Consider the following 72,089-nt stretch of genomic DNA (forward strand, 5'->3'; position numbering starts at 1 on the left):
AGTGGTCTGGTCCCCTTGGGAGCATTGAAAGACTCCACAAAACAACAGGTGAGCTCTACCTCCAGTCTTGTCTTCTATAAAGATTTTGTGCACACATAAATTATGCTACCTGGGTCATGGTGAGGAGCTGAAATGGTTAGTTTTATGTATCAATTTGACTGGGCTAAGGGATGCTCAGATAGCTAAAGAACACGTTATTCTGGGTGAGTCGGTGAGGATGTCTCTGAAAGAGATTAGCATTTGGATCAGTAAACTGAGTAAAGAAGAGCCACCCTCACCAATATGGTTGGACATCATCTAATACCTTGAGGGCCTGAATAGAACACAAAAGTACAGGAAGGGTGAACTCTCTCTGTGCTTGATCTTCTCCTGCCTTTGGACATTGGATCTCAGGCTTGTGAATTGTTGATCTTAAACAAATAAACAGCCAGATATTTCTCCATCAAAATGGGTTTATTCAGGAACAACAAAGAATTGTATTGTGGGACATGTGGTGTAATGACAAACCACATGCAAGTCCAGAGAAACACAGAAGAGAAATTCTCTTTTATGGACTTGGGAAGAGCTGTTGTAAATGAAGAGTCCATTGAAGAAAATGAAGTTCAAGTGTAGTGACTTCATTGGCTGAGTCATGGCAGCCTCCCATTGGCTGAGCTGCTACTGGGTGAAGAAGAATATTTTCTTCCTCCTGCTGAGGTCGTAAAGCAGTATCACTTCCTGTCAGAGATGTGAGGTAGGTCTTTTCTTGTTGGTGTCAGTAGTGTGCACTGAGTGATATGTGCATGAAAGTTCTCTCTTCTAGCCTCCTGACTCCATTTTAAATGAGGTTTCTGTTTATTTCTTTCCACAGGACTCCAACCAGGATCTACACCATTATCCCCCACTTCCACCCCATTCTCAGATCTTTGGACTCGGACTGAATTACACCACTGGTTTTCTTCATTCTTCAGCTTCCAGGTGACAGATCTTGGGACTTCTTGGCCTTGAAAACCAAACAATTCCTATAATATAACTCCTCTTACATACATCTATCTATCCATCCATCCATCCATCCATCCATCCATCCATCCATCTATCTATCTATCATCTCCTATTGGTTCTGTTTCTCTGGAGGACCCTGACGAATACAGTAGTCTTAGTGGTGTTGGTTGCTGGAAGAAAGAGTGGAGTAGATAACTGTCTATCTTAGTAAACTATTTCACCTCTTAGTTGAGAAGAATTATTTAATATCAGATGCCTAGAATTTTAAGGAGAAGTTCTCAGTGGAGGCGGTGTTTTTGCTCTGAGGACATTATGAAAATTTATGGTTGTCACAGTGAGGGGGGTACACATGGCATAGAATCCAGTGGGTAAAGGGCAAGGATGTCGAAAGTCTGCAGGATGCAGTACAATCTCTAACAACAAAGAATTCTCCATGTCCCATGCAATTTCCACATCTCCTGTCAGTTGATGTACTTAATCAAATTATCTGAGCCTTGACTCTACCTCTATTTTACATGTAAACACATTTTACATATGCATATGGAGTATTATTGCATGAATTTTACATATAACACATTTGCCACAAATGCATCTATTAAGTAACTCAAGGAGAAAAAACTGGCTTGGGGTTTACCCAGAGCTATACATCATTTCAGAAATGCATGTCATGACCTAGGATGTTGCAAAATTGTTTGAGGTGACTATACAACAAATCTTTAGCAGCCTACATTTTTAACTGTCACATTTATGAAGATTTTAAATACATATGCAAACATCTGCCTTTCTTATTATGTAGTTATGCCTGACTAGTTAGTTACTAAAAGATGTATTATTTTATTACACATTTTTTTATTATGTGTGTAGTAAATTAAATTATCTATGAATACCATTTCAGGAGCACAGAAGGAGCAATATAAACTATTTGCTATAAAAAGATGTCATTTGAGCCTGAAAGGGTAGAGATACACAGATCCAGAGGACACTTTACATACCAGTCACTAGCCTTCAATAGATTTTATATCATCTGGCAAATCCATGAAGAGAAAGAGAAAATTTAGTAAACTAGCAAAATGTAAAATTAACCTAATAACCTCATATAAACAATCATCTCCAGTTAAGAAATGTATGTGAAAGAGAAGATGCCATTTATGCTCCAAACATAAAATCCAAACAATAGAGCTATGCACAACCAAATGAGAAATGTGCCAAACCTCTGTGGAGAAAATGAGGAAAACTTCAGAAAGACAAAAGTAGATTTGAGTAAGTGTGAACACACGCATGCTCTTTGATAGCGAGACTTGCTGACATAAAAGTGGAAATTCTGCTGAATTAATTTGTAAATTTAATGTTGCCCCAAATACTTGTGGGAGTGCTTTATAAAGGGTAAGTGCCACAGGGTATCCCACAGGCAACTAGCTATCACATGCACAATTTAAATACAGCCACGCCACATAACTTGGAAAGGATCATCCTCTTTGAAAGGACTTTTAGGCATCAGCAAACAGACCTTTCTAAATTACCATCAAAATCTCACCATATAGGCAGCTTCGGACTGGTAAAGGGGTCTATGCAGCACTCATGGTTGACTCAATCAACACAACTAGAGTGGCTGATAAGCATTTCCTATGTTTATTGTAGCATTGTTTACAATAACCAAGATTTGGAAGCAACCTAGGTGTCCATTGGTAGATGAGTGGACTAAAAAAAATAGTACATCAAAGAGCATGTAATATTAAGCAGCAATAAATAAGAATGAAATGTTGCCATTTGTGACAACATGGATGGATCTAGAAGGTATCATGCTAAGTGAAACAAGTCAGGCAGAGAAAGACAAATATTGTATGGTTTCACTTATATGTGAAATCTAAAAACAAAACAAACAAAAACAGACTCAGACTCATAGAAACAGAGACCAAAGGGATGGTTACCGAAGGGAAGGGTGATGGGTGAAAAGGAAAGGGGAATATTATAGTCACTGATATTGTGATAAGTTAGCACAGTGACAGAGAATTACTAGAACTGATGGGGTGATCACATTGTAAGGTATAAAAATGTAACTCACCATATTGTATAACTGAAATTAATATAACAATATAAGATTGTATACCAACTGTACTTAAATCAATCTAAAACGAATTCCCTTGTGTTTCCTTTCATCATTAAGGCTTGAGGAAGAGAGAGTGAAATTCCCTAGAGGAGGGCAGGTCCTCAAATCTTTGAGTCCCCTGTGAATGCCAAAAGAATTTCATCATATTTCTCCTGGGCACTATTTGTGACTGAGACTTAAATACCTCCCTCACACAGGAGCAAAGGTGGGATGAGCAAGCAGCTCAGAGACAACTACCAGAGTGACTCACCATCTTTGCATACTGCTCAGAATATTTGTGCAGTATAACGCATCAAGAGAACAGGAGACATTCAGCCTCTCACCAACACATAGAAAACGGGTCAAGTCACAGGTCAGTATATGGGACAGAAAGAGAAGGAGATGTGACCTATTGGGAATGGAGCATAACACCCCCCAGTTCTCCTTCAAGCAGGGTTTGCTTGGCACCATGTCCATGCCATTTTAAAATTTCAAAAGAAGACACAGACTATGGGTTTGGTTTTTAGATATCTCATAATAAGTCTGAATTTTAAAAAAAAAAAAAATGCTAGATTTGGAAAGTTCCAGAGAATTTGCATTCTCCGCCCCATTCACTTCACAGTGAAGAAAGCTGCATCTAACACAACAATTCATCAAATTCAAAAAAATTTATTAGTGGAAAAAACCAGGACTACAAACAGGATTCCAGACTCTTATTCCAGTATTCTCTTCATTTAAACATGCAAAAATGTGATACATCGAAATCTAAAATATATTTGGTTTGTATTTGCTTCTATAAAACAAATTTGCTGGGCTTTCTAATATTTGAGTTTATTATTAACTGTGAAATATGCTTATTTTCTCACTATTCTGCCAGTTCTTCAAGTGTCAGATCAGTTGAACTTTAGCCACACGTGACTCAAAAGAAAAATACAAAGGCTTTCTTTCTCTTAATGATCCCTGAATTTGAACTCTGTAGTCTCATCTCTGTTTATCATTTTAATAGAAGTGATGTAAAATTAAAATCACACCTTCCCTAAAGGTTAAGGCAGTCCATGATAAATCACCTCTATGGAATAAGCATTGAACGATTTTTTCTGGGAGTTATAAGTGCACACTCATCGATTGAATGAAATCATCTACACTTACACACAACTGCCAAATGCATTAAGAACTTAGCACATGACAGTCACTGAATTCCGCAATGTATATACATATGTATATGTAGACACACATATTATAACCAATTTTTTGCAGAAAGCTATTAAGGTAGGTATCAATCTTATTTAACAAGTGAAAACTGATTTCTGGGTCAGTAGTTGTGCTAGAAATCAGCAGTAGTGTATGACAAGGCTTGGATTTGTCCATTATAAGAGAGAAGAGGCAGGGTGCTTTGTTATTGGTGAAACACCTTCTCCTATACTTCCTCATTTAACCAGAGCCTTGATTATAAAAGAGGAAGGAATAATGTTCTAATCACATTTTTCCATTTGAGTAAAGAAACTGGCCAGCTCATACCCAGCTGTTCGTCAGTCTGCCTCCCTGCATGTGTCCTTACCAAGCATCTCACATGCCTCTAACAACTGCAGCCTGGTGTCACCCCTGCATTTTCCAGCTTGATGTCTGGGTCTGTTTACTGATTTATAAAATGATGAGATTGGACTAAATGAGTTCTTCCAGTGTCAACATGGTATTGTTTTCTCTTATTGAAGTGGAAGAACAAGCTGAAAAATGGAAGGCGTATAGTAGATCTTTTTCTTTTTTTTTTTTTCACGGTGGGTTATTTTCAAATTCCCATGTGAAGCAGTGGGGAGAAAACACAGCACTGTGTAACAAATGGGCGGTCCCAGATTCAATTGCTGATTCTGCAACTATCTTATGGTGTGGCTGCAAGTCCCCTCAGTCTAAGGTTTGTTTCCTTGTTAACTAATGTATGAGATGATGTGTGCATTCACATGTAGTGAGAGTGAGCTGAACTGGAGTACAGGGAAGTATTTGCTCTTTTTTAATGGTTTTATTGAGGTATAACTGACATACAATAAATTGAACCTATTTGAAGAATAAAATTCCATATGTTTTAATATATGTATACACACATGAAACCACCATCAAAATTAGGATAGTAAACTAATCCATCACCTGGAAGTTTCCTCATGGCCTTTGGTAACCATCCCCCCAAACTCCTCGGCACATAGACCTCTACCCAGGCAACCATTGATCCTCTGTCTGTCACTATTGATTAGTTTGAATTTTCTAGATTTTTATAAATGTAATCATATATGGTATACTCTTTTTTATCAGGCTATTTTCTCTTAGCCTAATTATTTTGGAATTCATCTATCAATGTTGCATATGTTTGTTCCCTTTAATTGTGGAGTACTATTTCATTTTATAGACATACCATAATTTGTTTATCCTTTCATTAATGGATGGGCCTTTGGGTTGTTTTTCTGGAATGTTTGGATCATGGGGTGGATATGTGTATGTTTCATTTTACACTGCCAAAGTGTTTTCCAAAGTGATTGTACTATTTACATTCCCACCAACAGTGATGAAATTTCCAGTTCCTCCACTTCCTTCTCAACACTTAGTATCGTCGGTCTTTCAAAATTTTAACCATTCTAATAGATGAGTAGCAATATCTCTTTGTGTAGTTTTACTTTGTGTGGCCCTAATACAAATAATTTGAGTATTTTTTATACATTTATTTGTTATTCATATATCTTTTCTGCCGAGGTGTCTGTTGAAATTTTTGGCCCATTCTTCTTGGGTTGTTTTCTAAATTATTGAATTTTAAAGTTCTTTATATATTATGGGTACAAGTTCTTTATGAGAAATATAGTTTTTAAATAATTTCTCCAAGGTTTGTCCTTTCATTCTGTTTCCTAATTGACCTAATATATGAAATGATTCACACATTGACAACATATTAAGAATGAGTTGATTAGGAGTAGATTTAAGTACTTTATGAACTATAAACTCTTGGGCAGATATACGGTATTCATTATTAGAGCCCCTTCTTTGTTGTAGTTAATTATATTCTTTGCAGAAATTGAAAGATGGGGGTACTATCTTCATCCGCCCTAGGATTTAAGGTAGCTTATTGTGAATGTCCATACCCCTGTGAAAGACACATTATACTATCTGCTTTCTTGTCTTTCCTAAACGGTGAACCAATTAAAGTGGATACACTCTAACTTCTGCCTTCAGTTTAGGTAGAGGATACTACTTATTTCTAAATTACTTCGTGTTTTGGTTTGCTTTGGTTTTGCCCATCTCCTTTTTAGTATTAGTCAATGGACCAGATAGTCATCCAATTAAAGAGTAAGTAATGTAATAAATGCATGTTCCTGTGTGACCCAGAGTTGGATAATGTTCTCTCTATTCCCCCCAAGTGTGGAATCTTTGAATCTTAACTTTGACCTGAGCTATGCAATAGAATTATCCAATTATGCCCCATGCCAAATCCCTGGGTGCTTTTAAAGATCAGGGAAACCAAAGGACTGATTCTGTGTCCATGCATGATAGGCAAGACAGGAAACAGAAAGGCAGGCACAAAAATAAAGAGATTAAACTCCATCAAGTCATATATAAAAAGAGGACAATGAAGTGAAGTGGGCTTGAGAGTCAGAGAGACCCAGCTCTGCTACTTATTGACTGTCCACTTTGTTGAAGTTACTTAATATCTAGCCTTGTTCTTTTCAGATGTAAGAGGGAAGTAACAGTGGTACCTACTTTGTAGAGTTGTTGTAAGGATGAACTTATGTAACGTGTATTAAGCACTCAGTATAGTTAGCACTCAGTAACTCCTGCTGTTTAAAATTTATTATTATCCACTGTCTTTTCTAATATTATTCACCCTCTTCTCCAAGCATTTCACTTTCTGTAAAATATGTGTGTGGTATGATGTGTTATACTGTGAGATCCATGGGTACTTTTTTTTTTTTTTTTTGTGTGTGTGTGTATGCCTATCTGCAATGAGAGCTAATATTTATTCATATGTTTTCATATTTGCTTTGTTTTAGAAAGAAGGGACACTCAAAACTTCTCCTTTACTAATTACTAAGGTGGATAAATGCATAGATCAGGTCACGTACTGGTACCACATGGTAAATGACCTCAGAGCACCAAGATCTTTGGCGAAACAGAATTTGCCATCCCCAAGACAGGAACAGTTTCTTATGTTTTGACTGGGCACCTGAAGAGGACACACAACCATCATCTTCACCAAAGTCATTTGCGTTACCCTATGAGTCACAGAATCTAATTACTGGGAAGGATTTTAAGGATCACCCCCAAAAATAAACCAAATCCAGGCATCCATAAAATTGAAAAGATGGATAATCATAAAGAAAACCACTCAGTGGTGACTGAGTTTATCTTTATGGGCATCACTCAGGACCCTCAGGAGCAGATCATCTTTTTTGTGGTCTTCCTCTTGGTCTACCTGGTCAATGTAGTGGGGAACGTTGGTATGATTATCCTGATCATAGCAGACACTCAGCTTCACACACCCATGTATTTTTTCCTCTGCAACCTCTCCTTTGTGGACCTGGGCTACTCCTCCGCCATTGCTCCCAGGATGCTGGCTGACTTCCTAACAAAACACAAAGTTATCTCCTTCTCCAGCTGTGCCACCCAGTTTGCTTTCTTCGTAGGTTTTGTGGATGCCGAGTGCTATGTCCTGGCTGCCATGGCCTATGACCGTTTCGTGGCCATCTGTCGACCCCTCCACTATAGCACTCTCATGTCCAAGAGTGTCTGCTTGACTCTCATGTTGGGCTCTTACCTGGCTGGTCTGGTGAGCTTAGTTGCTCACACTTCCCTCACCTTCAGTCTGAATTATTGTGGTTCCAATATCATCAACCACTTCTTCTGCGAAATCCCACCACTCTTGGCCCTCTCTTGCTCAGACACCCACATCAGTGAGATCTTGCTCTTCAGTCTTTGTGGCTTCATTGAATTCAGCACCATCCTCATCATCTTCATCTCCTATGCCTTCATCCTCGTTGCAATCATCAGAATGCGCTCAGCAGAAGGCCGCCTTAAAGCTTTCTCTACGTGTGCTTCTCACCTCACTGGCGTCACACTCTTCTATGGCACGGTCATGTTTATGTACCTGAGGCCAACATCCAGCTACTCCCTGGACCAAGACAAATGGGCCTCTGTGTTCTACACTATTATCATCCCCATGTTAAATCCTTTGATCTACAGTTTACGGAACAAAGATGTGAAAGCTGCTTTCAAAAAACTAATTGGAAAAAAACCTCAAAAATAACAAAACAAAAAAAATGAAACTGTGCTATTATCACAAGTAAATGATAGTGGTACAAGGATGGTGGTAAGACATTTAAAAGGCAAATAACTTTCCAATAAACACTACTCAAGTTACCATCTATTTGCTGAGTGAATCTTAATTGCTGGAGAGTTTTCTACAACCCTTAATTCTATGATCTAAAGAAATTATATATTAATATTTTTGAAAGACATGCTGAGCAAGATTCATCAGTTTTTTTAATTTAAAATTGGGTTCCATATTGATTATAAATGGAGACAGGACTTGTTAGGTGAATAAATAGCCAATTATTCTAAAGCATATTTTTTCAGGGTCATGAGGAATGACAGGTCTGAAAATTGAACATTTCTCTATGCTGAAAGGAAGTCAGAGAAAATTTAGTTAAATACATCGGGAAGGAGACTGGCATGAGGAATGATCTAACTTAGCCCAGGATCCATTTACCTATATTCAGCAAAAACTTGTAAGTGCTGGCTTGTAAGTATATGCCAGGTGTCGGAACATACAAATATAAGGCACACGTTTGCCAGCAGGGAATTTGTTGCGCTTCCGGTTACTGTATCATCTCTCTGAAACTGCTGCCACCAATATCAAGACCCTTTTCTTTTCTATCCTCAGTCTTCCCTTCTGGCAAATGGTTGGTTTTACCAAATAATCACTAGATCCCTTTGATTTCTTCTACCTAGGATTTTAAAGGGTTGGGAATCTAAGTTTTGTCAGCTTCACATATTGACATCCTTTCAGCCCTTGGGGAAACCACAGGACTCTGGGACCCTAGGAAAGATACAGTTTAGATCAACGACTAAGGCTAACATTAGCAAGATCGTCATGTCTACAAATTTAGTTGTCCTGCTCCCCTCGAAAATTTTCCCTTTGTCTTTTTTCTCTCCTTCTCTTCTCATCTTAATTAGACCTTCGACTTTTCCTTGGGTGCTGAGGATCTCCTTGCTCTCCACCATCATCCCTAAGCCCTTATTAAAGAATTCTCATTAACCCTGATGTATCAATGACTGACAATAGAAGGTGATATAACTCCTTTTCGCATGTTGTCAAAGCTACAAAATTTTAATTTAGAAACAAGAACGTGAGGTATCAACAGCACGTAAAGACAAAAGACTGAGATCTGGGGAACTAAGTTTTTATCAGATATACTTAAACTCCATTACACCATCAGCTTTGAATACTTACAGTCAGTAATCTTTCTACCCCAATCTTTCCTCCATGCAATATAGTCAAGGGTCAGGGAAACACAATGCTTGTCCTAACATTCATTATGAAAGATACCAAAGAGTTCTAAGGATAGAAGATCCAGTATTTAGCAAGCTTTTCAATGGGTGCCATTACATATGATTTGCAATTGCCATGGTTCAAAATTACCCAATCATATCATGAATTTTCAAAAACACATCCTTGGTGTTACATTATGGAGAAAGTACAGCGGCTAATAGACAGGTGTAGAGTTGGCAGTCCAGAAACACTCCAGAGATTTAGCCTTCAGTTCTTTATTTTATAATCCAATGTGTGAATCTACATGCTGCATGAAAAATAGAAAATAGGGTGTTCCTTGCTAAAAAGAAAACCACAGGTCCAAAATGGTACCACTTGTGGTAAAGTCCATGATACAAAACCTAGATTTAATACCTGACCTGGTTGCTGTTTTAACCTCTCCCAGTTATATGGGCCCTCTCCATTCCTCATAGAAAGAAGAAGCAATCTACATGATGAAAACCCTTTGTGATTCCCTTCCCTCCCAAAGGAAGATGTGCTGGTCTAAAAATAATCTTCTCGTTTCTTTTGTTACTAGCGCCCTTATCCCACACTTCTTCCTGTAAAAACCTTCCGTTTTGTACAACCCCTGGGAACACCCAACGACTTGCTAGATGAGATGTTGCCTGATTCATGAATTACTTAATAGAGCCAACTACATCTTCAACTTTACTCAGTTGAATTTTGTTCTTTAACAACTACAAACCAAGCATATGTTATAATAAATATATAATTCAAAGAGGCATTGACTTAGAATCAGGAAGATCTTTGAATCTCATTTTTACATTTCTAATCAATGACCTTGATGAAAACTAGTTTTATCTCTTAAGTGACTGTTGTATCTGGTCAATAAACAAAGCAGTTTAAATCTCATTAAGTTCTTAAAACAATTATTAGAGCTAGGCATTATCCTCATTTGAAAGATAATACAAAATAGAGCTCAGACAGATCAACAAACTTATCAAAGCAATAAGATTACAAACTGATTCAAGGGCTATACTTTCCATTCTGACTAATGACAAGCATTCAGGTTTGGACAATTTAGCAGGAAACCCTCACCCAGGCTATGCTGTTTTCTAGCTATATGGTCTTTGGCAAGTTATTTGATCTCTGTAAGCCTCAATTTCTTCATCTACTAAATGGAAATAATAATGCTTACCTTCTGGCATTTTTCAAAGGATATGCTGTAATCTTGTAAAGAATTTGCTATATAAAATACTTAATAAATATTAATTGCTTCCATTTTTCCTTCATTATACTTTAACTATCCATAATTATGCTATCAATGTGATGAAATAAAGTGAGTAAATTATTTTTTTCCATGTAGTTGGTGGTAGAAGCATACATATCAACTTATAATGGCAAGAGAAAAATGGATAATACTTTGATCACCTTAGTCTTAGTCCAGTCCCACCAATTATTACAGATAAGTACATTAATATCTCTACTTCAGTCTCTTTATCAATAAAATGGGGACTATTATTTATATCTTACCTATCCTAGTAGTTTACTTAAATAAGGGATCGATAAATGCCTTATGTTATCTTTCATACATTAAAATTTCGGTGCAGTAATAAAATCATGACAAAGATAAATGTGTTAATCAAGTTGTCTGTAATAGACTGCAGAAATCATGCAAACTGGTATTTTTTCTAACCAAGGAAGAGTTGGTAACCACTGTACCAGGAGCTGTGAAAGGCAAAATTTGATGCAGAAATGATTAAAAGGGAGATATAAGAGTGAGCTAAAGCTGAGATTCAATTCTGCTTCCTCCATGCTCAAGCTGGATAACCTCAGGTGAGTTTGTAAAAACATCTGTGTTAAAGACACAGTGGACAATTGTGTGTGTGCATGCATGCATGTGTGTGTGTGTGTGTGTGTGTGTGTGTGTGTGTATGTGTGTATTTCCTGACTTCCTGGAGTTTATACCCACGGGGAGATAAGGTAAAGGCAAATACCCTGTATCACAGAAAAAAACGTAATAAATGTAAATAGAGAATTGCAAACAAAGTGCTTTGGAAGCTCACATTAGAAAGACAGCTTTTCCTCTTGGGAGATCAGGGTATCTTTACGGAAGAGGGGGGCATTTGAATTGTTTTTGACGCATGGCTTAAAAAGTAAAGTGGGAAGCAAATGAGGTAGAGAATGCCATCGCAAACATAAGCAAAGAGGCTGGAGTCATGGGACACATGCATGGGCCATTGTGACTGGGTGCTCAGTGGGAGGGTTTGCTGGCGAGGCTGAAATGTAGCTCAAGATCTAACATAATTTAAGGACAGAGGAGTTCACTGCTTGGGAAACAGTGGGTTAATCACTTGTGGATTCTGGAGAAGATTTCTCTTTGCTCCCTGACATCCTGTCACATATCCATCAGCAGAGCCACCTTTGGGGAAACCAGTGTAGCCCATCGCCCTCAGGCTGGTAAATCTGAGTACATTCTGGCTACTTCGGGCAGATTTAAACGGGTGTGCTTATCTTAATGGGCTTGGATAGAACTCTTGCATTTAGACTCACATCTGGTCTTCTCCTCCAGGGGAAGAATTTAAGCTGAAGTCTCTGCCTTCAATCTCTGCCTTAGAGAAGCTAGCTAGAATAATTAATGTCTAAGATTCCTTATCTCTTCCATAGTTATCCCGCTCCATAAGTCAGGAGCTGTGAAATTGCCAAAGTCCTGTGCTTGGCATTCCATGTCCTCTTCCTTAAATCACCTCTCTGGTATCATCCCTCCTTGCTCTCTTAGCACAACAGCTTCTCCCGTACAACTATTTGTTGAATGGCCCTTGCATTTCTCCACCTCTGTGCCCTTCCCAATGATCTACCCTCTCCACTCCTTGCTCCTTTGATAGACCAACTCCACATCTCAGAACATTCAAACTCTTCTCTTCCTTCAAAGATCAGCTTAAATACCACTCATTGAAAAGCCTTCTCTCTCTGTTCTACCAGACTGGTTTAAAAAAAAAAAAAAAAAAATACCACTCTTATGCACAGCAAAATTCTTTAATTTATAACTTACTTATGGCTCTGTGTGTGGATATTAATTATGCACATAACCAGTAGATGTGTAAATGCCTTAAAGATAGACGCTATAAAGATGTATCTGGGTTTCCCCATTACAATAGTGAGCTCTAATGATTATGGAAGGAATGTTTGTGAAAAGAAGAGTGGGAAGAAATGTGTATTGGCCAAACCACTTCAAAGAGCTTCACGCAACATAAAAACATGCAAGCACAAGAGGGGTTTGGAAGCAGCCATGTTGGTGTATGTGTGTATAACTCTGTTAGAGCAAGTGTTAATGGGGGAGAACAAGCCGCTTCACCAGACCTAGTTTTAAGATACAAACTAGGATCCCATAACAAAGTCAACACTATGGATGGCATCCACAGGTGACATCTGAAAGTCCACATGTTAGGCTTTATCCCCAACCACTTCTTTCCAGACCCTACCTCCCAGAAATTCAAATCACATTGTGCTCAATTATATTTTGAAACTTCCCCCTTTGTATTCTTGTGCTTATACTAGTACATATGCTACAAACTCTACAAACCAACCCCTCAGAAAATACTTCTGTATTACGTTGCAAACCAATCATCTCTTCTTCTATAAACCCTTCCTGGACTCACTTTCCAGGGCTTTTGTCTCTGTAAAATGTTACCAATAATACCTACAACGTGGAGTTGCTGTGAGGAATAAGCAAGATAATGTTACCATGGACGGTTGTCCGTCTTGCTCAAGGCAGTTTGGTTTTTGCCTACTGTTCTGGAGTAAGTATCAATAGTGCTACATTTCACTCTCAAAAATGCCCTAGTTCAAGTATTAATATATATGAAAAACCTAAGTAGTGTATTGGAGCACTCAGGGCTTGGTAATGGTGTCTTTCTTCTGCACTAGAGAAGTACCAGGCACACAATTCTGCTGTAATGTTCAAACATATAGCCCTAAACATGAAGGCTTCCCTGGTAGGCTACGAGACTTTAAGGTGGGCTCATTTGTATCTTCAAGTCCTGGGACATAATCATTGAGCAACAAATGTTCATTGAACAAATTAATGACCACAGCCTGCTGGCCTAGAGAAGAACTACCCAACCCTAGTCCCAATTTGTATCTCAAAAACCTACTGAAAATATGTATGAGATCGGGAGAGTCATAAGACAGTCTTGTTAACCCCATTTTTTTTCAGATGATGAAACGGGAGTTATAGAAGTTTAAATGGCACACCTGTGTTCTCTTAGTTTATAAGTAGTAGAGTTAGGATTGGAACTAATTTCTCATGACTCCTAAGAACAGGGAAATACACAGCATTGTAGAAAGTTACAGGCCATGATCATAATTTGGGAAGAGGTTTGTGGAACCTTTATAAAGGGCTGGGTTCATGATTACATTCAGTCCGGTGATTTGAGTAGACTGATTAGTCAGGATTTAAACAAGGTCTTATGGTAAAGCACTTGTCAAAAGACTCCCATTTGCCTATGACTGGGGTGAGGTGAGTCTTTGGGAAGTCAAACAGGCTAGAGAAGCCACTATGACATGAACAAGTGAGGGAAAGGGGCAGAATAGGTGATGGGATCAAAGAAGCAGTTTACCTTTCAGATTATGCTGAAAGAGTGATAACAATGAAAGAGTGATAAAGTTTCATTGTATCTTTCTTCCCTTTCAGTATTTTACAATCCTCATATTTACTATCTGGGATACTAAATTAATTATTTTCACTTTAAGGGGAAAGATACCCAATAAGAAAGCTGCTAACATGATTTATGACAGTAGTGGTTATTACATCATCTATAATAATGGTGTTGACATTCAAACCTTTCAACATTGCATTATTGTCCTTAAAATTAACCAAACAAAACCAAAAAGTAAAAACATAACCCCATTTTGGAAGAAATTTTGGCAGGTTTATATCAATTTTATAATAAATCTATTCTAGAGAAAACAGAGATAGCTAGATATGATAGCAAGATAATAGGGAGATATAGATAGATAGATGGTAGATGGATACTCAAGGATTATCTAACTCAATATCTCTCTCATTTTGTAAATAAAGGAAATAAGATCCAAAGAAAAGAAATGACTTCCTCATATTAACATAATTTAATTAAAACCTTAGAATTACAATTTTATTATTCTTGTTTTAAATCTAGCCTCCTTTAATACACAATAATACTGATCAAACCCCGGGAAAATGTATTTCATAACAATAATCCATTCTCTAACTATTTTGTTTACTCTAGGCTTTAATTTTATTTAAAAGTGCACAAAATAGTAGTTAGTATATTTCTTAGCTATGTTGTCTTCGTGTTGCCATAATCCCAATACATAAATACAGGGAGGAAATAATTCAACTGGACGTTTGCTGTTGTGAAGGATCAGTAATGGTTGAGTTCACCGTTATTTGTGTTAGTCTTAAAATTAACTTTTGTTTGTTCTGGCAATGACTGTAACATATCGTATAGAGAATTATCAGTTGAACGTCTTTAAGTTGTATTTTCCTTTTATACCAACAGAAGTACACACAGGAAAGAAAGAAAGAAAACTTGCTTGAAGAGGATGAGAGCTAGGATAGTGCATGAGCTATTGGATGGCATTATTTTTCTTAGTTCACCCCATTCTGTTACTGATCAAAACAAACAAGTCAAAAGGAATTGATTGGGTGAAACAACTGATCTGAATAATGCATTGTTAGAAAACCAAATATTCGCTTCCACTCGTTTTCCATGTTTGGGCTATGTGTGGCCCCTATGAGAATGTTTTTCCAATTTTTTTCAGTATTTTTAACTAGTTTATCCATATAGAGAGTTTGAGAAGTAGAGATGATTAGTAATTTTTGTGAACAAAGAAAAAATAAACTTTTCATTTGTATGTACCTTTATGCATTTCATATTTCATTTTCAAAACTAATTTAATGTTATGTTTCTAATTTATAAACAACTAACTAAGCATGTACTTCTTATTTATAATCTTTGGGGAAATTTTAAATGCTACCTTTCACTTCAAATAAATTATTCAGGAGAAAGTTGGTTAGAAGTACATGTTTCTAATCCTTGCTCATGTTTGAAGCAAATATAAGACATATCAAGTCATTTATATATCAAGGCAAATAGACAAAGAATCCTACTGTGTAATGAATTCAACTACTTTGTTAGTAATTTTACATTTTACTTTTAAACCAACTGTAAACCAGTGATATGTACTTTACATATCCCATCAGAGATGCTTCGTTTACTGATATGTATAACTTTTGCATTTAGGTAAAAGAAATGGTTGCATTGTAGTTGTTGGTGATCTCTGAAAGCTGAATTACAGCCTTTTTATTTTACTCTAAGTTGTGAAATAAGTGAGGAACAGTTTTAGAAACAGTTAATCTCTAATTTAACAGCACATTAATCACAAGCCATATTTAAGCTTATTGAGTATATTAATGCTAAATTGTATTTTGTTATTCTCTGAATTCAAAAAATAGTTCTTTGTCAAGATACCACTGCTTGAAAAGCTTCAAAACAGGAAATACTCATTTCCACAAATTTGTGATATACATCTCTGTCTGTATTCTACACAGCATCCAGAAGAACCTTTTGTGAACATAAGTGGTGCCCTATCACCCCCTTCTAGACAATACTCACATTTTACTAAGAATAAATCCCTACTCCTTACCACAGCCAGCTCAGCCTGGCATGATCTGACCGCTGCCTGCCTCCCCAGCCATGCCTCCTGTTGCTCTGTTTCTCAATAGATTCCTTAATTCCCTCAAGTAGAGCAAACTCTCCTATCTCCAGTCTTTGTTCACAACCACCCTCTACCTAGAATGCGCTTCTCAATCTCACTTCTATCTCTCCTTCTGGTCTTTGTAGGAAGCCTCCTCAGAGGAGACCACCCTACCTATTACTGCCTGTCACTGCCCTTTGATGAGTATTTCCTTTCATGCATTTATCATAATTTGTCAGTATAAGTGTACATATTATATGTCTATGACAAATATTTATATATATGACGAAAAGAAGTCTTTTTATTTTGTTTAACGTGATGTTACATAGTCATTCAATGATGTGTAATGAATGAATTAATCCATCAATTAATATTTGACCAAATCTTCTGCTCCTGATCATTGTCCTCTGTCCACACAATTAGCCTAAGACCACCAGGAACAAAACTGTAGTCAAATAAGATCAGATTTATTTACCCATTGTAAAAAGGAGTATCACACACCAGGATTTGAAGGAAGGGTAAAGTTCAGTTGGAACTTAAATGAAGCAATATTTGAATAAAGGTCTAAAGCACAAAGTAGTTGCAGAGTCCTGTTTCCTTAGACACTACAAAATTAAGGCAGATATTAAACGTTGCATCCAAAAGCCTTTTATATGAGTTGGAAATTAAGAATGCTTCTCTATATCAAAGTGCTTTAGATCCTCCCAGCAGATGTAAAATGTTTCATCTTACTGACGTAATTTCAAGCAATTAACTTCAGATAGTCTATGATTTTAGAGTAAGGAAATGGTAGTCACACAACAAAGGGAGCTGATCTGACACATTAAAGCTGTGGTTTGTCCTTGGGGGAGACATGTTTCCTTTTGAGTTTGCAGATAAATGTATATGTCTTTTATGAATGGCAGGGAGGATGCTCACTGCCCAAGCTGCTTTTGACTCTCTTACTTCATATTCAGGAGTCAGCTATCCTAGATGAACAGTTAACCTTACTGTCTCATTAAAAGCGCTTGTGTCCTCTGTTTTGCGATTGCTTTCCTTAAAGCTCCTTTCACATCCTGGTTCCTTAGGCTGTAGATCAGGGGGTTGAACATGGGTGTGATCACAGTGTAGAAGACCGCAATTATCTTGCCCCCAGCCCGGGAGGACTTGGACTGGGGTCTCATGTACACGAAGATGGCAGTTCCGTAGAATAAGGCCACTACTGTCAAGTGGGAGGCACAGGTGGACAGGGCCTTGTGTCTCCCAGAGGCTGACTGCATCCTGAGAAGCGATAGAAGGATTCGGGCATAGGAAACAACGATGAGAAGAAAAGGAATGAAGACGATGATGACACTGAAGATAAAAACGACCATCTCTGTGAATGAGGTGTCCGTGCAAGCCAACCTCAGGATGGAAGGTACCTCACAAAAGAAGTGATTCAGGACATTGGGCCCACAGTAGGGCAAACTCAAGGTGAGGACATTGATAACCATGGAACTCAGGAAGCTACTGGACCAAGAAATGGCTGCCAGTTGGACGCAGGTGCTTCGGTTCATAATGACAGTGTAATGAAGAGGATGACAAATGGCTACATATCTATCATAAGCCATGACGCCAAGGAGTACACATTCAATCATTCCAAAGGAGAGAGAGAAGTACATCTGAGTGGCACAGCTGGAGAATGGGATGGTCTTCTTTTTTCCCACCATGTTGGACAGCATTTGTGGGACATTGGTGGATACGTAGCAGATATCCAGAAAGGATAAATTAGTGAGAAAAAAGTACATGGGGGTTTGAAGATGAGGTTCTATCTGGATAACAGTGATAATAATAACATTCCCAGCCACTGTTAATAAATAGAAGAACAAGAACATAATAAAAAGAATGAGCTGCATCTCTGGCTGCGATGAGAGCCCCAGGAACACAAATTCAGTCACAGTGAAGTTTGCTTTTACCATATCCATTTTTTCAGGCCACCTAGCTCTCACCAAGCTATCCACTCACCTGAAGACACAATCAAATGCCCTATATGTCACAGCGGTGAAAATTTAAGGTACAAGTAAGAGCGAGAAGTCTTGTTCTGAGATTGTGTCTTGAGTATCTGAGTTGTACTACAAATGGAAAGCTTTTCTTCTGCTTTTAGATGGAATATCCTCCTGATGAGATTAAGAATTTCAAATTCAAATACTGCATACAGTTAAGCAGAAAGTCTTCTCTTTTCTCTAAGGGAATGTTTTGTTTCGTTTTGTTTTTTGCCTACTCATAGTCTTTCCAAACTCTATTTATTCTTCAAAGCCTTGCTCTGGCCTTACTTCTTCTAAAAGACCCAACCATGCCTTTGTTCATGTCTAACAATACAACAGCATAACGCACCACTCAAGTAAAAAACAGTGAAGGGCATTGCTTCACATACCACCCACGAAACCTATAAGTAAATCGAGGAACAGTAGCCTGTGTTGTTACTGTGCCAACTGATGCACTTTTCTGGTGCTTAGACACCCTGGTTCCCTAAAGAACAAAAACTGCCCACCACCAACACAAACCAGTCATGGAGCTCACTAATCACCATTTCTCCCATCATCACCACTACCATACTTTGGGGTCTTGAGTGGTTTCATTATGTATACATGGAGAATAATGACAGAACCAATTCTGTGAGGATTTGAGGATTAAATTAAATAATGTGTATAAAGAATTAAGACAACGGTCACACATTGTAGAAAGTGATCCACAAATATATACCACCTAATATTAACAGCCCTAATCACATACACTGATGCTACATTTATCTGGAATTTACTTCATTAATAATAACCATTTCAGAGAAATAATATTAATAAAATTATAGTAATAATTAATTAATGTTACGTATTAAATTATATAATGTTAACATATTATATATTTAAAAATCTGATTTACAAGTTAAATCCAGACAAGTTGAAGTTACTAGGTCTATTCAGTGATCACTCCTTACCCTCTTTAGCTTATACGCAGAGTTAGTACGTTTGGTTAACTGACTTCCAGTCTGGAGCAGATTAAAAGTAGTGACCTAGAGAGATACAGGATAATGACAAGTCCTGGAGGGAGGCAGTTACAATGACAAGAAGAAACTGCCTATCACTCTTCCACTCACTTGTTCATTTCTTTCTCTCTCTCTCTCTCTCTCTCTCTCTCTCTCCCCTCCTCCTCCCTCTCCCCGCTCCTGTCTGTCTCTCCCTCTCTCTCTCTCTCTCTTTCTCTTTCTTTCTGATTTTTTCTTCCTTTCTTCCTCTCAAAGATATCTTTTTGATAACCTAATATGTACCAGATGCTTGTCATACACTGGTAAACACAACAGATATTTTCAAAGCTCTCGCAGAGCTTATCGTCCAGTGGAAAGTTGTGAGGAAGGAAACAGATGAATTCCTGAGAGAATGAAGAATCTTATCAAGAAGACGTTTAAGAACCAAGGAGTTGCAGGTCATGAAAAAGATCACTTTATGCAAAACATCCTTTTTCAAATAATATTGATTTGTATGCGATACATTTTAGAAGGCTTTCTTATATTTCGATTTAAATCAGGGTTTTTCAAATCAAATGATTCTGTGAACTGGTGAACTAAATTATGTAGAATATTAAGTCCAGGGGTAAAGGTGGCATGGGCCTGGAAAGAGAAGAGAGAAATTAAGTCACAGTCCTGTTTTCATCAGGTTAGCAGGAAAGGAGTGAGCAGGAGAGGTTACAGAGTGCCCTCTCAGGCCCTCCAAACAGCGTTTAGAAAGTTCTGCTGCAAACAAGAAACGTTTGGGTGATTTTTAGGAGTGATTATAACAAATGACATTTGCGGTGAGTTTCTCAGTTGACAACAAGATTACACACAATCAGGAAATCACACAACTGGTGGCGAAATGCCGGGACCTGCCATTGGAGAGCGCCAATTGTGCACATGCCTTGCTCCACCACTCACCAGCTGACAGGCCTTGCTGGCGTGACAACTCACCCCACCAACCTGTGCCTAACTGTCCTCATCGGTAGGAGAGGGACAAGCATGGCATCCTCATATAGTTGATGGACGTGATAAATGAGATAATGCATGTACAGCACCAAAAACAGAGTTAGACATATATATATTGGATTAATACGTTTGTCATTATGATGACCCAGGTGATCCTCATTAGAGGATCTTTGTAAAGTGTACAGAACAGGAATTATTGACATTCCTCACTCCCCCAGATGACCGTGAGACTGTCTTTCAGACAGTAAACAATTTGTCCCAAATCATGAGGAATTACTGAATATACACTTTATGTAAGCATCTACAGCACACATGTATGTAATATATTTATATCTATATCAATAGTAATGAAACCACACCAAAAATAATGTCTTTGTCCCATAAGCATGCATGTATATATAGAATTGTGTTCACTTAAAGGAACATAAATATTTTGGTTCAACATCTAAATGTGGTCTATATTTTGAAGACTCAATAAAATATTATAGTTCCCTAATCACTCTTAATGCACAGTGGCCTCAAAGAATATTTTTAGTTCCTTTATGCCTTCAACTACTGAAAACCAGCTAGAACCCATTCAACTGTCAGTTTTTCAGGATACAAAATGTCTGCTCCTGTCAGAACACACAGTTACATCTTCACCATAAGGATAAGAGGAATACAGGTACCTTTGTAAGTAAATATAAAATCTATAGTATGAAGCAAACTCACAAGTTAAATATGGGGTTGCAAAGCCCTGGATGTTTGTAATTACCTGTAGATTCTCTCTTCACATCTCAATCAAGCAAGCCATCTCCTAGTTAACTGTACACGCTCTATTCTCCCACCTAAGGCAAAAGCCACTCTTGCCAAATGCCTTCCACTTGTCTGCCTGGAAAACTCCTATTTAATCTCTAAAACTCTCCCTAATTCACCCAGACAGAGTTAATCAGAGTCTCCTCTGCTGAACGATTTCTATCCCTTGAACACATTGTGTGTGTGTGTGTGTGTGTGTGTGTGTGTGTGTGTGTGTGTGAATAAAAATGCATTAGTAAAAAAAAATGCATTAATCTATCTCTCCAATTGACTGGGTTTCCAGGTATCCTGTCATGTTTGTTTATGTTTCTCCTGTCCCTAGCACATAATAAACACTATTAAATGTTGATGAAACTCAAATAAATCCTTCCTATTTCTACGTTTCTTAAGTCTTGAGCTCAGATTAAGAATAAATTCACCCTCACGGTAGCTATGACTTTACTTAAAGCATATAGTCAAACAGTCATTTACTCCCTATTAGGTTTTTTTTGTTTGTTTGTTTTGTTTTGTTTTGTTTTCTGAACAACGTGGTCTAATGCTCAAAAAATCATCTAATTCAGTTTGGAGAAAAAAAGAAAAGAAAAGAAAAACAGTAGGTGTGGCTTGATGCAAGAAGCTTCAATGTGTACCAAAAAGGTACTTATACTTTCCTCAAGGTCAGGTTATTTGGGCATCATATAAACAGAGCATATTAGACATTTTATGTCTTATACGGATAAATGACTCCTCTTTCTGTTCTGCAAGTCACAGAAAGAAATTTAAAATATGTTTTACATCAAACTAAAAAGGCTGATGTTTCTTCATAAATTCTGGATTTTTGAAAGTCAACCCGTTAATTTAAACCACTTATATAACTGAACACATCATTTTTTCCAATGTGTGATTAAGTTGTTTATTAAGTTTGGTAGATAGAACTGACAGATAGCAGTAATATTGTTGGTCGTAGGGGGTACCTCATTTTCCAGTGATAATTTTGCAAGAGACTGTAGTGAAGGGGTAAAAGCATAAACTCTGGACATGACAGCCTGCATCTGAATTCTGACCCCACTGTTTCTCTGCTGGGTCACTCGGGTAAGTTTCTAAGCTTCACTAAATCTCATGTTTCTCCCATGTTAAGTGGGAACTAATTAGTACTTAATTCATAGGATTATCTTGATGATTACATTAGAAAGTGCATCTAGAAGTTTTAGCACAACATCTGACACATAGTAAGAACTTATTAGGTTGGTGCAAAAGTGATTACGATTTAAAAGGTTAAAAACAATTGCAAAAGTCACAATTACTTTTGCACCAAGCTAATAATAAGTTATAGCTAACAATATTACATAAACTCCAGGTTTACTCACTTTACTTGGGTTCTAAGAGAAGGACTATTAGACATAACCATATTAAAGTATGTGACATATCACTACAGAGACGTTTAGAGACTGCATGAACTCATACAAACCCTATGTGTGTTTACTATTTTCAAAATCTGTGATGTCTCTTTATTAGTTGTCACTTCATCAATTAACAAAATTTATTGTTATAAAATTAATTTAAGGACTAAGAAATTTAAGGACTAAGAAAATTAAAAATAGCATCATAATTTTGTTCCCCATCCAGTTAAGAGACAACTTTAAGAAGGTCTATCAGGAAGCCCATAAATATTTTTCTAATGTGTCTATCATCAAGTTATGAAAATTATGCTAGAAAATGAATGATCATTTAAAAAACAAAAATAAAAAAAAACTCTTAGCGTGCTTACAAATGCCACTGCAGGTGATAATTTACCACTTAATATGAATTAGTTTTACAAACCTTCTTGAACAAATATTTGGGATCTGGAGGAGAAAGAAGAAAATATGAAAGGAGGGGCTCCTGAAAGGCCATGCTGTAAGAGAGGGTCACCCCCAACATCAGTCAGAACGTCATGATGGAAAAGGTCATAACAAAAGTTAACAAATTTTGAACTTCAGTAGAGACAAATAAATCACCTCCCCTATCCCACCTCAGAAAAAAAGCTTTTTCTATAGAAAAGAAAACAATCACCAAAAAAAAAAAAAAAAAGAGAGAGAGAGAGAGATTAATTGCTACCTACTATAATTTGCTGTTTCATGCCAAGCATTTTTAGGTACTTTGCTGATAATAAATTGCATCCTCACAATAACTCCAAAATATATTTACATCTATTTTAAAGATGACAAAATTGATGATCAGAGAGGCTATACAACTTTCTCAAAGTCAGAGTATTTAGCAGAGCCATAATTTATACTAGAGTTTACCTAATTCCAAAATGTCCTTACGTTAAATAACTGATGGTTTTATTTTACCATTACTATTTTTTTATATCTCAATAGTCAATTGCAAACATAGACATAGCAGACAAAACATACCCTAAGGCCATAAGTGATGCATAGAAATAATGTGCTTCATACCTGTCCTCACCACATACTCATGCAAACAATGACTAACAGAAAACAAAACAGACATGATATCCATGTACAAAAAATACAATTCCATGGGGATGAAATAAATCTTTAGCCATGGTAACTACAAATAAGATACGTACTGTTATAATCCAACTCGGCCCTTTTATAGAACAAACATAAAGATCACGAACGCATACACAGTGGAATCCCTAAGTCATCTGAGGATTCTCATTTTAAAACCTGAGGCTGAACTTCAGATTCTTGTGGGATAATGTCCCAGATCAGTAATTACAATTTAATTATTTGGTCTGAAGGATTTTTGGTGGATGTGTTTGTTGGTTGCTCCCCTCTTCTCTCCCCCCTGCATCTGAACCTTTATCAGGCTAAACGTTTCATGCCTCCCACGTGTCCAGGGGGCCTTCATCCTTCTCTATTGCCTAATACGGGTTATCATGAAAATGGGTGTGTATTCATCATAAGAACAGCAAAACCTAAAATGCCGACTTCAGAGACCATACATAGAGTCATTTCCTAGAATCAACTAGATTTTAGAGATCGTTATGACTCTAGTCTATACTCTCAATTATCCGTATAGCAAGTTTGAACCCTAGGTTCTCTTCTCTCTAATCATAGAAAACTCTGAAACCATCTACTATTGCCTAGCAACCAACCATAAACTGTTTATAAGAAAACAGTGAGGTCAGGAAAGTCTTGTGAGTTCAAACACACCATTTCACTTCCATGAGCTTCAGTTTATTCATCTTTAAAACAGCCATAAAATATCTAGACCACTACATTGCTCCCTTGTTTTGGAGCTAAGGAGAATAAAAGAAGGAAGAAAGGTAGGAAAAGAGGAAGAGAGAAAAGTAAAAGGTTAACATTAGTTAAGGCCCTTTAATGTACAAAGAGCCAGACGAGCCACCTAATGCCTCCACGTCATAATATCACTTCATCTGGTGATTCTCAAATCTTAAATGCACTATAGTTGGTTGTTGCCGTTTGTTTGTTTGTTTTTAATATCAATGTCCAAGCCTTATCCTGAGTCAATTAAATCGACTCAGGAATAGATATTTTTAAATTTCCCCAGGTGAGCCCTTGAAGCCTTATTTTTCCAATATTTTTACTGGGGGTAAAAAAGATACATTTGTGGATTGAGCTAAGCCTCAAATATTCATCCTCTTAGGAAGTTCTATGTTATTACGTCCACTTTTTTCCCGACTGTATTCCAAATTTTAAGAATTGTTGTGTGAACACAATCTAAAAAGTATCACATCTATCTAAACCTTTTTGGAATGTCCAGTTCTATTTTATGCTGATAAAGCTGGAGTCTTGCAGAATTAGATGTCCCCAGGTGTTGTCTCCTCAGAGTTCACTAACTCTGGATTGCAATGGAAGCTACTACAGACAGAAAAGACTCCACTGGACTTAAATCTGAAAAGGACAGATCACTTGCCTAGGTTTGACTAGTTCATAAGTCATATGAAAAGCACTTAAAGATTTCTCACATTTTCTGGGTGGAGAACACACAATGGGATTTATAGATGATGTAATACAGAATTGTACACCTGAAATCTATGTAATTCTACTAACAATTGTCACCCCAATAAATTTAAAAAATAAATTAAAAAAAAAGACACATCATAATTAAAATTTCCAAGGTTAAAGACAAAAAAAAAAGATTTCTCACATTCATATATACGCTGTCTAGGGACACGGTCAGCACAAGGACATATTCCATATTATTAAAATTCCCATACTACTCAAAGCAAGCTACAAACTCCATGTAAGCCCTGTCAAAATTCCAATGGCATTTTTCCCAGACATAGGAAAAAAAAACAATTATAAAATGTATACAGAACCACAAAAAACCATGAACAGTCCAAGTAATCTTGAACAAGAACAAAGTTGGAGACATCGCACTTGCTGATTTCAAAATATATTGCAAAGCTACAGTAATCAAAAGAGTATGATACTGGTATAAAAACAGACATACACACCAATGGAACAGAATAGAGAACCCAGAAATAACCCCAGGAATATACGGTCAACTGATCGTCAACAAGGGTGCCAAGAACACAATGGGGAAAGGTAGTCTCTCTCTTCAATAAATGTTGCTGGGACAACTGGATATCCACATGCAAAAGAGTGAAAGTGGACCCTTATCACACACATATACAAAAATCAACTCATATATAACTATGCAATCTTTAAAAAAAAAAAAGTAGGTAGGGGACAAAGTATGCAGAATCTTCTAGAGGAGTGCTTCTCAAACTTGAATATGCATATGAATCACATACGTTTCTTGTTAAAGTGCAGATTCTAGTTCAGCAGTTCTGAGGCAGGGCCAGAGTCTTCCCTTGTAACAAGCTCTGGGAGGGGAACACACAACGCAATATACAGATGATGTGTTATAGAAATGTACCCTTGAAACCTATGTGACTTCATTAACCAATGTCACCCAATACATTTAATTTTTTTTTTTTTTTTAAGATACCAGACATGTTCATCTGCTGGCTTTTGAACCATACTTTAAGTAATACAGTTTTAGATCATGGTAAGGAGGTTAGATTTTATCCTGATTATAATACCTGAGGATTTTAAGCGGTACTATATTATGATCTGATTTATGATTTTAAATTGCCTTGGCTGTCATGAAGCAGACTTTAGGAAACAAAAACCAGAGCAGTGGCCGCAGTTAGGTGAGACAACTTGGTGGTGTCTGTGATTAGAATTGTCTTGAAGATGGCTAAAAGGAGATGCAAAAATAAAAGCGAAACCAGTTCTGTTGCGTTCATACGTAGCCTCCCCGCTTGCTGCCGCCAATTTGCAATGTGCCCACTGTCTGAGTACAGAGCTTCCCAGGGAAAGGAGCTCACCAACATTCTCAGCGTGCTTGTCTGCCTGATCACTGAATGTCCTTTCTGTAAGCAGTGCCCCCTAGTGGACATTTATAATGGAACATGAATATCTTCACTGTCCTTTCCAGGAGATCCATACATACACCTCTCCCGACTTCCTTGTCACTAATTTTGCTGTTTTATTCTAAGTCCCTGCTCAGTCAATCTATTAGTTACAGCTCATGAAACAGTGTAGAGACACACCTCAGACCGCCCCTCTATCCATACTAAAATAATACAACCCATTATGTCCCGTGATATTCTGTGTGTGCACACTTTGGACCTAAAGTTGTATCCCTAGTACTATTGCCCGTCTAAAAGAATCAGGAATTCTGAGAGGGTAGGTCAGTCAGTGTTTTTTGAGTGAGAAAATATACGTGCCTGAAAGAGTCTGTTGTGTCTAGAAAACGTGGATGCTTCTACATATGATGGGGGGCAGGGACGAAAGGAACCAACTTACAGAGTCTCATGTTGGTGAAGTTGTGACATTCTGAGTATCAAAAAACAAATCAACATAAAAACCAAAATAATATATTTTTAGTTGCAATATGTTGAACTAGTGAAAGCCAAGAATAAAAATAAAATATAAAATAAAAGAGGGGTAAATACAATAGATTATTTCATTTTGATTCGATTTTAAAGGTAGTGATATGATTAAGTAAATAGAGTGTATAAAAACATACAGAAATTTAAATAAATATAGATATGCCATGTCTATTGGTAAAAGCAGCAAATAAGAAGTGTAAAGAATTATAATTTTCAAGTAGTTCTAGTAAAATTAGGTTTACAAAGATCAGAAAGGAATAATCACCACTGATGACCACTACTACTAGTAGTAATCAGTAACAGTTTCATACAGAATAAGCAAGTTGAGACAGGATAATTCTAGTATTCTGAATTAGATCATAGTTCTTAAATGAAAAATTAATTATGAGACTCAATATCAGAGACTCAATCTCTGATATGATGGATGAAGATTGAGTACACTTATTAATTAGGATAAAGTTATTACAATATTAAATTATTCTTGAACAAATCTCATGTTTTAAATTAATATATATATAATACTAATATAAAATGGGTTATGTAATGCAGGCTGAGAATTGAAAAAAATAATTTTAGAGGGAGACACTATTTGGCAAAGAAACACAAACTTTTGTTTAAAATAGTGGATATAAAAACTCATATTGACATTAAAAGTTTAACTATAAAAAAGAAAAATTAACCATTTGACGTTTTGCTCTGTTGTACTTACTTTAAGAAAACAGTTCTATTTTCCAGATAAGAAACCACTGCTAGACTGAGAAGATTTTTTTTTTTTCATTTTTATCTTGTAAAGTTACCTCAACTCCAGGAAAAGTCCAAATAATATGACTAAAACACAAAATGATTACAAATAAGCATATAAATAATCTAAGGAAGTTACAACACTAACTATAGAGATACTAAGGAAAGTAATTAAGTCTATGGTATTGATATTAACATATTTTGTTATTGTTGTTTTGGAATGTTTTGTCTTCCATAAGCATTCACACAGTTCAAAAGAATCAATTATATTGAATGTTTAATTATAGTATAAATTCCTAAGGTTCTTAAGGAAACACAAGTTCCTGAATTCTATATGGGTGCATCTGGGTTGATAAATTTGGCTTGATTAATCCTTACATTTCATTCTCCTTGGTTTACCACTTTTAGAACCCAATCCCATATGTGCTTCCCAAATTCCTGCCAATACAGATTGGTGAGATCTGAAAACTTTTCTAGGGTGTATTTCCTCTAAGAGCAAGTCTTTGATTTCTTCCTCTGGGCTAGTGATACTTAACTTTCACTGTAGAGGGTGGGTGCTGAGGTGAATTATGGGAGCTCGTAAGGCAACTCCCTACATGGAGTCATTGGGAGACTTTTGTGCAGGGGAAAGCTGATTCCCTCAGGTGGGGGAAGCTAGGGACAGTTCGAACAAGGATGGTTTGCCCAATATTCCTATTCTATTCTTTTAAGGTCCCAAGTCTTCCCTCCATAAATTCTTTCAGCTTACCGTAAAACCTCTGACCGTGTTAGGCATTTAGTTGGTATTGTTTTTCTGTAGTCCTTACAATCAGGCCCTGGGTCGGACCTGAACCATACCTTTTCTAAAGGATCAAAGGACATGAGAAACTTCTTCAAACCTATAGTTGAGGCTTCCCAACTTCCCTTTCGTGTTCACAGTAGGATAATCAGAGTTTTCAATTCAAAAGACCCCGTGATTTTTATAACCAAAGCTATCGCAATTTCAAAGTTTTTAGTATTTCAATGCTTTGCTCTCTTACTGCACTTCATGCTAAGATATTATTGGCGGTCATTTAAATTATCATGATGCCACTACATACCATGGCTTATCAGTGCCCCATTTCCCTGGCAAGTGATATATTTGCACATTTTTAAATATGTGAGCAAACTAATCTCAGAGACGTAAGTGTCAAAGCTTTGATTCTAGGGCTCCTCCTAATAGTTATGAATGTATCAGTCAGAGTGCTGTCAGAAAACAGATGGCCCACTCAGACCGGCCAATTTAAGAAGAATTTAATAAAGGGACTATTTACAAAGATGTGAGCAGAGTATGGGAAAACCAGAGGGTAGATTAGTCCTTTGACACAGCACGTTACTAAATCTAGGCCTCAAGGGAAAAGTGGTAAGAACATTTCCAGAACCCAGAGAAAGAGGGAGAGAGATTGTGTGGCAAGGGCACCCAGACAGAAACGTTGGCCTCTGTTTAGGGGTGAATGTGGCCTTCCCTGACCCTGCAGGGATAGATTCCAGAAAGAAATATTTTGAACTCAGGCTTTTTTCTCCATTCAGGTCCTCTACTATTGGCCAAATTAGTTGACACAATTTGTACAGGTTGGTCTCCTGGAGTAGAGAGCAGGATGGAAAGGGTTGGCAGTTAATCTAGAGGGGCAAATGGAAGATACCCAGCACCCTATAGAAATATCAGTACCTATGCGTTTATCAATATCAAATATACATATATAGATACATATCTGTTATAAATATATTTGGATTCAGCAAAACTCAATGCAGGATATAAAAGAAAATTGTGATTGAATATATCTATCCCTGAGGAATGGCAGTCTTAAACAAAACCCTTCTGAGTTTTATTAAATAAGATTGACCTGATATTGTCAATACTTGGTTACCATCTAAAGTGTGTGGTATCTGTGAGTAATTGGTCCTATCATATCTCTGACAGTTTTGCACTGCAATCTGACTTTCTGGCTACTTGGTGTTTTTTTGTTTGTTTCTTTCAGTTGGATACTCACAGGTTTAAATTTCAGCAGAAGCTAACTCATCACATGATATTTACAATCTCTATTTGTATGACTGTGCCGCAGAAAATTAATCTCTTAGTGCTTTGCCCTCTACCTGTCCTTCATTCCATGATGCCATCTGTGATCATTTAAGTACATTTGATGGCACTGGATGCCGTAGATTACCAGTGCCTCATTTCCCACCATGATGGGTTTATACATCTAATCCTCAAATATGTAAACAATCCAATTCTATTTGAATGATTATCTCCTGAAAGTACTTCTAGGACCAGTATGATGTAATGAACCTGGCAGGTAGCTCATGGCCACTTAAACTGGTTGATTTGGGGAAGGTTTAATAAAGGGATTATTACAAAGCAATGTGTGTGGTGTAGGGAATTCCCACGGAACAGTGTAAAAATTCTAGGACTAGTAACTTCTGAGACCTATTACCTCCCTTACCCCTGAAAGTACAAGAAGAGAGAGAGGTTATGAGTCTTGGAGGGAGAACTTTGAAAGAGAGTCACCTGCCAGAATCTATGGTCTTGGTCCAAGGATGCAGCCAGCTGTGGCATTTCTGCAGGTAAGGAGCCTGGAGGAAACCGCTCTGACTTCACTCTCTTCCCCACCAGTGACAACCTCTGGTTAAACCCATTAAGTAGATAGAGAGCAAAGGAGCCCACCAATGCAGTAAATACAGCTGGGAATCCTGGAGCAAAGAGGAGGTTAAAACTGCAGCGAATGGATTTGGAAGGACAAAAGAAACATATTCAACATAGAACAAAAATATTAGAATCATTGAACATATGCACTTTAATATGCATATGAGTAATGTAGTATACATAATACATGAGCATGCATATGCTTAGTTTAGTTCTACACAACTCAAGAGAGAATGAGAATGCAAATTATGGCTGATTACATTTTCACCTGGACATAGATAGCCGTCTCAAAAATTTTTTCTGCATCATGAAATAATACCCAATTTGTCAATATACAATTTTGTTTAATTGCCTTGTTAGTTATTTCCCAAGCTGTAAAATCCTGAGAGGCTGGAGGAATCTACAACCCTTGGGAGCCACAAACTGATATAAAAAATTCTGGGATAGGCAGATTTGAATTCTGTTGAAGTGATGGTGTTGCTGAGAATTTTAGGTAAGTTGCCTAATTCAGATGTTACAGGTACATGGAAATTTTGCTTGTTCCTCACAACCAGTCCCGAGTTCGTTTATGTACTAATATAATCATACTAATGATGTGATAAGGGCTAAGAAAAGGCCTCTTTTGAAATATCTCCACCATCTTTCTATTGAAGTTTCTGAAACTGCTGAGAGTTCACAAGGAGATGTAATATTTCTCACTATTAGAGACAAAAAAAAAAAAAGAGCAATTAATATTACAGAACAGGACAAGGGAGAAAAAAACTAAATGCATAAACGAATTTACTACAAAGCTACAAAATTAAGATGATGAGGTACTGGCATAAGATAGACACGAAGATCGACGGAATAGAATGCAGAGTCAAGAAACAACCCCTTACAATGATAGTCTGGATAGGCAAAATAATGCTTCCCCAAAATACCCATGTTCTAATCCCTGGAAGCTGTGAATATTGTTTCATAGAAATGGAAATTAAAATTGTTAATCAGCTGGCTTTAAAATAGATTATCCTGGATTATCGGCTGGGCCCAATGTAATCACAGAAGTCCTTAAAAGTTGAAAAGAGAGTCAGAATCAGAGGGAGATTTAACTATGAGCGAATGGTCATAGAGATACAATGGTGCTGGCTTTGAAGATGGAAGAGAGGGATCGTGACCCAAAGAATGTGAGCCGTCTCTAGAAGCTGCATAAGGCAAGGAAATGGGTTCTCCCTTAGACCCTCCAGAAAGGAACACAGCCCGACTGACATCTTGACTTCAGCTCAGTTGTTCCCATGTTGTACTTCTGATCTACTAAACTGTAAGTTAATACATTTGTGTTGGTTTAAGCCACTAAGTATGAGGTAGATTGTTACAGGAACAAGAGAGAACTAAAACTATGGTCAACTGATTTTGACAAGGCAATACAGTGAGGAAAGAATAGTCCTTTCAACAAATGGTGTTGTGACATCTAGTTATTTACATACAAGGAAATAACGTTGGACCCCTCCTTCACACCATATACAAAAATTAACTCAAAATGGATAATAGGCCTAAATGTAAGAACTGAAGCTATAAAAGTTTTAGAATAAAAAGAGCAAATCATTGTGACCTTGGGTTAGGCAATGGTTTCTTAAATAAGACACCAAAGGCAAACAAGAAAAGAAAAAATAAAGTGGACTTTATCAAATTTAAAAACATTTCTACATTAAAGGAGACCATCAAGAAAGTAAAAAGCTAACCCAGAGAATGGGGGGAAATATTTGCAAGTCATGTATCTGATAAGAAACTTGTAGCCAGAATATGTAAGAACTCTTACACTTCAACAATAAAAACAAAAAACCTGATTAAAAATGGGCCAAAGATTTCAATAGATACTTCTCCAAAGAAGATAAACAAATAGCTGATAAGTACATGAAAATATGCTCAACATCATTTGTCCTTAGAAAAACGTGAATCAAAAACACAAAGTTCAATTTATATTGAATATTCCTCAAAATGTTAAATATAAATTTACCATGTGACTAAGCAGTTCTACTCCTAGGTATCTACTCAAGATAAGTGAAAACATATGTCCTTACACAAATTGTGCAAGACTGCTCATTAGTAGTATTGTTCATAATTTTCAAAAGGTAGAAAAAATGAAATGTTCATCAATTGATGAATGGGTAAACAATGTGTGGTATATTCACATAAAGGAATATTATTCAGCAATAAAAAAGAATAAAATAATGATAGATGGTACAACATGGATGAAAAAGGAAAAAAAAAATATATATATATATATATTAACCAGGTTTTTTGGTGCAGAATATTTTTTATCTCACTTTCTCTCCCTAATAATAAGAATGTTTTTTTCTCCTTGTATCAGAGAGGGAAGCTCTCACATGAGAGTTTTAGTTCCTGTTTTCAGGAAGAAATGGGGGATCAGAGTGTCTCTTGTATCTGCTGTTTTACAAAATGCCATTATAATCATTATAAGCTCAAAGTAATCATTATGCCAAAGTGGCATATTTTGAGGTGAACTATTCTGTCACCCTTCAAGTGTCACCACCATCTAAACTATAGGGACTTTTTTACTTCTCATGGGCTTTGAACAACTTGTCCATGTCTAGCTGGGAAATAGGAGGGGGGCATTTCTCTCTGTGTCTAAATTTAATTAGCTCCTCCCTTAGTTCATTTTCAGCCCATCAATCATCCCATTTTATTTTCTTAATATCATCCAACATTCACTGAAAATATTTCTATACTTATTTATTTATTATGTATCTCTGTCTTCTAAATAAAGGCTCCATAGAATAAGGCCCAGCCCAATCATTCTCACTGCTGTATCCCAATGCTGGGACAGTACCTGGGGCTCAAGAAATGTTTTCCTAAAAATGAGTAAACCCACAACAGCACTAAAGCTTTCCTGTTACTAAACGCCTTTTATCGAAATGAATATGTTGAGGCTCAGAAAACTCCCATCACCTGCCCAAGTCAGACAAGACTCCTGCTCAGATCTTTCTTACTCTAACATCCACAGCCTTAAGCACATCTCAGAGGCCTAGCACAGAGAAAGCCCTCATTTAGTACTGGTTGAAGGAATTAAACTCTTCCCTCCTCCATCTGTAGGTGAGCTCTCTTTAAGTCATGGCGAGAAGCAATCACACGGTGACTGAGTTCATCCTCGTGGGTTTCACTACAGACCCCATAATGCAGCTGGTCCTGTTCGTGCTGTTCCTTGGTGTGTACTCTGTGACCGTGGTAGGAAATACCGTCCTCATAATGTTGATCTGTAAGGACTCCCAGCTACACACACCCATGTATTTTTTCATTGGGAACCTGTCTTTTCTGGATCTCTGGTATTCCTCTGTCTACACTCCGAAGATCCTAGTGACCTGCATCTCTGAAGACAAAGGCATCTCCTTTGCTGGCTGTGTAGCTCAGTTCTTTTTCTCTGCTGGACTGGCATATAGTGAGTGTTACCTGTTGGCTGCCATGGCTTATGACCGCTATGTGGCCATCTCCAACCCCCTGCTCTATGCTCAGGCCATGTCAAGGAGATTGTGTAACTGTTTGGTTATATATTCCTATACTGGAGGTTTTGTCAACGCTGTGATACTCACCAGCAACACCTTCTCATTGGAGTTTTGTGGTAACAATGTCATTGATGACTTTTTCTGTGATGTCCCACCCCTGGTGAAGTTGGCCTGTGACGTGGAGGAGAGCTACCAGGCTGTGCTACACTTCCTCCTGGCCTCCAACGTTGTTGCCCCCTCTGTGTTCATACTCGCCTCCTACCTCTTCATCATCCATGCCATCCGGAGGATCCGCTCCCCCCAGGGTCGCCTCAAGGCCTTCTCCACTTGCTCCTCCCACCTGACGTCTGTCACCTTGTACTACGGCTCCATTCTCTACATCTACTCTCGCCCAAGTTCCAGCTATTCCCTTGAGAGGGACAAAATGGTTTCTATGTTTTACACTGTGCTGTTCCCCATGTTGAACCCCATGATCTACAGTCTGAGGAATAAAGATGTGAAAGAAGCTCTGAAAAAGTCCTTCGGGTTCACATTATCTGAAGTCTAAATTGACATAAATTTCTCAAATAAGTGCTCGATGAAAAGGGACGGCTTTGGGGGAAGGTTGGAGAACTGGATGGAAAAAAGCACCTCTTTTGATATTCAAATAATTCCAATGAAAAAGATTTTGTTTGTATGAGTTTGTTTTGCTTTAGTGATCAGACTACTATAAAATAGAGATTCAATTTAATATTAACATAGTTCTTCAAAAGTAGTATCATGGTTTAATGCAAAATAGAGTGTGTATATTATAGCTGAGATCTCAAAGGATTAAATTTGACTTCAGTATCTCCCATCAGATTGACCCAATTTTTTTTTCCTACGTGATAGGCTTTATGGGGACATAAAGATGTTATATGGATTCTGGAGATATGTGGATTATGCCCCTAATCTTTATTGTCTAGTACTTACAGAACTGTGTAAATAGAAGAATAAGGAATGTTAAGACTATTGTGATTAAGAGAGAGGGCAGTGATGTTATTTAATGAATGCAGATGAAAAGAAAGACCAGAAATAGTGCTAGTACAAACAGTGAAGTGGCTACAACTATTTGTTCTAAAGTTTTAATTTAAATACATTGTATACATGTGTTCATTACAACAATAGCTATAATCTTTCAATAACCAAAGTTCTAACTTCTGAGACTCAAGCTACTCATTTGTCATATGTAAGAAAAAAAATCCTTAATTTGCAGTGTTGTTGCAAAGAGTATTAAAAATATATATCAACTAAACCTGCTATGTAGTGAATATGGAGCTGTGAGTTTTTTGTTTTCAAAACCTTCTGGTTATATACTTAAAAAAAAAAAAAAAAGCATTGGCTCTAGAATATAGTGGGGGTTTTGTTTTGGGTTGGTTTGTTTCAGTTTTTCCACTCGATGTTATTTTCTCTCACAGGGAATACATGGTGATATGAAATGGGGGAGAGTATGGCAGAGTAGTCGTTCTCTGTGGAGAGACCATGTGTTTGGGGTAACACACAATCCTAGAGACATATTTCTCCAGGGGTTTACAAAAGTGTTTGGGTTTGTTTTTGTTTTGTTTTGTTTTGTTTTGTTTTGTAGCCTAAACAACTTTTAAACATTTTGCCTAATATTAAACTGATGTAGAAGACACAGTTTACAAAGATATTTTCTATATATTCAATTAAAGCTTTATGAGTAATATGGAGAGAATTCCTTACTCAAAATAAATATTTATAAAATTTAAGTAAATTTCCACAAGTTTAACCACTCCAAATCTTTTCCCCACACAATAAAATTTGCTCACCAAGCTTCAAAGTCAAACTTTGTGCACAAACACTATCCAATTCCTCTTTTCTCTTTTTAAGACCACCCAAAGATAACGGAGAGAATGAATTTTATGAAAGATCTTGTACTGCTAGGAAGCAAAAAATACAATATTGTGGAACATCGCACAACCCAGTATTATAGGTTTAAAATAGTCTAATCACAACAAAGTAATAATCAACAATGAAAGAGTGGTTTGATCTGTTTCATTGTTTTAAGTGTAACATGTTGTATTTACTTGATATATTATATTGTATTGTTTACAAACAGATCTATAAGTCAATAATATGGAAAATGCAGGGAGAGCATTCTGCAAAAAGATAACATTCATCTGTCTCCGTGGCCTGAGCGTCTGTGCTGCTTTCCAGAAGGCTGCTTTGACATCTTTGTTCCTCAGGCTCTCGATGAGAGAGTTGAGCAATGGGTTGAACACCGTGTAGAACAAGGCAGCCTCTTTGACTCTCCAGGGAGTAGGTGGAACTTGGCCTTGAAAACATAAAGAGCAGGGATCTGTAGAAGAGCATGACTGAGGTGAGGTGTGAAGCACAGGTGGAGAAGGCCTCGCACCTTCCTGAGGCTGAGCAGATCCTCAGAAGAGCCATAAGGATGTGGAAACAGGAAATCAGGATGGCAAGAATGCTGGAGAGGACCGTGAAGCCCACCACATGCAGGAGGACTTTTTCATAGACCTAGGTATCTGTACAGGACATTTTTACCAATGGTGGTGCATCGCAGAAGAAGTGGTGAATGATATTTTTACAGCAGACACTCAGGGGGAAGGTGTTGGCAGTAGCCCTCCTATGTAAGAGCCCACAATGAGTCCAGTACACAGAGAGCTGGACACAGTACCTAAACAAAGTAACAGATTGCCATGTGGCGGTCAAATGCCATGGCTGCTAGGAGCTAGCTCTCAGTGTAGGTAACAACACAGGAGAAGAACACCGGGGCTCCGCATCCAGCCAAGGAAATGCGTTTATCTTCCGAAACACAACTGGCCAGGAGTTTGGGAGTATACACAGAGGTGTACCAAAAATCCAAAAAGGACAGATTGCCAATGAAAAAGTACATAGGTGTGTGTAGGCGGGAGCCAATACGAATTAAGACAACCAGGGTCATGTTCCCCAACAAGGTTATCAAACAGATTGTCAGAAATATTCCAAATAAAATGAGCTGCCACTGGGGGTCTGCTGAGAAGCCCACCAAGATAAACTCAGCATGGTGCAATTTCCCACTTTCATGTCCACAGAGAAGAAAGTCTGATAAAGATTTTGAGGGGAAAAAGATCATTTCATGATTTTTCTATTGAAATAAATAAAGGTATCAATTAACTCAACAATTACTAGGAGGTGTTTATCCATGACTATCCAGAATGATAGACTTCTCTCTCTGACTTGGGAAGACCCCAGGAATTGGTGTTAGAATCTGATTTTGGAATTAGGGCTTTCACTTATTAATTGCTTAATGCAAGGCAAGTTCCTCAGTCTCACCAAACAGACAAGAAAAATGAAGCCTCCTGACACAGGTGGTCTGATTGAATAAAAAAGATATGCATGAAAACATCCAGCCCAATACACTCAAAAAAATTTCAGTATCCTTCATATGTTATTGAGAATTTATGTCTCAGGTATTGTGCTGAGAGTTACACAAATACAGATGCATTATACTACTCTTGCTACTATAAATACAAATAAAAATAATATATGTGTATATATACACATTAATATAAAATTTGTGCCATTTAGTATTCTAAATCCTAATCTTCACCCACTTAATCCTTTCCACAACTTTATAAGGTAGGTACTATTATGATCCTCATAGAATTTAAGAAACAATTCCAAGATTACAGAACTGGTAAATAGCAGAACTGATATTTGAATGCAGAATTTTCTTTATTAAGAGTATATCCTCTCAACTGTTAAGCCATTTTTGTCTTTTATAGGTGAATTCTTTCTCTCTTGTTCTTCTAGCTAAGGTAATGCTATAACCCTCTGACAACCTGAATATCTTCACTTATTAAAAAGAGCTTTAAGTATAGAGAATATAATCAATAACATGGTAATAACTATGTATAGTGTCAGGTAGGTACTAGACAAGTCAGGGGAATCACTTCCTAAATTAGACAAATGTCTAACCCCTATGCAGGACACATGAAATTAACATAAAATAGTATTGAATGTCAACTCTAATTGAAAATTTAAAAAGGTGGGGGAGATAAAGAGGAATAAGAGGAGCAAAGTTCCAGACATAAAACAAATAAGTCTTGGGGATGTAATATACAGTATAGGAAATGTAGCCAATAACATTGTGATAGCGTGATACAGTGTCAGATGGTTGCTGGACTTGTCATGGTGATCTCTTCTTTAACATAAGGAATATAATCTATAATGTGGTAATAACACTGTATCGTGTCAGGTGGGTATAGTTCCAGATGTACACATGGAACTAATATTGTATGCTAGCTATATTTTTAAAAATCTTCTTTAAAAAAGAGCTTTAAAAATCCTTTTTTGTTTTTTGGAACCCTCATACACTATTGGTGGGAATGTAGATTGGTATAGCTGCTTTGGAAGGTAGTATGAAGGTTCTCAAAAATTTAAGAATAGAATTACCATATAACCTGGCAATCCCTCTCCTAGGGATATCCCCAAAAAAATCTGAAAACATTTATCCGTAAAGATATACGTGCTCCGATGTTCATTGCAGCTTTATTCACAGTGGCCAAGACACGGAAACAATCAAAGTGTTCTTCAATAGAAGATTGGATGAAGAAGATGTGGTATGTATTACACAATGAAACACTACTCTGCCATAAGTAAAGATGAAATAGTGTCATTTGTGACAACATGGATGGATCTTGAGATTATTATGCTAAGCGACAGACAGAAAAAGTCAGACAGAAAAAGTCAAGAACCATATGACTTCACTGATATGTGGGATATAAAACTGAAAGCAACAAAGGAACAAGACAAACAAATAAAGAAACAAAAACTCATAGACACAGACAACAGTTCAGTGGTTGCTAGAGGGTAAGGGGGGAGGAGGGAGATGGTAGAAGAGGGTAAACGGAGTCAAATATATGGTGATAGAAGGAGAACTGACTCTGGGTGGTGAACACACAATGTGATATACAGATGATGTATTACAGAATTGGACACTTGAAACCTATGTAACTTTACTAACGATTGTCACCCCAATACATTTTAATTAAAAAAAATAATTTTTTTAAAATCCTTTTTATTAAGAATGATTTTTCCACGCACTTTCTCTTTTTGATGTGAGTGATATACATGGGTGAGGCATTTTTTGATATAGTGGATGTTGAACATTAGGAAGAACCCAACTTTTGGAGTCAATTGAAAAACCATGAATCCTTTGACATTCATATCCTTAGGCTCCAAAACTCTCAGAGAGAAGCTAAAAGGAAGGACTGACTTAAACATACAGAAGTGGGGCTGATACTCCAGTAACCAGCTGACTTTCGCCTAGCTAGAAGACAATGGGTGGAAGCTAAATCAAGAGAGCATTTGGATTTTGCTATTTTAAGACATTTTCCTTTGAGCTAAATTAGATCTGTTTTGTAACTAGAACACTAATGAGAGTTTTCTACTTAAAGGTCTACTGTTCCTGCTTGTTAGGAAATGAGGCATCTTAATCTTTAAATATTAGATACCCTAATCTTTAAAATGTAGCTGCTGATGTCCAGAGACATCTGGTGACACTGTGGTAAATACAACTTGGAATCCTGAAGATCATTCTGCTTGTCTATTAACATACAAGTTCTGACAATTAAGTTCGCAAACTTGTTGCAACAATGTTGCTAACCTTTCTGATATCAGAGGGATTATTCATTATGAATTTGTACCAACTGGACAAACAGTTAACCAAGTTTACTATTTGGAAGTGCTGAAAAGGCTGCGTGAAAAAGTTAGATGAAAACTACCTGAACTGTTTGCCAACAATTCATGGCTCTTGCATCACGACAATGCACCAGCTCACACAGCACTGTCTGTGAGGGAGTTTTTAGCCAGTAAACAAATAACTGTATTGGAACACCCTCCCTACTCACCTGGTCTGGCCCCCAATGACTTCTTTCTTTACCCGAAAATAAAGGAAATATTGAAAGGAAGACATTTGGATGACATTCAGGACATCAAGAGTAATAGGACGACAGCTCTGATGACCATTCCAGAAAAAGAGTTCCAGAATTGCTTTGAAGGGTGGACTAGGTGCTGGCATCAGTGCATAGCTTCCCGAGTGGAGTACTTCGAAGGTGACCGTAGTGATATTCAGCAACGAGGTATGTAGCACTTTTTCTAGGATGAGTTCATGAACTTAATTGTCTGACCTTGTATAATGAATCTCTTCTCATTAACACACAAAGCACAGATGCTTTAGTTCTCTACCCAGTGGTCCATAAACTGGCTTTAATTTACCTTTATAACTTTCTCACTACTTCTTAGTCTACTTAGGACTTCAACCAAACTAAATTGCTCACATGATTGATTTCCTCATAATAATCTCACACATCCTGAGAGCTTCACATTTATAGTACAATGCTTGTATTCATTTGTACACTATAATATTTATTCATAATCTGCTCAAGCTTGAGTAGAATTATCTTGGCAGGAATATACGGTCATTATATTTATAATGTATAAAATGGGGGGTTGTAGACACCATCTCCAAAGTTACTATGAACTTTCTCTGCTATGTGATCACTTGTCTATACAATGAAAAATGCCTGACTCATTAAGTTCATCTTTAATATAATATATAATTTGGGGGAAAGTGGAACTATCTAGACAGAGCCAATTACAACTCTTCTGCCACTACCCTCTCTAAAGGGAAATACTGAAAAAATAATTTTTTTGTTTTCTATTCAAAGTCTCCCCATAAGAAGAGATATTTAAATGAGCCCTGAAAACTGAGCCTAATGCCACCCATTATAGTGGTAAGGAGAGAGAGAAGTGCAGTTCCATGAGAAGAAAAAACATGTATCAAAACTGACCCATGCGAGGGAGCCTGGAGAGTTCACAGAGGTGAGACAGGTTAAACAAAGAAGAAATGGAGAGAGGAACCGGCAGGTGAGCTGCAAGACTTATCATCTCACAAAGCTTATTGGAACCATATTAAGGATTTTGACCTTAAACAAACAAAACTGGAAGCCATTGCCATTATAAGAAAATAACATGATCAGATTTACATCTTTACAGTTTATTCTGGCTGCAGATCAGAGACTAGATTGAAAGGGAACAAGAGTGCTTTCTGAACTGGAAACTCTGTGAAATCCTCAATCCTCTATGACCTGTTGATGTCAGTCCTCTGATAAAGGCAGAAAAGAGAGGTGTTGAAACTTCTGGATAAAATTACTAGGGACTGTATCAACTGAGATCTTATCGTGACAGACAAGACTCACAGAGTGTCACTCTCAATCTCTCTTCTAACCAGAAATTTACATCTAACCTCTAAATACTAGAGAATTCTTGAAGATAAAATCCTTCCAAAGTATGGGTTGGCAATGAAAGCATCTTCTCTCTATTTTTATACAAGAAACTAGAAAATCTTGTAAGAGTGGATAAATTTGATGCAAGATTAGAACATTGTACTAAAAGATCCAATCTTATACTCATCCTTCTGAGATCTATGTGAAACATAACTCTGTCACAAATTCATCACATTATACTTTAATACCAACTTTAATATTTAAAAGATAAATATGTAAATTAACCTATCTATGATTACTTTAAAAAAAAAGACCACAATTCTTCATCAGCCAGCTCCCAACTCAACTAACAGCTAACCACATTCATAGGAGCAAGACTAGGTGAGAGCAGGCAGGTCAGGTGCAGGTAGACTTGCATAATTGAAATGGCACCAGAGTCCAAATCTTGGTTCCACCCGTTGGTAGCTCTGCCGTCTTGAGGAAATCTTTAACAACCTCCAACCCACATTCCTTCACCTTTAAAAAGGTAAGAAAAATGTCAGTGCTATGTAAATAAAATGCATAGCCCAGTGTGTGGACAGAAAATATACTTAACTAATAATAGCTATTTTTATTCTGCACGAGAGGAATGAATAATAACTGACTGATTTATAAAAGCGGAGCTTCAGGAAAAACCGTAAGTAAGGCCAAGTTTCTACAAGGAGAGAATTTAAGCCATAGGGGTGGTGTCCTTCAGAATCTTTCTGGAATCCTAAAGGTTAATATGTTTGTCACCTACTCTCATGTAATTTGACAAAGGAATGGCAGGCTTGGAATCACAAAGCTCATTGTCCTTGGATTGAAGAGTCCTGTGATAGGGACCCTGTCCCTACCACTTAACATGATTTTAAGAGAGTCACTTGTCCTCTCTGTAGCACAAATACACCCACATGAAAAATTTGTTGAGTCTTTTCAAGTACCCACCTTCTGTGGTTCCAATCTATTAATTTTGTATAGAAGCCATCATAAATACAAGAATCAATAACCTCATCTGCAACAATACAGCATTCTAGAACAGATTAACAAACTTTTTTCTTTAATTGTTATAACAGTTTACTTGAGCCAAACTGACGATATATGCTGGGGACTAAGATCTCAAACGCTCCACACAATAACAGCTTTGTAGCTTCTTTCATGCATATGAAATGAAGGGGAGAACATAAGGAAGTTGACATGGAGATGGGAGAAAGCAAGGCGGGGATGGGGATACAGGACAGTTGGCAGAGATTATGTGTTTTCTGGAGGGTGGTCATGCCTGGAGGGGTATTACTCTGGCATTTCAAAGGTGTATTAACCTGGATGCACGGGAACATTGGACAGGACTGGCTTAAAATCCTTTCGCTAAAGACGCTACAGGCCTGGGGGGTGCCTACCCTCCATGACCCACCCATTAGGAATTTAGGATCAGATCACCCTGTAAGGTGATTTTCCAGAGAACCCCTTTGTCCACAATGCCATGGATTATATTTGCACTATTGTTTTGTAAACCAGTAAGAAAGAAAAAAAAGCTGTCGATTAAATTATGACATAATGCTAAGACACTATCAGTTAGTTGGAAGATGCTTCCCACTTTCAGAAATGTTACAAATGTGAAAGAAATGTGCATCTGAGAAGCAATAAAACATGGTGCTCAACCACCACAGTGGGGAGTGTGGGTTGGAAATCAGATTAAAGTAATCTTTAAACTACTTTTACTTCGCTTTACAGAAGGACGCAGGCCAAGAATTACAGCACGGGCTGTATCTTCATCTCACCAGGGGCCCGAAGCTACCCAAGTACACAGCTGCTTTTCTTCCCTTCCCCCTAGAGCTTGTAGGCTGCCACACAGGAGGCCACGGTGTGTCTGTATCATCTTAACCGAAGCCTTCATTTCCCAGAAATGTTTTGAGGTGCTGTCATCATGCAAGTCCCAGACCTGTCACCTCAGAACTCTGATCTGTGCTGCCCCCCACCACACAAATAGCAAATGGACACTTGTGAGGCCACACAACATTCTACTCTATCTGAATTCTGCAGCACCCAAGCACAGAATGATAAGACAGACACCAAAATCAGCGGGTTGTTCCCAGGTTAACAACCGTTAGACATACATATACCTTTAGATACATGGGGCATTATCATCGTCTTGGTTGAAGTGACAGATGGAATCTACGAAAGACAACAGCATTCTTCTTTTTCCTTTAAGATTTCTGTACTTTGTCTTGTTTCCCTAAAAAGCAATCCTCTGAGCTTATTTATGTTTTATTTACTGCATTCTTTAGGGTTTTTTTTTTTAAATCTAAGAATTTAACAGCTTTCAAATTTTTGGAATTGAATCATGGACATCTCTGAGAAACTGACAAAAGCAATGATGCTTCTACCCAATTTCTCAAACTGCTTATATGTATAAACACACAAAATTTAAGAGGGCTCACAAATTCCCAGAAATCTACCTATGGGTTTCGTGGTTATAATTCTTAGTTAAAATTTCTGCCACCAAAAGACGCCTCAGTTTCTTTTCAATGCTAACAGTTTATAATTTTAGGAGAAATTAATACTTCGAACTTCACATGTTTAACGCTATATTCCTCATCTTCATTCCCCAAAATGTATCTATGTGTTTGCTTCTCATATCATTTAATAAATTATACTCTTCTTAAGCCACAAATTAGGAATCACCCTACTCTCTTTCTCTCTTACCTCCTCATCAGTCTTCCCAGAAATCCTGGTGTCCCTACCTTCAAAATATATCCTGAATCTGAACACTTCCTATCACCTCCACTGCTACCATCCTAGTCCAAACCACCATCATCTTTTGCCAAGAATATTGCAATATCCTTCTAACATCTACACACTTGTCCCTCTATAGTCTATTTTCAATATATCAGTCAGTATGATCCTTTTTTTTTAAAATGGCAATTTATGACACTCCTATACTTAAAACAATCCTAATATGTAACCAACTTTTTTGTTAAAGTCAAATTCTGTGCAAAGGCCTAAAGTCCTCCACAAGCAGGCCCTCCATTACCAAGAGGTCTTTCTCTCCTAAGATTCACTCTATTTTAAATTCCATGCCTTCGTCCCACCAACAATCCCCATCCTTCTTATTCTTTCAAGACTCTGCTCTATTTTCCCCAAGACCTGCTGTCATCTTCTAACTCCTGTTTATTAAGGTTATTGTCCATTTTTCCCCACCGGAATGCAACAACAGTAAGATTTCAGTAAGATTTCTTGTTTACCGCTGTATCCCAACATACGGAACAGTTCCCAGCAACTAATTGGCACTTAATAGATATTTCTAGAATGAACAAGAGGGTAATTGTCTTTACATCTTGAAGCTGTGTTTCCCGTCAGTATTCAGTGGAAGCATTGTCTGCTTCTAAGCCAGATCAAACTATTCGGGATAAATTTACCCTCCCGTGGACTTCTCAAGCTCAGTGTACATCACTAATAAGAAGGAAGAGTAAATAGAGGACACATATCCATCAAACTCATAACCATTACGTGGACTGAAATCCATGTTGAATTTGAAATAAATTGCAGTGAAAATGTGAATGTGAAATGAAAGACACAGAAAAAGTCAGAGCCAATCATACTCACATACCCCATACAGAACAGCTTCTCTAGGTGTGTGTTTCCCTGTCCCCTGCTCCCTTCACTGGAGCCATACACATTTTGTACAGAATGTGTCCCTCTAGCCCCTGAAGATGAGTACCAAGAAGTGAAAATACGTACTGGAGTTTGGACAGCCCTGAGAACCACAGCCACCGCAGTCCAAAAACACGCCACCTTTTTTATCCTCTTGTTTTCTCCACTGTAGAAGTGAATATATGATGACCAGGCATAACTACCAGACTGAATTTTGAATTCTAGATGAGGGCTACATATATTATTAGTGGAATCCTATTTAGAAGATTGTGGGGTGTGTGTGTGTGTGTGTGTGTGTGTGTGTGTGTGTGTGTGTGTGGCATAGCTCTGTATCCCCCCTTCTAATTACTGCTGAGGTCACAGAGAGGCCGAACCACTTGGCTGCCCCTGATCCCAGCTGCTTACCTTTGAAAAGGAAGGACACTCCTAGAAATGAACTTTTGTTCCTCTCCTCTGATGTCTAGTGTGCTTCTCTGGACCTGATATTTATTTTCCCAACAGCCCTTTGGGACTCCATCTACTCAGTATCTCAGAAATATGTACCCAGTCTCCAAAGAAGCAATTAAGATTTGTGTGGAGCATGAGAATTATATATTAATTATGATGTGATGAAGTGAGAATTTTATTAAAAGTTGACTCTCTTAATGGACCTAAGTCACAATATAATCATAAATGTGTCTGGTAATAGAAACTCTCTAAATTGTACTAATTAGACTTTTCTGCAAATTTTTTCCTTGCCATATGCTTCTATCTTTCCAGGTTACCCTTCCTTTTCTCATTCATCAGGAAGCTCCAGTCAATCCCTGATAATATGGGTTGAATTGTAACTCCCCAAAATTTATATCATTTAATAAATTGTACTCTGAGCCCTGACCCCCAGTAACTCAGAATGTGACTGTATTTGAAGATAGGGCCTTTACAGATGTGATGAAGTTAAAATGGGGTCGTTAGGATGAGCCCTAAGCCAATGGGATTGGTGTCTATAAAAAGAGAAAATGGAAATTTGGGCACACACAGAGATATCAAGGGTGTATGTGCACAGAGCAAAGACCACGTGAGGAGAAAGCAAAAGGGTGGCCATCTGCAAGCAAAGGTAGGACTCCTCAGACAAATCAATGCTGGTGGCACCTTGATTTGGGCTTTTTAGCCTCCAGAACTGTGAGAAAATCTACTTCTGTTGTTTCAGCCATCCAGTCTGTGACATTTCATGCAGCTATGGATAACGAATATACGATTATTAACTCCAGGGCTCTTTATATTGGTACAACTTCATGTTTTATATATGTAAAAAGACTACTAAAATTAGGAAATGATGTAGCATAATGCAATATTCTCTAATTTTTATTAATTCATGCATAAAACTGAACAAGCGAAGAAATACAAACACACGGAGAACCTTAATGGTTGTCAATCATTGCTTTACCTAGTAGAGATTTTCCCCCCTGAGTCTTAGATGTAAAGTTCTTTGAAGTTTATCTTTATCTCTCTATTGCTATCTACACTTCCATTTCTGTCTGTTTCATATAGCTCCTATACTTTTGCCCTTGGTCTTTAATTGTTGGGGAAAAGAGTCTTTCATTGGAGGTTCACAGTGACTCTAAGATATTTGTTCTCTTCTGTATCTGTTGCCAAAAAAAATCTGCATATCATGGCAAGCAAAGAAATGAGAATCAGAAAAAAACACGTAAACTAGTTCCTAAGGGTATTTTACAGTAGGAATTTTACTTATGACCTCCTAACTCACTCTCTCTCCCAACAAATGGGGAAAAAAACCTTTAGAATCAGAAGTTTTGGGCTTGCATTCCTGCTTTTTCACCATGATTTGAAGCAAGTCATTTACTCCATCTAATGTTGAAATGATTCTATAGTCAATTTTATTTTTCCCATTTATAGATTAAAATATTTATATACAGGCAACTTATGAACGGTGAAGTGAAAATCAAAAAGCTGCTCCCTTTCAACCTTCACAGAATCACAATCTGCTAGCTTGTGTTCCAAGCTAGCAGACATAGCAGCTTTTTTCCAAATGTGCCAGCCTCATTTATTTTAAAAACACATTCAAATACATTATTTTAAAAACACTTTCAAAAGACAAATGCAGACTGGTATTTCCACATGATTTGATGATTTTGTTTGCTTATTTGTTTGCTTGTTTTTTAATCTTTGAGAGCATAGTTGATAACAATGACATGGAAACAGTCTGTAAAATAAAACACAGCCATTGTTTCCCAAGTAGCTTCATTTAGGAACACTTTGCCCTGTCTACCATTTTCCTCAGGGCGTCTTTAACATCTTTATTTCTTAAGCTATAGATCAAAGGATTCAACATTGGAATCACCACAGTATAGAACACAGATACCACTTTATCCCTTTCCAGGGCGTAGCTAGTACTTGGTCGGGAGTAAATGAAGAGAATTGAACCATAGTACAAGGTGACAGCTGTCAGGTGAGAGGCACAAGTGGAGAAGGCCTTCAGGCGACCTTGGGTGGAGCGGATCCTCAAGATAGCAGCCACGATGAAGAGGTAGGAGGCAAGGATAAGCACGGTGGGAATAACGACGTTGGAGGCAAGAATGAAATAGAGCGCGGCTTGGTAGCTCTCCTTCACATCACAGGCCAACTTTACCAGAGGGGGCAGATCACAGAAGAAATCGTCAATGACATTATTCCCACAGAAGCTCAGGGTAAATGTCTCACTGGTAATGAGGATAGAGTTCAGAAAGCCACCAAGGTAGGAAGCTGCTACAAGACTGGCACACAGCCTTGAGGACATCACCTGGGAATAAAGCAGGGGGTTGGAGATGGCCACGTAACGGTCATAAGCCATGGCAGCCAACAGGTAACACTCACTATACGCCAGTCCAGCTGAGAAGAAGAACTGAGCTAGGCAGCCAGCAAAGGAGATGCTTTTGTCTTCAGAGATGCAGATCAGAAGAATTTTGGGAGCATAGACAGAAGAATACCAGAGGTCCAGGAACGAAAGATTTCCAATGAAGAAATACATGGGTGTGTGGAGCCGAGATTCAACACAGATCAGAGAAATCAGGGTGATGTTCCCTACGAGACTGACGGTATAAATGATGAGGAAGATGAAAAAGAGCACTCTCTGTAACCACAAGTCTGCCGTGAACCCTAACAGTATGAATTCTTTCACATTGCTGAAATTTTTCTCGTCCATTGATTTTGCGTTTCTATGGTCCCTTTCTGTGAAAAGATTAATAAATATTTATGATATCTATAAGCTTTCCTAAGATTTGCATTTTAGATCATTGAAAAAGCCAACTGATGTGCGTATGTTGTTCATCGTAAGACATATTTACGCTGAACTGGGTACCATGATTGTTGGATAACTGGGAAACCATTCTATGCTGCCTTGAGAGATCACTTATTATGAACATGGCATGTATGTGTCAGCATATTTTTTGATATAATCTTTCCTCCATTTTGGATAGGGTGATCAGTGTATCTTCTCTTCTGTTTGCCCTTAGGATGATTGGGGATCATGTAGAAGATATAAAAAGGGGATTTAAAACAGATGTGATTTCTCTTCAGGTCTTTGAATCCCTTTGTCTTTTTCAAGAGAATTCCATGAAGACTCATTCTTTTATTATTCCATATTTTGAATATAAAACCACATTTTGAATATCCTTGGAAGTGTGTTTTACTGTAACCTTTTTGAAGGCAATAATTATATTGTATTCAACTTTTTATCCACAAAACCAAGAGCACAAGTTTTCATAAAGTAGAAAACGTATAACTTTAATAAAAGAATAGATTTTCTTGGATAATAGGAATCTGAGACCACAGCTACCTGTATGGCCCTCGAATGTACAATGAAAGGAAGTAAAAATATTAACCAATCGATAATCGTGTTCATAATGTGGTTGAATTTGCTGTAAGATCAAGAGTAAAAACAAACAAACTAAAACAACTAAGCTGGTTAAACTGAACAAGGAATTTGTAGGCTAAATAATGGCCCATAAAGATATCCAGGTTCTAGTTCCTGAAATCTGTGAATGTTACTTTATAAGGGGAAAGAATTACTAAGTTAAGAATCTTGAGATAGGTAGATTATCAGGGTGGACCATAAACACAATTACAAATATCCTTATGTGAAAGTGGCACAGGGATATCTTTCAGGCACAAGAGGAGGAGGCAGTGGGACCACAGAAGCGGAAACTGGAGTGATACAACCACAAGGAATGCCAGCAGCCATAAGAAGCCAGAGGAGGCATGGAATGAATTCGCCACTAGAGACTCTGGGTGCAGTGTAGCCCTGCCAACACCATGCTTTTGGCTCAGTGATACGGAGTTTGGACTTCTGACCTCCAGAACTATGAGAAAATAAATTTTTGTTGTTGTAAGACATAAAGTGTGTGGTAACTTGTTAACACAGGAAGTTATGGAACTCAACCTCTAACAGTCTCCTTTCCTTCAAAGGTAGAAGCAGGTAGGGTTCTGGGGGATGGGGGTGGGGGGAATTCCCGCCCATTCTCAGGAATTTTTTTCACTTTCCCGTTCCCGAATCCCAAGATACAAACTGTCGTCTGTTCTCCACATGAATCGTTTTCACAAAGTGACGGCCGATACCACCAACCACCTGGGTTCAAGGAGCCAAGTTTCCCGATTTCCTGGCCAATTTTTCTCGGGATTCAGGAAGAGGAAAGCGAAAAACTTTCCCGAGAATGGGAGGGAATTTCCGCCCGGAAACCCTAGAAACAGGTGACTGGACTCTTGCCAGCAGTGGGAGAAGCACCATCCCTGCTCATCTATGTTACAGCCTAGAAGGTCCCTACTGCAATGAACCACAGTCACAAAGGGCTAAATTATGATTGTCAGGGCTCTGAGTTGGCAGGAGATGTAATATTTCTGCTATTCTATCCAAGCTTTTAAAAATCTCTTCTGCTAGGGGCAAAAAAGTTAACCTTGGTCATACACTCGGCTATGGACTTAAAATTGAAGTAGACAACTAAAGAATTGTTCTCTTGGAACTGTATCTATTCAGTGGTAAGAATCTATAATTTTTAACTTTAAAATAAATATTAATGCTATACTCATTGCCAAAGTAGAAATTCTCCACAATAAGCAAAAAAGGATTGGAATGAGTGACATTTCAGTTCCCTTAGTATTCCACAGATGTCAGGTGCTAAGGTCATTTTTATCAAAGCCTAATTCTGGAAGCCTCTTAAGATCAAGAATCAAGAGAACTGGGTTCAGGTCTTAGCTGGCTGCTGCCAATTTTAAATCAACTTCTAAATTCTATTTTGTCACCTACCTTTTTCCGTTCAGTGGAACTTTTTAAGCTCACAAATGTGAGAAAGCCCTTTCAAAGTTAGAAGTTAAAGCTATGTATTTGCATTCTCTATGATCAAGATTTCTTCATCTCTGTAATCTGCACTTTAGATATGCTATTTGCTTTACATCCCAAGGATTTCCAGTTATACCTAAACTATGACTCCCTAAAGTTTCTTGTGTCCTTATGCAGAAACTCCCTTCTTTATTAGTAGGCTTTCACACAAGCTGGGAAACTGCAGGGCTTGTTTGCAAAATTACAATTGGGAATGAAATCTGCAAGAGACATTGCATCCCTAGTCTCTCTTGTTTTCTTCTACAGTTATTAAAATATAAAATAAACATACATGTAAATATAGGCATATGTGAATATGTCTATCAATGCTTTTACAAATAAAAAAAATGTTGAAGGTGGCTTAGTGTGAGGCATAAGACACAGGTAAATAGCATAAATTAAGAAAATGTGAAATGGAAAAGCAAGACCTGGACATAAAATGAGGCGAGGGTAAAACCTGTTGTGGACCACAGATTTGACTGGAAACCTTCTAACAGTCCATATACACAATTAGCAGCATCCAAAAGACAAGCTACCATCCAAATGCTTCAGCAACACACTACCATTCTCGATAGTAACTTTGAAATCATTTCTCCCAAGGTTCCTTGTAAAGAGAATGGGTGCAATTTAAGACATAATATATAGTTTTATCATATATGTAGACACAAAAGAGAGGTTTTTTTAAAGCTATATTTACTTGCCATTAATTCACAGACTTCAGGCTGGCTACTTGCTTTTTCAGATTCAGCAGACACACCTTCTCCCCACAAAACACGTCTCGTCCTCATCTTCACACATCTCCCTTCACCACGAGACCTCTTTAAGAGGTAGATTCCTCTGGGAATTGTCACCCAGAAAGAAGTGATCTCTCAGTCCTCTCCAGGCTTAGTGCACTTGCCACCCCTATCATTCACTTTGATATGTTAATCAGATATTTCCTGAGTTACATATTAATTATAAATGTACAATATGATCTCAAAGATATATCTATATCTCTATGAGATAACATAATTGCACCCCTGTTAAGGAGTTCCCATCCCATTCACTGCCTAACAGAAAAAGAAACATTTTAAAATCATGAAAATATTGACCCATTTTAATTTTTCTATAAGTTGACTTACTCTAAGGACTAATAAGTTCCCTAAGAGATAACCGAAGAGACAGTGGTGGGCTACACACAGCTACAGTGGATTTTTATGAGAATAAAAATATCCATCAAATACATGTCTAATTGCCTATTTCACTGAAAGAGTAAATAAGGTCTGAAGAAAAGACATTTGGCAACATTTCAGCTTACTTCATCAAATATAATATGGGGGGATAAAACTGCATTCTGTTTCACAAAAGTAGAATTATATTATGGTTGATTATATTAAGAATTGTTTTGTCTTTTGTCCATATTGTGATTTACTGACCTTCTTCCTCTGGTAAATTAAACGCAACACTTACTTCGTGAACATAAATTGCCACTTCATTTGAATTTCAACTCAAGTCCAGAATTTCTCACATTACCTTAGAATAAAAAGTGCCTTCTACCCACCAAAAGGAATCCTCTCTCCAATGGTAATAATACTGGAGAAAATATAAACCTGAATAGCCCTTTGGGATATGCTACTAAAAGCAAAGAGCACCTTCACATGCTATTCTGGTGCCAAGTGACCAATTAAAATGTGCAGTTACCATTCTGGAATGAAGTAGGGAGAGATCAGTCATCATGAACATAATTGGTCCAATTAAAGCTCTTTTGCTTTGTGGGTTTTGTTCATGCATTTGAGACAAAAGAGAATTTGGCAGAAAGGAACAACCAATAGAATATTCTTCTCACAGTAGACGCTCAAGAATTATTTGCAGCCACAATGATGATAACAACAACAATGATAATGAAAAGACCATAGAATTTTAGTTCTGAAACATATTGACTATCACTTAATAAAATGTGCCCATTTGCAGACAACGAAATTGAAAGACAGAGTTTGAAAAATTGAAATTGAGAGACAAAACCAAAGTCATATGGTTAGAGCAAATTTTATCTCTACATCAGACCACAATTATATTTATTTATTCAAAACATATTTATCAAGCCACTCCTACATACCCAACACTGAGTTATAGGAGGATACACAACTCTAAGGAAGGTTAAGGTCTTAGGTGAGTTTTGTAATGGTTAAGAGGCAAGCCCAGAACAGAGATTGCCTAAGAGTGAATCCCAGGTTTACCGGTCACTAGTTGTGTGACCAAGAGCAGTTCACGTAAACACAAGCCTCAGTTTTCCTATCTATAAAATGGAAATAATTTGTCTTCTTAATAAAGTTATGGTGAAGTTTAAGTGATATAACATATGAGGTTTTAATAAGTATAAAGGGAAGAAATGAAAAACAAGCAAAAGCAAAAATAAAATAGTGAGATATATAATGCCTGCCCTTGTGGAACTTAGGACTTCATAGGAGAAATAATATAACATAAATTATATAAATTATATTATATATTATATATAAAAATTGTATAATTATATAATAATATATATAAATTATATTATATATAAAAATAATATAAATTTATACTTGTAAATTATGACTAGTATGTGGAGTTATAATAATATTATGTCACAAGATTACATACAAGACCTGACATAGTGCGAGACCTTCAGGAGGATTGATTTGAGGAGTCTATATTTAACCTGTGAATGATAATAATAGGAATTCACTAGTCAAAGTGAGTGATGAAATCCCATAAGACTGTCAGCTGATTTCTCAACAGAAACTTTGCAGGCCAGAGGGATTGGCACAAGATATTGGGGGTGTGGGTGAAAAAGAGGGAAGGGATTAGGAAGTGCAAACTGGTTGTTACAAAGTAGTTAGGGGGATGTAGGGTATGACATAAGAAATATAGTCAATAATATTGTAATAACTATGTGTGGTGTGAGATGGGTACTAGACTTGTTGGGGTGATAGATGGGAGGGGGCTAGGAGGCACTGGGGGAAAGGTGAAGGGATTCAGAAGTACAAATTTGTAGTTACAAAATAGTTGTGGGGATGCAAAGTAAAGCACAGTGGATATAGTCAATGATATGGTAATAACTATTAAATAATACTAAATGTCAACTGCAATTGAAACATTTTTAAAGGGAGGAAAAGGTGAAGGGGAATATGAGGCCCAAATGCATGGGTATAAAACAAATAAACCATGGGGATGTAATGTACTGCATGGGGAATATAGCCAATAATAGTCTGACAGCTTAGTACAGTGTCAGACGGTTGCTGGACTTACGGTGATCACTTCTTTAGGTGTGTAAATGTTGAATAACTATGGTGTACCCCTGAAACTAATATGTTACATGTTAGCTATATGTTTAATAAAATCTTTTTTAAAAATCTTGCCACAATATCATGACTTTTACATGCTAGCACATGATATTTACGTGTCAGTACAGTTTTTTCCCCACTGCTATGAATATATCGAATGATTACAGCATAATTCAACCATTCCCATAATGAAGATCTTGTTTGTATTCATTGGGCCCATATACATGTATTTTTTAGAAAAAATATCTAAAAATGGAATTTTTTGATAGAAAATTAATGCACATTTAAGATGATCTATATTGCTGCTTTGTCGTCAGTAAAAAGCTTGTATGAATATACAAAAACAAGTCTTGCGAACCCCAAAGAGATGTGTTTATATGGATTATATCTATCAACATTTACCATTCCAGAAATAAAAACTGAGAAATTTTAAATTTTTTATTAATTTATTTAAAATATTAATAAACCAATTACATTTAACCTAAATAATAGATTAATATAGATAATTTTATTTCCATATCAAAAATACGCAGAGTGATGCTGTTTTATAATTTGCAATTTTTTAAATATCTGGCTTATATAAGACAATTGAATTCTTACATATTCATATTTGTGAGTTCATTGTATTGAGACATTTTGTTTTGGTTGAAGTTTATGGAGAAAGTTCAGCCTTAAGTTCAGCAGCTAAAAGGGGAAAGAATACTTAGTCTTCAGATGATCATGATATTCTTCTTTGATAATATAACAAAACACTAGTATTTTTTAAATGTTAATTTCGATGTGAAACATAAAGCCAATATCTGTAATATCTTGGACTGTTTTGAAAATATTGAGATTATGGATCCCATGAAACTGTCTCAAGAACCCCCCAAAGTTTCTTAGAGAATGTTAGACTCTGAGAACATATATGCTGTAAACATATTCCTTGAAAGAGCCAAAGGACTTTTTTTCATCAAGCATAACAAAATGCATTAGTGAGATCAATGAAAATCTCTGTGACTGTCGGTAGGCCGCAGATGACAGTAAGAGATGCTGCTACAAAATCAGGTTTCTTGATTTCAAGAAAAATAATGGAGTCCTGGAAAGTTGCAGCTAAGTTTAGAAAGCACAAAATCATCACAAATAAGGGGGTTTGTTTCCGGAAAAATGGCAGCATGAGGTTAGTCTCTGTAAAGCTCCCCTGGAATTTACAACTAATCGAACAACAATAACTCCACAAAGGACTCCCTGCACAGCAGACAGGCAAGACAAAGAGACCCACTACCGAAATCACCTACAGGTGGGAGATTCACGCAAGCGGGGGGAGGAGGGAAGGGAGAAGTGCGGAGACGGAGCCGCGCGTGCAGGACGCAGACTTCACTCAGTGCACCAAGCTCGCTGCTTCCTGGAACTACCGCAGCTGTGGCAGAGGGAGGAACTCAGACTGCTAGGGCTCCGCCTGGGCTCCACAGGGCTGAGGGGACAGCATATAACACGGCTGAATGCAACGTTCACAGCAGAGACCTCGGAGAAAAGACTGAGGGAAGAAGGCTGAAAACGGTGGTTTAACCCCTCACTGCCGAGCAGAGAACGGAGCCTTAGGCACTGAGACTAGCCGCCCCCTCCCTCCCCTCCCAGAGCTCGCCCCGCCCCCACCTGCCCGGTGCTAGAAGCAGAACAGTAGCAGTGTCAGAGCAAAACAACAGAATATTTGCTGTTCTGAGAACTGTAGACCACAGACACAAATTCGCAGCCCAACTAGTTCCGGCAAAGGGGAGGGAGCTGTGGAAGCAGGACCGGCTGTGGTGGTGGTTGCCGCCATTGCTCTGGGCCACCTCTCACAACTCACCCCGCCCCTGGCCCCACCTATCTGGACGGATCCCTGCAGGAGTAAACAGAACTGCTGAAACATACAGGGCTCTGAATCAGGAGCTGGAAGAGCTTTGGAACATCAAAAGCTCTCCGCATACCCACCGGGACACTGCGCCCTGTGACCTAGACGAACTATTAACAGAGGAGAAGCCCGTCTCCCAGGGAATCCCCCCATTGTGTGAGAAGCTGGAATAGTGCAGAGAAAACAGCAGTACCATGTGGGAGAAGAAAAATAAGCTGCAGTTGGAGAAAAAATAAAACATTCTACCAACAAATACTGGAAAACAAAAGAAAGACCGCTTCCTACTAACCTGTTGCAGAAGCCACTCCTGTAGATGTCTAGGAAGAGAAACAGTAAACCAGTAATCGCCATGAACAACCAAGGCAACAAGATAGCTCAGAAAGAAAGTGAAAAATCTCCAGAAAAGGCACTTAAAGATACAGAAATATGTGACTTAAATGACAAAGAATTCAAGATTGCAGTTCTGAAAAAACTCAACGAGATAAAAGAAAACACAGAAAGGCAGTTTAATGAACTCAGAAACACAACCAAAGAATAACATGAGCATTTTACGAAAGAGATTGAAATTAAAAAAAAAAAAAAAAAAAAAAAAAAATAGAATTTCTAGAGATTAAGAACTCAATAGAAGAAATAAAGAATGAAATAGCCAGCTTAGGTAGTACAGTTGACCAGATGGAGGAAAGAATCAGTGACATCAAAGATAGAAACCTGGAAATGACACGGATGGAAGAAGAAAGAGACTTGAGACTTAAAAGAAATGAAAGCACTCTACAAGAACTTTCTGACTCCATCAGAAAAAGCAATATAAGAATAATGGGCATACCAGAAGGAGAAGAAAGAAAGAAGGGAACAGAGATATATTCAAATAAATTGTCGATGAGAACTTCCCAAACTTGTGGACAGAACTGGACCCTCGAATCCAAGAAGCAAATAGAACACCTAGTTACCTCAATCCCAACAGACCTTCTCCAGGGCACATTGTATTGAAGCTGTCTAAAATCAACAACAAAGAAAGAATCCTCAAGGCAGCCAGGGAATAGAAGACTGTAACCTACAAAGGAAAGCCCATTATATTATAATCAGATTTTTCAGCAGAAACTCTACAAGCCAGGAGTGAGTGGAACCAAATATTCAAACAATTGAAGAGAGAAATTATGAGCCAAGAATAATATATCCAGCAAAGATATCCTTTAGATATGAAGGAGGAATAAAGACCTCTCCAGACATACAGAAACTGACGGAATTTTCTAATACACGACCTGCACTACAAGAAATACTAAAGGAGCCTATTCGACCACCATCAACAGGGACAATTTGTGGCAACCAAATCATAAAAAGGGGGAGAGTAAAGGACTGAACTGGAATATGGGAGTGGAGAAAGTAAGCATGCTGAAGAAAATGGAATACTCTAAATATCAAACTTTCTTTTACATAAACTTAATGGTAACCACTCAAAAAATGCAGAACTGAAATACATAACATAACAAAAGAAGAAACAGAGGGAAACATCATAGAATACCATCACACAGAAATAATAGACAACAAAAAAAAGGCAAAGAAACAATGGATACACAGCCTTACCAGAAAACTAAAGATAGAATGACAGGAAATCCTCACATATCAATAATCACCCTAAATGTAAATGGACTGGACTCACCAATAAAAAGGCACAGGGTAGCAGATTGGATCAAAAAACTAAACCCAACCATATGCTGTCTCCAAGAGACACATCTCAGCTACAAGGACAAGCATAGACTCAAAGTGAAAGGGTGGAAATTGACACTCCAAGCAAATGGTATCCAGAGAAAATCAGGTGTAGCCATACTGATGTCAGATGAAACAGACTTCAGGGTGAAAAAGGTAACAAGAGACAAAGATGGACATTTCATAACGGTAAAGGGGACTATACAACAAGAAGACATTTCATAATGATAAAGTGGACCATAAACAAGAAGACATAACAGTCATCAATATTTATGCCCCCAATCAGGGAGCACCGAAATATACCAAGCAACTACTAACAGAACTAAAGGGAGAAATTGACCAAAACACAATTATACTAGGAGATTTAAATACATCATTGACAGCTATGGACAGATCATCCAAACAGAAAATAAATAACGAAATAGCAGCCCTAAATGACACATTGGATGATATATTAGACATATATAGAGCACTTCATCCTAAAACATCAGACTATACATTTTTTTCTAGTGTACATGAAACATTCTCAAGGATAGACCATATATTGGGACAAAAAAAACAGCCTCAGCAAATTTAAGAACATTGAAATTATACCAAGCATATTCTCTGATCACAAGGCTTTGAAATTGGATATCAACTGCAAAAAGAAAACAGGAAAAAACACAAATACATGGAGATTAAACAGCATACTTTTAAAGAATGACCTGGTCAAAGCAGAAATTAGAGGAGAGATCAAAAGATACACAGAAACAAATGACAATGAAAATACATCCTACCAAAAATTTTGGGATGTAGCGAAAGCAGTTTTAAGAGGGAAATTTATCTCATTACAGGCCTATCTCAAGAAACAAGAAAAATCCCAAATAAATAACTTCATGTTACACCTTAAAGAACTAGAAAAAGAAGAACAAATGAAACCCAAGGTCAGCAGAAGAAAGGAGATAACAAAAATCAGAGCAGAACTAAATGAAATAGAGAACAAAAAGACAATAGAAAAAAATTAATGTGACAAAGAGCTGGTTCTTTGAAAAGATTAACAAAATTGACAAACACTTGGCTAGACTCACTATGATAAAAAGAGAAAAGACAGTAATAACAAAATCAGAAATGAAAAAGGGGAAGTTATCATGGACACCACAGAAATACAAAGGATCATCCAAGAATACTATGAAGGACTATATGCCACTAAATTCAATAACCTAGAAGAAATGGACAAGTTCTTAGAAACATATAGCCTTCCAAGGCTGAACCATGAAGAACTGGAAAATCTAAACACAGTGATCACCAGTAACGAAATTGAATCAGTCATCCAAAACCTTCCCAAAAGCAAAAGTCCTGGTCAAGATGGCTTCACTAGTGAATTCTACTAAACCTTCAAAGAGGATCTAATACCAATCCTTCTCAAACTCTTCCAAAAAATTGAAGAGACAGTATTCCCTAACTCATTTTATGAGGCCAACATTACCCTGATACCAAAACCTGGTAAGGACAATACAAATAAACAAAACTACAGACTAATATCTCTGATGAATACAAACGCAAATATCCTAAACGAAATTCTAGCAAATTGAATACAACAACGTATTAAAAAGATTATTCATCACGACCAAGTGGGGTTCATCCCCAAGGCACAAGGATGGTTCAACATCTGCAAATCCATCAATGTGATACATCACATAAACAAAATAAAGGACAAAAATCATATGATTATATCAATTGATGCAGAAAAAGCATTTGACAAGAAACAACATCCGTTTATGATTGAAACACTTAATAAAATAGGTATAGAAGGAAAATAGTTTAACATAATAAACGCCATAAATGACAAATCCTCAGCTAATCTCATAATTAATGGAGAAAAACTGAAGCCCTTTGCTCTACATTCAGGAATATGACAAGTCTGTTCTCTATCACCTCTACTTTTCAACATAGTGTTGGAAGTCCTTGCCAGAGCAATCAGGCAAGAGAAAGAAATAAAAGGCATCCAAATTGGGAATGAAGAAGTTAAATTGTCACTCTTTGCAGATGACATGATGCTATATATAGAAAACCCTAAAGACTCCACCAAAAAGCTATTAGAAACAAGCAGCAAATACAGTAAAGTTGCCGGCTACAAAATCAATGTACAAAAGTCCATTGCATTCCTATATACTAACAATGAAATCTCAGCAAAAGAAATACAAAAAACAATTCCTTTTGCAATTTCAGCAAAAAAGAATAAAATACCTAGGAATAAACTTAACCAAGGATGTGAAAGACATATATGCTGAAAACTATAAGACATTTTTAAAAGAAATTGAAGAAGACACAAAGAAATGGAAAGACATTCCATGCTCATGGATTGGAAGAATCAACATAGTTAAAATAGCCATATTACCCAAAGCAATATACACATTTAATGCAATCCCCATCAAAATCCCAATGGCATTTTTTTAAAAAATAGAACAAAAAATCATCAGGTTTGTTTGGAACCACAAAAGACCCCGAATAGCCAAAGCAATCTTAAGAAAAAAGAACAATACTGGAGGTATCACACTCCCTGACTTTAGCTTGTACTACAGGGCTACGATAATCAAAACAGCATGGTATTGGCAGAAAAACAGACACATAGACCAATGGAATAGAATTGAGAACCCAGAAATACACCCACATAAATATGGACAGATAATTTATGACAAAGGAGCAAAAAAACACACAATGGAGAAAAGACAGCCTCTTCAATAAATGGTGCTGGGAGAATTGGATAACCATGTGCAAAAGAATGAAACTGGACTGCTATCTGTCACCATGTACCAAAATTAATTCAAAATGGATCAAAGACTTAAGCATAAGGCCTGACACAATAAACTGCATAGAAGAAAACATAGGTACTAAACTTACGGACCTTGGGTTCAAAGAGCATTTTATGAATTTGACTCCAAAGGCAAGGGAAGTAAAAGCTAAAATCAACGAATGGGATTATATGAAACTTAAAAGCTTCTGCACAGCAGAAGAAACCATCGACAAAATAAGGAGGCAACCAATTGAATTGGAGAAGATTTTTGCAAACATTGCCTCCGATAAGGGGCTAATATCCAAAATATACAAGGAACTCACACAACTCAACAACAGAAAAACAAACAACCCAATTGAAAAATGGGCAGACAACCTGAAGAGACATTTCTCCAAAGAGGACATACAAATGGCAAATAGACATATGAAAAAATGCTCAACATCACTAATCATCAGAGAAATGCAAATAAATACCACAATGAGATATCACCTCACCCCAGTCAGAATGGCTATCATCAACAAGACAAATAGTAACAAGTGTTGGAGAGGCTGTGAAGAAAAAGGAACCCTCATACACTGTTGGTGGGAATGCATATTGGTGCAACCACTATGGAAGGCAGTGTGGAGTTTCCTCAAAAAATTAAGAATAGAATTACCATATGACCCAGCAATCCCAATCCTGGGTATCTACCCAAAAAATATGAAAACATTTATCCATAAAAAATGTGCGCTCCAATGTCCACTGCATCTTTATTTATAGTGGCCAAGACATGGAAACAACCAAAATGTCCTTTGATAGATGAATGTATAAAGAAGTTGTGGTATATATACACAATGGAATACGATTCAGCAGTAAGAAAAGATGATATAGGAACATTTGTGACAACATGGATGGATCTTGAGAGTATAATGCTAAGCAAAATAAGTCAGACAGAAAAAGCAGAGAACCATATGATTTCACTGATATGTGATATATAAACCAAAAACAAAAAAAGAACAAGACAAACAAATGAGAAACAAAAACTCATAGACACAGAAAATAGTTTAGTGGTTACCAGAGGGTAAAGGGGGTAAGGGGTGGGAGATGAGGATAGGGGATTAAATATATGGTGATGGAAGGAGAACTGATTCTGGGTGGTGAACACACAATGGGATTTATAGATGATGTAATACAGAATTGTACACCTGAAATCGATGTAATTTTACTAACAATTGTCACCCCAATTAAAAAAAAAAAAGAATTCAGATGGCTATCTCCTGTCATGAGTTGCAATCTATTATTTCATTCTAAGATTCTGCAAAAGAACCATAGTGGGGTGTCTGGCACACTTAAGTTAACACCATGTTTCCAAAATATTGCTGTTTTCACTAAATAGTTTTTATTAGAAAGCAGCAAAGTATGTTTATAGTGTGTGAGTTGATTCCACATGAATCATAAAATTTGTTCTTCACAGTAGTCCTATGACATGGTGGATTCTTTCATGACTTCCATTTATCTCATGGACTTGACTGATACATCAAAAGTATAATGAACAGAAGCTCTGATATTCTGTAAACTCTATGGATGTAGGAATGATGTTTAATTTCTTCACTGTTGTATGCAATACAAGCCTCAGTGCCTGGCATACAAAGGAAGTTCAATAATTATCTGTTGAATAAACGTGAGGTTTTCCAGCTCTAAATTTTGTTTCTTTTTTTATATTATTTTGCTTCTTTACCATTTCCAATAAATATTCTGGAAGAAATATTATCCCACCTAGGAAACTCACTCTAAAACAACATTCCTGAAGTTTAAATGAATCTGCCATAAATACATTTAATGGCAAGTCACATTTTTGGGCTTTTATAATGCCTAATATAATAAAAAGACATTTTCCCCAAGCCTCAATGACCAGCCACTCATCTGGTTAGGATAAACTGATCTCTTAGACCCCCACAGCTATACAGCATGCTACAATTGTGTGAGTACTCACTGATCCATTTTCTATTTCCAGAGATTGTGCACTATTCAATATCAATAAAAAAAAAAAATAGCCCATAACAACTTGTATGCACAAAAGTACTAAAAAGTTTAGAAAATTTATTTTTCTGGCTAACCAGTAGACAGTGATTTTCAGAGAAGACTTCTTCATTAACTTTTCTAAATTTATTTTGGGCACATAGGTGGAACTAAGAGTTTCTTAAAATTCTAAGGATATTTCTATAACAATTTAGCCATGACATTACAATGTGATGTATTTCTTCAGTGAAACTCTCCTTTTCATGTCTTCATTCCAAAGTGAACAGACAAGGCTAGAACACAAAAAATAAGATAGAATTGGATAGACTTCCTGGGTCTCTTAGAGGACATGGAGACCCTGGCATGGGTGCCCTCTCTTCCTATGCAGTAACAGTACATCACTACTCAAACCCAAAGGCTGCCCAGCCCTTATCATGCCCAGGAGTCATATCCATCAAATTGAACAGCATGTATGGACTCCCGTGTGATGTTACAAACCTACTGACCTTGCTAGGAACAGGTAGCTCTAGACCAAGAGCCTACATTTAACTACAGCATTTCTCTGTCCATTCTTGGTTGGGTAATGAACGTCATTAACAGGGTTAAGAAGGCACAATCACATGTACAACCAAGCCCCAACCTACAGAAGTTTAGGTAATCCTCTAAACAACTACCAGAAAATTGAGTCCTAAGAAATTCATTCCATCAGAATTTTTTCAGGTGTGAAATACCATAGAATGAGCACAAGTCTGTTACTACTGTAAATGGGCGCTGTGCACCAGCCCATTTGTCCGTGCTGACCACAGATCCGTCTTCAGTCCCTGAGACATATGTAGTTCTTTGTGTTGTCACCCCCAAAACTGGTGTTTACAGATAAGCATTTCATTCCATCCGAAATCAACATCTTTTTTTTTTTTTTCCTTTTACAGATTCCTATTGATAGGAACTAGATGTGAGCACAAAGCCTACAGTACTGCATTTTAAAAATTCCATTGCCAAGGAGTCAGCAGGAAGAGAAAATATATTCCTGGAATGATAAAAGAAAAAGTTAATAACTGAAACTAAATGATGTTTTTTGAAAATAATTGGACAGTGAGATGTCCAAGAGAAGCAAAATTAAATGGACTGTGGGTTTGATACGGTACGTTACAGAGAAAAGATCACACACAGGACTTAATGAATCTACACTAATTGATTAAATGAATAAATAACTGGAGACATGAATGGATAAAAGGGATGTCAACCAGCCCCCAAACACTTGCAAGTGGCCTGGAATCTTTGGAATCCACACAACTAGTCCGTCCTTTTAGCTTTCTCCTCCAATTTCCTTTCTAGATAAGAATTCAGGCCCCACAGAAATTTCTCTTAGCCACCGTTCTGTGGATGGCATCTTTGACCTCCTTGTTCCTCAAGCTGTAGATAAGTGGGTTCAACATAGGGATCACTGCTGTGTAAAACACGGATACCACTTTATTGAGATCGGGGGACACACTTGCACTAGGTCGTACATAGATAAAGAAAAGAGTACCATACAGGATGGAGACGGCTGTCAGGTGAGAAGAGCAGGTGGAGAAGGCTTTGCGCCTCCCGTCGGCTGAGGGGATCCTCAGGATGGCCATAAGGATGTAAATGTAAGAGACCAGGATGGACAGACCACTGGAAACTCCTACAGCTCCAGCCACGATGAAAACTACCAACTTATTAAGCCCGGTGTCAGCACATATAAGGGAAAGCAGGGGGAACATATCACAGAAAAAATGATCGATGACATTGGGGCCACAAAAAGGGAGACGAAATGTATTGGTTGTATGAGTTATGGTGTTCATGAACCCGATGACATAGGGACCGGCCACCAGCTGGATACAGAGTCTCTGGGACATGGCAACTGAATACAATAATGGGTTACAAATGGCTACATAGCGGTCATAGGCCATGGACACCAAGAGAAAACACTCTGCCGCCACAAAGAACCCAAAGAACCACTGCTGCAAAGCACAGCCCAAGAAAGAGATGGTTTTCCTCTTCACAAAGAAGTCAGTGAGCATCTTGGGGCTCATAATGGAGGAGAAGCTGACGTCCACAAAGGACAAGTGGCTGAGGAAAAAGTACATAGGTGTGTGAAGGCGGGAATCGATCCGTATCAGAATAATCATACCCAAGTTCCCCATTAGGTTGATGATGTAGAAACTGAGAAAAAGCAGGAAAAGGAAGACCTGTAATTGGGGGTTGTAATTCAAACCTGTGAAAACGAACTCCGTGACCCTGGAATAGTTTTCATTGGCCATCGACTGGTTGGGGTTACCACTAGAAGAGAGAGGAGTGACAACAGATTTGGTAAACATATCTTCAAAAATGGGACACAGCAAAAATAGACTAGAAACTGGAAGAGTGTGAGGCGTGATATGAGTTAGTTGCATGCTGCAGCTGGGAAAACAAAAGTGAGATAGAGACCAGTGCAAAAGAGCAGACCTGCAGCTGTAATATTTAAGGCTCTGGAGAATCCATCAATACACATGTAGATGAAAAAATGGAAGCCTACGAAAGAGGAGCAGCTTGCTCAATGCCCTATAACTAACTGTTAGCAGAGGCAGTTCCAGAATAGACACCTGCTAACTCCCACTTCCGTGAACTTTACTGGAGTTCACAAGGGGGCCACACATCTGATGAAAAGATGCAGGAGAGTGGAAGTGAGGCAAGCTGCAGAAGAAATGAGCAGCCACTCATTTTCAGGCCACTTTGTGATTATAACCTAAGGCTAAGTGCATGTTATCCAACCGCCTCCTTTAACCAGTTGGAAGTTACTTTTCTTCTTCTGTGAAGCAAGAATAATAGTAGTAATACCAACCTTGTACACTGTTGTGAGGATTAAATGAGATAACGCACCAAAGCTTTTAGCAGAGTCTTACTGAGCACCTAAGTAAGTGCACAATAATTGTTGGTATCTCTGCCTTGCATAGTCCTTTCAATAAACCTGCAAGCTACATATAATCATCTCGTTTTATACAGGAGGGAAATTGAAGCTCAATCCACACTCACAATGCTAGTGACTGGCAGAGTGGGCTCTGAAACACCTGTCAAAACGGACTGCGCGCTTTCCTTTCTCACACTGCAGAAAAGTTTCTTGTCTTCACAGTTCCTTTCTTCTCAAACAAATCCAAAATTCATTCCAATCTGAGTACAGGAGAATGCTTTTTGTTTTCCTGTTTCTGGTGTTGAGTTTATAGCCAATGGCCATTAGTGGGAAGCTTGTAAGATAATAGAAGGTGTTGAGTTTAAGTATCACCTTTATGGAAACATGACAGGGAAGAAATTTAGAAAAGAGTCTAAATTCTCCTATTTCTGCATCTTCTATAGATCTTATGTCACCCACACTAAGGGTGACCTTGGTTAAGTCAGCTGATCTCTCTGAACCTTAAATGCTTCATTTATTTAATGTAGCTAAAACTATTGTCCTTTGATCTCTGAGCAGTGTCACTCATTTAGAATGAGAGGATCTATGTACAAGTGCCCAGAAAACTACTATATTTTGCTTTCAAAAATGTTTTATGAGCCCAGGAATACCAGAGTCCAGCATTATACTTATTTGAGACCCTTTTCCTTCAGTTTTCAAATTTGAAATTTATTATTTGACTTGAGCAAGGCCTCCTCTGTTTACATTACCTCCTTTGCTTCAGGAAAAGGCCAGTCAAACTGTCTATCCATCACACTCACCTCTTGCTCAAACCTCTTCAAGAGTCTAATAACTCTTCCAGGAGCAGTCACACTTCATGTCAATCTTCCACTTGACAATTGTCCGAAGCTCCTCAATTCTTCCCTGTCGATCTTGGTTTCTGCACTTGCCCAAGACTTCTAGCCCTGTATGCACATTTGAGTTTTTCAGCTTCTCTTTTTCATCTGGTGCTTAGAATAGAATACAGTGCTCCATACATGTCAAAAAACACAGAATGGGGGACACATCAGCTCTCATGTTCAGAGCACTAGGATAATATCCACACAATCTATGCCAGCCTTCCCTTAGGAAGGAAGTCACCCCATTGGTGTAGACAGGGATGGAGTAGAATTCAGTGCTATCTTCTCCCCTTACCCTGCTGGTAAAATACTCTGTCCAATTTTACACTTATAGTATGATTACAGTATACAGACTACCGTAAGTAGTTTGATCCAGTAGCAGAACCTAAACTTATCTCTACTTACATAAATGATTCCTTCTTAGATCTTGCTCAACATCCAACAAAGATGAGGATTATGCCGATCGTGGCCATGAACCAAACATGTTTATTCTAAGTTTATTTAATTTATGTTCTCTTGAACTTGTTAAAAATCAAGTAGAAAGAAGAACAGAAGATGATTTAGAAAAACTGAACTTACATTCTAATGGGCTCCCTCTTCTTTAAAGACGACAAGAAGAACAAAGGATAAATGAGCCAAGTTCCTTAGGTTTCGTCACATCCTCACACATGACTGCCCTCACGCAGAATGGAGCGGAATTTTCAATAATCACTTGATTTTATTCTTTATCTTCTTCCAAAAAAAGAAAATGTAGCTGACTCCACTGGAAAACATACTCAGAGTCCTCATGGGTGAGAGGAAAGTTCCCTGACAGAGTTGCATCATTGTTTTCTTTGTTATCGTTATTGACGATGCTCTGCTCCAGTGTGCACCATGTCTTGGAAATGAGGCCACCAAGGGAAAGTGCAATTAAAGTTTTGCTTCATAGCCTAAGTCCTACTAGACTTGTTTTCTGATAAATTTGTGTTCGTTTCTAACTGGATCTAGACTCTCCATTACCTTTAGTTCCAGGCTCAGCAAAAAAACTCTATAAATCCTTTGTAATTTGAAGTAGCACAGAGAGGTTGGTACCTCTCTCTCTTCTGCACTAATATCTTGGGAGCAAAGGCTAAGAATGCAGAAGACGGACTTTCTTCAGATATAGTATTTACCACATGTTGCCAAAGAAATAGTTTTCCTAGGATTTTGTCCAAACTATGTAAAGAGTTTAACTATTGTAGTCTGGGGCTGGAAAAGAACAACTTCTCATGATGTATTTACTGGTCATTAAACTTTGGCAGATTATATCTGAACTGTTAGCATATGGCAAAGGAAATAGATTTCTTACTGCCAAGAAATAAAAACAAATAAAACAAAAAGCTTTAGGGTTACATTTCACCTCCAACACAAACAGCATCGACAAACAGAGTCAATATGGAAAACTGAATTTTGCTTCCAGCCTGAGTAAGGGAAAACTACAAGTCCTTCAGCTTCAGCATGCAACACAACTTCCCTACTCTAGAAGGTTCTGTTTAGCTTGTTTTGTTTTCTTAATTTCTTAACATGCTGCTGTATTGTTTAAAGCATTTTTTCTACAAGGCCCTAATTTTTGATAACTTTCTGTTGACTCTATATATGAAAGAAATTTTATTGAGATATAATTGACATAGAACATTATATGCACATAACTCAATGTTTGTATCTATTGCAAAATGATACCACAATATGTCTAGTTAACATCCATCCCATACATAGTTACAAGCATTTTTTTCTTGTGATGAGGACTTTTAAAATCCACTCCTAGCCACTTTAAAATATGTAATATAGTATTACCTGTAGTCATTTATTTCTTTCCTAAAAACCCTTTAGATGATGCCCTTTTATTTATTTATTTGTTATTATAATGTTAATTCGCAGAGGACTGAGAATTGTTTGTTTCCCCCCCTTTTTTGGATAGCAGGTTTTGATTGCCTTTGTACTTAAATAATTATTAAACTTGCGATTGAAAATCTCTAGGATTTGTTGGATTCTTTTTACTAATTTTTGTCTAAAACAATGGAAATTATAAATCTAAATATTTGACTCTTTGTTAGCTCACAAAACATTTTATAGCTTTGATCATCCCTTCTACTTCAATTGTCTGACTTATCCTAAATACACAAAAATGAGTCTTATGCTGATGTCTATTGTTGAACCCCTGCTTTATGTTTTTGAAATGATTATGTTCCTTATCTTGTTAATTATGTTTCCTTTTTCTCTGCATCTTGCAAGAGCTTTTCAATTTGGTACTCTCAAACAAGAATTTGATCTTCTAAGTGCCAATTCTTTATTTAAAGCCTCCCAAGTGGCTTTTAATTCTGATGTTGCATTGTATTCTCCTTAAATTCCTCACTTAATACTTAAATCCCTTTCCCCTAATCTTTTTTTTAATGTTACCTCTTCTCCTCTATGATATTACCCTCTTATTCATGGAGACAAACACGTTTGAGATCTTCCTAAGAAATTCAAATATTTTTCTAAAATGTTTCTGGTTCCTTTGGTACTTCATTGGAAAATTATGTGATTCTTTTGAGTTGTCTAGATAATTGCTTTCTGTTGTGCGACAGTGTGCGTTCATAGGTTTATTGTTGCTCAGGGCTTTTATCTGTGTGTTCTCTTAAATAAAGGGTCTTCTATCAACAACAAGCATTTCCCATTAGTTGGGGTTTGCGAAGTACTTTTGGCCCTGTTTACTGTCTTCCTGATGTTTGGTTAAAGCTCTTTTCTTTGAAGAACTGTTAATGCTTGTTCCATTAGCATAATATTTATATTTTCTATTTTTTTGAATTTTACTTACTGGTTTACATGAAAATTAATATTTAATCCCTTCCATGTCACTTATCACACAATTATTTTTAATTTCTTTATATAAATCTGTTTTGAATCATTCTTTAGAACACATGTTTTTAAGATTTCTTTTTAAATTTATTTCCTGAAATATGTCAGACAGAGAAAGACAAAATATCACTTAGATTTGGATTCTTAAAAAAAGAAAATCCAAACTCAGAGATGCAGAGACTTGGTTGGTGGTTGCCAGAGGCGGGAATTGTAGAAGGGAGTGGGTGAAATGGATGAAGGTGGTCAAAAAAGGACAAACTTCCAATTATAAAATAAACAAATCCTGGGGATATAATGTATAGCATGGTAACTATAGTTAACAATATTGTATTGTATATTTCTTTTTTTTTTAATTAAAGTTTATTGGGCTGACAATGGTTACTAAACCTACACAGGTTTCAAGTGTTCATCATATGTATACCACATTGTGTGTTCACCACCAGAGTCAGTTCTCCTTCTATCACCATATATTTGATGCCCCTTTACCCTCATCTACAACCCCCTCCCCCCTTACCCTCTGGTAACCACTAAATTATTGTTTCTGCCAATGAATTTTTGTTTCTTTACTTGTTTGTCTTGCTCCTTTGTTGTTTTCAGTTTTATATCCCACATATCATTGGGTTCTCAACTTTTTCTGTCTGACTTATTTCGCTTAACATAATATATTTCAAAGTTACTAAAAGAGTAGATCTTAAAACTTCTCATCACAAGAAAAAGTTTGTAACTGTGTGGAGATAGATTTTAACTAAGCCTATTATGGAAATCATTTCACAATATATACGTATATCAAATTATTATGTTGTACACCTAAAAGTAATACCATGTTATATGTCAACTACATCTCAATTAAAAATTTTACTTTCCAAAGGTATAAAGACCTAATTTCCAGATAAGTCATTTCTAACTGTAGTGATAGAATCACTTTTGATTAAAGTTGGAAGGTCAAATTCACGAAACAAACCCATTTATCAAAGAAAAGGCATATAATTTGGATGTTTCTTCAATGTATATTTATGTTCTTAAAAATAATTTTCTTCCGTTACCTAAATGACCCATTAGGCAAGGAAACTAACCAAAAAAAAAAAAAAAGGAAACAAACTATGCTGAGCCTCACCACAGAACATTCAACTTATGCTGCAAAAGATTTGCACATTTTAACTGAAAATGAGGGAAAATTAAGAAAAAAACATTACTATATTCATTTAATTATAATAGCATCAAATTGATCTTGAAAACTCTGTTTCAAATTCATACTAACTCCAAAAGAGAGGGAAAATACTAGTCTCTTACCCAAGAGCAAGAATTAGAATGCTTTCAGATTTACCAACGGCCAACACTAAATACTAGAAAACAAGGATTAATACCTTCAAAATTCTGAAGAAAAATGATTTTCAATTCAGAATTCTATGCACAGCCAGTATAGTCATTAAAAGTAAAGGTAGAATAAATATAGTTTTACACATACAGTTTGTTAAACTCTTTACCTTTCTTGAAAGATAACTTTATCAAAACTTTTACTTACTTTCTTAGAAAAGTGTTGGAGCATGTGCTTCAATGAAGCAAAGGGATAACCAAGAAAAAAAAAAAAAGGAAAAATAGAGGATATAAAGAAAATGGAATCTAACATAGAAAGTGGAATTCAACACAACATAAAGAGTTATGTTTAAAGGAGATCCCAACACAATAACTGTGCACCAGATGTAGAGGTCAACTAGTCCAGATGGAAACAGGCAGAGGGCTCCAGGTGAAATTTCTTCAAGAAAATGAAACTGATAGGATACCTGATGCATCTAAAACTCCCTGGACAGGGAGTTCAGGATAGAATTAGAGATTAATACATAGGAAAGTAAGCAAACAGAAAACAAGACTATTATTATGAGAAAAAGAAGTATGAGGGGAAAAGCTATTTATAATATATTGTCTGACTCAATTAAAACTGGCTTCCACGTAGTGAGAAGTGATACAACTGAATACTGACTTAACAAAATATACAATAAAATTGCATTTGGTGGATGGGGGACAGAAAAGATGTGGTTGATACAGTGTAGGGAGACCTACACTGGGCAAAGTTAAATCCTCATCTTTCATATTGGAAAGTCAAGAGGTAGTGACAAAAACTAAAATAATCTATTAAGTAAAAAATATAGGTCAGTTGTTTAGTGGTTGACTCCGGGGAAGGAGAAATGGAGACAGGGGACTCTCACAGGAAATTATTTTTTTCTTTTCCATAAGAAGCTTTATAGAACTAAATGATCCTTTAAATTTAGCAGAAGAGATGCTTGCTGAGGACAAGCTGGATTCAGTTAGGGCTGAGAGTTAAAGGAAATCTTCAGCGAAGAGGTGGAGGATTCAAGTGATAACACGGTGTCTTAGTCCATTCAGGCTAACAGAATGCCATAGACTGGGTGGCTTATAAACACGGAAATTTATTTCTCACAGTTCTGGATGCTGGGAAGTCCTAGATCAAGGTCCACAGTGTCTAGTTAGGACCTGCCATAACTAGAAAGTGGGCTTTCTGGGGTCTCCCTTGTGAGGGCACTAATCCCATTCACGAGGGCTCCACCCTGATGACCTAGCTCCTCCCAAAGTCCCACCTCCTAATGCTATCAGGACTAGTTTTCATCATATGAATGAGGTGGGGGAACACATTCTATGTATAGCAAGGAATCTCTCTGGATGCCTAGGAAAGTGGAAAGAAGAGTGGTGGCAGGTCATGGCAGGGAATGAACCCCATGGCATGGGTGTGGTGATGAGAGAATGGGAAGAAAGAAACTATGGAAGACAAGAGCAACAGCATCTTAAGAAGGGAGTGAGGAAAGAAACGAATGAATGTGTGGCTTTACAATGTACTTTCAATGTAATTCTGTAACCTCTTCTACGGTGGGCAGGGAAGGGCACTCAGCTCTGGATTCTGCAGCAGCCCACATCCGTTACCCTTGCACATGAAGTCAAGGCTCTGAGGCATGGGCAGAACCCAGGCATCTGGAAGTGTCAAGTGTGATTGAACTTCAATTCAAGGGCTCACAGGTGAAAATTCAGACATTCCAGATCACTTAGAGTGCTTAACAGCTTTGGGGAAAACGATAACTGGAAGCAGACGATGGAACAGTGGTCTTCACTTCCTGGAAGAAAGTCTGTTTAATGAGGGTGCTGAAAGATTTATACTGTTGAATCTTTTATTGTCTCAATCCTGACCACTGCTTCTCAGAATGATTACTTATACCTACAGAGATGCCTTCCAAAGGAAAATTGTAAGTATGCTTTTCTTGGACCATGTGAGAGAAGTACTGTGGATACCCAGGGAGTTGTGGAACGCAGTTTCAGAAACATGAACTTAACTAACTAAAGTGTTATGAAAGTAGTCCTCAATTGTGAGTTATCGAGTCCTCCAAAAGAGGAATTTTGTCTTTATAACCAGTAAAATGACTTGTTTATAATCCTTAAAGTATCCTTGAAATGATGATAGAAATTCAAAAATTCTCCCAAAGCTATAGATTCACAAATTATATAATGAAAGTACCTTCAGACTCCAGTGTGAGAACCATTGATCGAGACTAGTTGTTCTTGACCTGGCTGTATATTAGAATCACTTTGGAAGTTTTTTAAAAATACTGGAGGCTGGGTCCTCTAAAAGAGTTAATCAGAATCTCTGGGGGAGGCCAC

The 72,089-nt window shown here is 37.3% G+C and overlaps 5 protein-coding genes and 1 pseudogene across 5 annotated transcripts; 2 read left to right on the plus strand and 4 right to left on the minus strand.

Annotated features, from left to right (window-relative positions):
* The first annotated feature begins 7,403 nt into the window (after positions 1–7,403).
* Positions 7,404–9,096, plus strand: LOC109435484 (olfactory receptor 5AR1). Its single transcript, XM_019713421.3, has 2 exons — positions 7,404–8,332; positions 9,063–9,096. The coding sequence occupies exons 1-2, from the start codon at positions 7,404–7,406 to the stop codon at positions 9,094–9,096; spliced, it is 963 nt and encodes a 320-aa protein (XP_019568980.3).
* Positions 9,097–17,314: 8,218 nt separating this feature from the next.
* On the minus strand, positions 17,315–18,271 carry LOC109435467 (olfactory receptor 2G3-like). The gene has a single exon (XM_019713403.3). The coding sequence runs from the start codon at positions 18,269–18,271 to the stop codon at positions 17,315–17,317; it is 957 nt and encodes a 318-aa protein (XP_019568962.3).
* A 15,187-nt stretch (positions 18,272–33,458) lies between these two features.
* On the plus strand, positions 33,459–34,394 carry OR9G1 (olfactory receptor family 9 subfamily G member 1). Its single transcript, XM_019713404.3, has one exon. It carries the CDS (start codon positions 33,459–33,461, stop codon positions 34,392–34,394), a length of 936 nt encoding a protein of 311 aa, XP_019568963.3.
* Positions 34,395–35,889: 1,495 nt separating this feature from the next.
* Positions 35,890–36,916, minus strand: LOC109435469 (olfactory receptor 9G4-like; annotated as a pseudogene).
* A 10,110-nt stretch (positions 36,917–47,026) lies between these two features.
* Positions 47,027–47,962, minus strand: LOC109435470 (olfactory receptor 9G19-like). Its single transcript, XM_019713405.3, has one exon. It carries the CDS (start codon positions 47,960–47,962, stop codon positions 47,027–47,029), a length of 936 nt encoding a protein of 311 aa, XP_019568964.3.
* Positions 47,963–63,059: 15,097 nt separating this feature from the next.
* On the minus strand, positions 63,060–64,125 carry LOC109435471 (olfactory receptor 5G9-like). The gene has a single exon (XM_019713406.3). The coding sequence runs from the start codon at positions 64,121–64,123 to the stop codon at positions 63,125–63,127; it is 999 nt and encodes a 332-aa protein (XP_019568965.3). The 5' UTR covers positions 64,124–64,125; the 3' UTR covers positions 63,060–63,124.
* Between the last annotated feature and the right edge of the window lie 7,964 nt (positions 64,126–72,089).

The sequence above is a fragment of the Rhinolophus sinicus genome, chromosome 14, assembly GCF_057876585.1.
Source record: "Rhinolophus sinicus isolate RSI-liver-muscle chromosome 14, RSI-T2T, whole genome shotgun sequence".
Classification (NCBI taxonomy): domain Eukaryota; kingdom Metazoa; phylum Chordata; class Mammalia; order Chiroptera; family Rhinolophidae; genus Rhinolophus; species Rhinolophus sinicus.

Excerpts from the sequence above, each read along its gene's own strand:
- LOC109435484 (XM_019713421.3), top strand. The coding sequence starts at position 7,404 with ATGGATAATCATAAAGAAAACCACTCAGTGGTGACTGAGTTTATCTTT. Across the intron at positions 8,333-9,062 it reads AAAAAACTAATTGGAAAAAA|TGGGAATCTAAGTTTTGTCA; the intron begins ACCTCAAAAATA and ends ATTTTAAAGGGT.
- LOC109435467 (XM_019713403.3), bottom strand. The coding sequence starts at position 18,271 with ATGGATATGGTAAAAGCAAACTTCACTGTGACTGAATTTGTGTTCCTG.
- OR9G1 (XM_019713404.3), top strand. The coding sequence starts at position 33,459 with ATGGCGAGAAGCAATCACACGGTGACTGAGTTCATCCTCGTGGGTTTC.
- LOC109435470 (XM_019713405.3), bottom strand. The coding sequence starts at position 47,962 with ATGGACGAGAAAAATTTCAGCAATGTGAAAGAATTCATACTGTTAGGG.
- LOC109435471 (XM_019713406.3), bottom strand. The coding sequence starts at position 64,123 with ATGTTTACCAAATCTGTTGTCACTCCTCTCTCTTCTAGTGGTAACCCC.